Raw genomic sequence first — 72,089 nt, forward strand, 5'->3', positions numbered from 1 at the left:
TTTTGCTATTTTCTACTCCCAAATACAATATTGCTCCTTGGTATGGGGCCAAAAATCTTCTCTTACCCGTCGAATAGAAATTTTACAAAACCATGCTATCCGTATCATCTCTTTTAGTACTTTCAATGCTTCTCCTACCCCACTATACGGGAACCTTAACTTAATTAAATTCTCTGACATGATCTGTATACATAATATAATTTTCCTACTGAACCTTTATTATAAAACTCTTCCTATTAGCCTCATCAATACTTTCGCAATCGACTTCGCCCATTCCCACCACACCCGTGCTGCTGACAAAGGCTTTTTGAATCTACCTCTTGTTCATTCAACTGCGTTTGGTAAAAAGTCTGTTAAGTTCTTTGCAATAAACTCATGGAACCGTCTTCAAAATTCCTTACCCTTTAAAATCTTGAGTAAAAATACCTCTGAGCTAAAAATTTTTTTACATAGTCACTTTATTAACACATATAAAATCTAATTACAATTTTATTTTATTTCACCCAGTCCAAATTCCTTTTTCCTGCTTGAAGGTTTGTTTTAAGCAGCTTCCAGACATTTCATGCTATTTTTGACTTTGACTCTGTGATATCCTCGTCTGAATGTTCGTCTTGTCCCTGTGTTGTCCTGTGGCGTCGTCCTACCTGTTGTTCTCCCAGGTAGCTAGCACGTTATTTAAGCACATAAAGTGCTTTGTGCTAGTTATCCTTTTATTAGGTAAATGTTCAATATATTTTTCATATTATATATTTTCATTGTAAACTCCTAATAAAAAATAAATCTCTCTCTCTCTCTCTCTCTCTCTGTATTGGCAAGCAAGCAAACATGTTTTCATAGAAGTTCGCCTAAAACAAACAAAGTAGTTGCGAAAATAAACAAACTTTTTTTAAAATTTTTATACAAGGCTGGTGAGTTGCATTTGAAATTAGTGAAATTAGTGATTCTGAACAATCAATCAAAGTGCCCTGTATGTAAATTCTAAAAAAATGAGCAATGTGCTCACTTTTCACGAATGATACCGCAAAACAAAGAAACCGTGTTCCCGTAACCTATACTGGGAATTAGGTGTGGTAAAGAATGGAATTAATTGTCTTTATAAGGTTGTTCAAAAACATTGGAAAAAAGTCGGTGTTTATGTAAAAACAAAATATTGAAAGCGATCTACAAAAGTAAAGATAATGTTTTCAGTTTATAACACAGCCGAAAAAACACAGTAAACAAACTACTACCCGCGGCCCTAAATTAAAGAGGGACCATATATTCTGGGTGTTTTTAAATGAGGCATCTAATGGAAGCATTACCCATAATGATAACAAATAACAAAAAACCTCTTAATGCTGACGATGCGTCTCCTGTAACTGCAGATGCAATTTCTTCATACAAGGTTCGTATACGATCTTTTTCATGAGCAAAATAAACTGGAATTGGTAGATCAGCAGTCAACAGTTCCTGCTCCAGTGCTTCAAATTTCTAAATGGATAATGACAAAATTTACTAAAAATTAAATACAACTGAATTATTTTCTCTATTTTTTCTTGCATTTTCTCCATCTTTATTTGCATTAGTAATTTTAGTGCACGTTTCTAATGTATCAATTGGTTCAGGAAAGAGATCTCCTTGCGTAATTGTCAGATTTAACCCTGTCCTGGCTGTGAATTGCCAATGATTGAACTTACACACACCACAATTGATTAGGGTGTGCAGACAACACAGACCAAAACTCTTGTCAATAAACCTGCAAATGGTTTGTTACAAATTAGTAAATTAATCAGATTTTAAATCTGTTTATTTTACCAAAAAAACAAACAATATATACCTATTCCATGAAATCAACGACTCAAGAAATTAACGCGAATTAAATTAACGGTCATGAAATTAACGCGGTTCAATGAAATTATTTTGAAAAAGGCATTTGATTAACGTGGTTGAGGCAGATTGTTTTCAAAATGCATTTAAGGCAAATTTGAGAATATGCTATATCACACGAAGCAAAAATTATGGCAACAGTTGAATCCTTTATCACAAGGTGGTTTGAAAATCGAAATAAAAGTTTCCCTTGTTTAGGAAGACGATGTTAAAAATTTAAGGAAATAGTGCTTTCAGTTGATTTTCCACCGAGTATAATGATTATACAAAAGCTACTTTAAAAAAGACCGCGTTGAGCTATCGTCCAATGAGAAGGAAATAGTAGAAATTTGTAAAAAAATTGTATTTTTATGTTTTTTAGGCTCTAACATATTATTAAAAAGTTGCGAAATTAATAGTACTAGTCGTTAGCCTATGGAAAATCCACGGGTTCGCCAGTCCTTTTTATACCGCATTTCCTGCTTCTGGCTATTGCGCAGCTAAGCTACCATTTTGCGTGACAGACAGACAGACGTATGCAGGTATTATAATATAGATTTTAATTCACGAGTCATGAAATTAATTGTCTTTAAATTAACACTGCATTTAATTAACAATCATTAAATTAGCGCGAATTTTGAAAAACCGCGTTAATAAGGTAAGTCTTGGAAAAATAAATGAAATATAATTACTACTTTTAATCACAGTCAAATCAGGTAATCCACTTAGTAATTGCATAACAATATTTGCATGTCTCATATGTATAGGCAAATTCTTGGAGAGGGTGATGCTAAGCAGAGAAAAATAAAATAAAAGAAACAGATATAAATCACTCACTTTAAGTTCATCTAAACTAATCCTGTCCAGATGTGGTGGTATTAGTATTAATAAGGCACTTAAGCCATCCTCTATTGCTTTCTGAAGCTGTTCCATTGATAACTCAGTGGCTCTTACAACTGCACATCTTCGAATCAGATTTTCTGATGAAAGGGACCTGGCTTCTAGATTTATAGCTGCACCACGTGAACCTATGAGTAAATTAAAATATAAAACTAGAAATATTGGGCCAGCAAGCACATTTTTTTGAAGTCACAATTTACCCACTTTCTAAAAAAAATAAATTTAAAACAGAGAAATTAAGTCAATATAGATGCTTAAAAACATATTTCGTACCATATCAACGTTTTCTAAAGAGATCAAAATAGTTATTCTAACAAAGTAAAAAATTATGTCTAATATGTTAAATTTTCTGTCCCTTGCCATGCCAGCACTTACTGTGCATTTGCCTACCCTTCCCATAACTTTTCTAGTGCCTGCCATGCCATCTCCTCCCATGCTTGCCTACCCCTAACATGGTCATTCCTCTTCCTGCTTTCTTCGCTGTGCCTAATGCCTTTGCCTGGGCAACATCTCTGCAATCCTTTCTATATTGATTACAGTTAAATGTTTAGAAAACGTTCCTACCATGTTTCACACCACTCAAGTCAAATTGCTGCATTCGGAACACTGGAAAATCGTGGGCACCATAAACACTTGGAGCTGTCATTAGTAAAATTGGTATGACCATTAGAAAACAAACTGAAGATGGCATACTTCTTAAAAATTCGAATATATTTTCTGTGTCACCAATCATGACTAGCGGTTAAATGTGAAATAGAACACGAAGACTGATATTGATGACCAATGATATTTTCCTCTTCTATAGGTATAGCTAGCTATATACTACACAGAGCACACGATATGAATGAAATTCAAAATGGCAGTCTATGGTTTTCTCGATGGAAAACATTAGTTACAAGAGTCGATTGGTAGGTCGTATTTTTTTATCATGTCGCATGAAAACATGAAAAATACCGAACACAAAGCAAAACATCAACATAAAATTTTGCGCACGTCTTTTTTCTATTTAGTAGAAAAATGTCAGATTAGCTATTTATACAAAATTGATAACTCGTGTTTTTTTAATTTTATTTCATTTCATTTAAAAACGTTTCGCGATCGATTCGCCCTAATTTTGGCGTGGGGAGGAAAACATATTGGAACGGAAGCAGAGGAAATTATTCTTTAACTCGAAATTAATACCGACTGGAAATATTCCATCTATAAAAAAGATAAGCTATTCGACACGAGTGAGTACAACGTCTAAATTCCTGAGAACAATAAAACTTTTACTTTATTAGGTATATTTTAGGTATATTGTATACGTATATTGTGTTTTATATTTATCTCAGAAAAAATAAACAAGATCCAATTTGAAGACATAGACAACGGAAAAGGTAAAGAGCTGAAATTCAACGAAACCTCATTTGTAATCTTGGGTGCAAAATACGTGGATTGTTGTCATGGTGTTTTGAAAGGAATATTTCTTACAAACAAAAGTGAAACGAAGCATTGCGAAACAAAGTCAGTGACTGTTATGCATATCTTCCTAAATCCGAAAACAATAGTGTTTAATTTAAAATAGAACCTTTTTCAACCGTTAAATGTAAAATGTTGCGTTGCCGAAGAAAATCTACAACGGTTGAATTATTTTTGCTCCTGTAGAATACCATACTGCAGAAATAATAACAATGAAGACAAGGATATGGTGGAATGCAACAAATGTCGGTAATGGTTCCACAGAAAATGCGAAGACATGCCTCACTATGTTTTTGAAAGGAGTTATTGCAAAGCTGGTTTTGTTCCAGTTGCAATTGACTTCAGCCTCACATTTATACTAACTGTTATTATTTGGTTATTTAATTTTAAAAACTAACTAAATTATGTTAAGAAAAAAACAAAATTAATTTGCGTTTTTTTTCTATATCCATGACGCACGGGGCCGTAATACAAAGAAAGCCTGGGAATGAAATGTTAACGTATTTTCGAGTATTTTTGGCTGATTTGGATAACTGCTTTGCAGTATACTGGCTGACCTTGATTTATTATTTTTTAGCACAATTTTGAACCTACCAATCGACTCTTGTAACTAATGTATTCCTTTCTCGATGATTCCATGAGTAAAGCAAGATATATAACGTGCGTTTTGGGCGAACCGAAAAAAATGGGCGGCAATGAACGGCCGTAATGGTTTTGTAATCTCTGAACTTTATCTCGAATTTTATGTTATTATTATGTTAATCTTCAAGATTACATGCGCCGATGGCCTCTGGTCAAAGTTTCTTTAAACGTATCTATAAAAAAAGATGTTTTTGGGGACTGAGCAACTTCTTCGTGATAAAAATGTTGCCAAGTTGATTCCCTAGACCAGTTTCCAAACTTTAAAATATCTGCCACTGTTGCTCTTTTTTTTAAAATGCATGTGTAGATGCTGCCGATCGCGTTAAATGTCTCTTGAAAATTGAGATATCGATGCCTACTGCCTTCAGTACCTCTTTAAGTCATCTGCCTATTGTGCTTGAGGTTACTCCTTTTTGCGGTTTCCTCCCGCAAAGGTTTGGCTCGTTTTAAGTCGGCTACTAAAGTTTTGACTAGACAAAGGGGTACTTGTCCAGAGGCTTTTGTACTCAATCAAACCTGGTCTTTATCAGAGATAGGGAACGCACAGACGTCACAAAAAGTCCCCATGATCCAGTACCATGCATTGTTGAGCTATGGAATTCAAGGGGTAAGTCCCTACCATGCAGTGCTGAGTAGGGTAAAGTCCCTAGTGAGTGATGACGTCATCAAATCATACAAAAATTTCTAGCGCATACTGCAGGGAGAGTTCCCTTATAGTATGCTAATAATCAACGCATGCGCAGTAAGGACTAAACTGCGTTAGTTTTTTTTGACCGTTATGAAAACCTCTGACGAAGTAAAAGTTCTTACAATAAAGAAATGAATACACACACCGTGAAACAACTGCGCGATATTGCAAAAACCCGTGGACCCGCTACGCAAGGCTGAGCTGGTTGCCCTTTTGGAGAATGTACCACGTTACGCCACCCAAGAGACCAGTTAGACCCATAACATCGGAGGACATGGACCTTTTCGAGAAACAGGAACTATCAAAAAATCGCCCAACTATAGGGGGTAAAATTCAAGAATGGCACAACTGCCTTACCTCCATCCGAGATGGACCTTTTTGAGAAACAGGAACTGTCTAAAAATCGTTTGGCTGTCAGGGATAAGATGAAAGGGTGGTACAACTGGCTTGTGGACGCTGTTCCCAAGCCTATAAAGGAGGGGGTCAAGAAAACTTACGCGTCATTCAGGCGTAAGGTGATGGACCTCTATAATAGGACAGCCAACGCGAGGCCTACACTTCATGATGAGGTAGAAAAAGAGGCCGAGGAAGACTACCTCGAAGACATCCAAAATCTATATGATCAGCCGGAGAAAGACTATACACCTCAAGAACATAAGCATGCTCTCCACAGGACCTTCCGAAGTTTCCGCATTCCGGGTATAGGGGGAGCCGACGTCGACGGGTATATGGGGATGGTGCGAACTAACGTCAAAACATTGGTTGAAGAGCAGGTAGAAGATATGGGATCGGCAAAGATGCAGCTGTCCCTATGGATCATGTGGAAGAAGAAAACAAACTCGGAGGGGGCCAACGATGAGTATATCGAGGTGAAGAAGACCTTCAATAGTAACATGGCCTCAGTCTTCCAGGGTAGGGACGTGGACGATGTGCTGGGCAGGATGTTTGCTCAAATCAAAACATATGTAGAACATCCAGCACTGCCTCAAAGCGGATTAACGATTAGCCGAATCCTATACCTTGACGTAGACTTTCACAAATTGAGGCTAACAAGGGGTTTATCGTATTTACAAGCACCCAAGTGGATAGCTTCGAAAAAGGCAATTATTAACCCTAAAAACGAGGATGAGGAGTTTTCAAGTGGAGCATCATCGCTAGCTTACATCATACGGAGATTGAAAGATATCCACAAAGAATCAGCAAGCTGAGACCCTACATAGACCTCTACAACTGGCAGGGTATAGAGTTCCCTACAAGCATCAAGAGTATACACAAATTCGAGGATAATAACAAGGACATTGCGGTAAACGCCCTGTATGTGACGGGAAAGAAGATCAATATGCTGAGGCAATCGCATCACGGCGGACGTAGCAAGCAGGTGAACCTATTGCTAATTACAGATGACAAAAAGATTCACTATACAGCCGTCAAAAGTCTATCACGGCTCCTAGATATTGAGACCTCAAAAGAAACGGCAAAAATGCACTTCTGCCTGAACTGCCTACAGGCCTTTCCCACAGTTGAATCGAGAGATGGCTTCTGTGGGAAAGGCACCATGGCTACCACGAGGCAGTTAAAATCACGATGCCAACAGAGGCTGAAAAATGGTTATACTATAGGGATGGCCAACAAAAATTCAAAGTACCCTTTACAATATATGCAGACTTCGAGGGTCTACTCATCCCGGTAGAGGATGCAAAAGGCAAAAACGCTAAGAAGCTAAACAAGCATGTACCATCTGGATGGTGCACATACTACAAATTTGCCTATGGGGATGTACCAGATCCCCTAACAGTATACAGGGGTGAGGACTGTGTAACCCACTTCGTTAACCACCTAGAGGATGCAGTGAAAAGACTATATAATACATACCCGCAGCAGCCCTTGCTGCCCTTAACAGAGGTTCTAAAAAGAGAACAAGGCGAGGCCACGCGCTGCCATATATGCTTGAAACCCTTTGTTGACGACTGCGAGAATAACCGTAAAGTCAGGTACCATTGTCACTATACAGGGTTGTATAGGGGCGCAGCGCACGCGATATGTAACCTCAAATACAAGATACATAGCCATATACCTGTCATCTTCCACAATCTCTCGGGGTATGACGCCCACCTGTTTAACCGGGAACTGGGCGAGAAGTATGACACCCAGGACATTGGCTGCATCGCAGAGAACACCGAGAACTATATCAGTTTCAACGTTAAAATCAAGGTACCGCTTGCAGGTATGGGGTACGGCGATGGCGAGACGTATAAGAAGATTGAGATTAGGTTCATAGATAGTTGTCGATTCATGCCATCCTCATTAGACAAATTGGCAAGCAACCTCATTGGTACAAACGCCGCCGGCATGAAATGCCGCTGGTGTAAAGTTACCTGCGTAGAATTCAAGATTATAGACGCCAAATACATGGCAAAATTCTGGTGTAAAAATTGCGACTCAAATACCACCAAGCAACTAGACAAGGACCATGTAAAGGCAAATGAACCATCCATGGCAAAGTTCATCGACAAAGATGACACGTTTCGACTGATGCTTCGAAAAGGTATCTGTCCGTACGAGTACATGGATGGATGGCAAAAATTCGAGGAGTCGGAGCTACCCCCCAAGGAGGCCTTCTACAGCAAGCTGAATATGAAGGGGATCAATGACTATACATATGCTAAAAAGGTATGGAATTGTATTACCCCGGAGGGTGATGTAGTTACCATTATCACGACATCTACCTGACCACAGACGTCCTGCTATTGGCCAACGTATTTGAAACGTTTCGGGACGTGTGCTTGACGAACTACAAGCTTGATCCTGCACACTTTTACAGTGCAACCGGTCCAGCCTGATAGGCAGCACTCAAGTATACCGGAATCAGGCTAGAGCTCCTTACGGTTCTTGACATGCTCCTGATGTTTGAAAAAGGTTTCCGAGGAGGTATAACCCAGGCTGTACACTGGTATGCCGAGGCTAATACCAAGTATATGGAGGACCAGTACGATCCAGAGGTGGAATCCTCCTACCTCCAATACCTCGATGCCAATAACCTATACAGCTGGGCGATGCGTCAAGACCTGCCAACAGACGGTTTCAAATGGGTATCGAACATAGAGGTATTCACCGAAAAGCGGTTCGAGAAGCTCGTTAGAGACAATAAACATGGGTACATCTTAGAGGTTGACATTGACTACCCGGAGAGACTGCACGATAGACATAATGAGTTGCCGTTTCTACCGGAACGCAGGACGGTCCACAAATTGAGAATTTGGTCCCAAATTTGGAAAACAAGTTGAAATATCTTGTACACATAAGAGCCCTTCACGAGCCCTTGAAAAATGGGCTTGAATTGAAGCGGGTGCGGAGAGTCATCCAGTTTAATCAGAAACCCTGGTTAAAGGCTACATCAATCACAATACAAGGCTGAGAACAGCTGCCAAAAACGAGTTTGAAAAGGACTTCTCTAAGCTGATGAATTTGAGCGTGTTTGGTAAGACCATGGAGAACATTAAAAATCATCGCAATATTCAGCTGGTCACCAACGAGGACAAGTATATGAAGCTTCTCATGAAGCCAAATTTCAAGGGTGGTAGCCGGTTTAGTAAGCACCTCCTAGGGGTACAAATGGGCAAGACGGAGGTTAAAATGAAGAAGCCGGTATATATAGGCCAGGCTATTCTGGATGTGTCAAGAATGGTGATATACAAGTTCCACTATGACTATATGCAGCCAAAATACGGTAGCAAGTTGCAGCTCTGTGACAAGGACACGGACTCCTTTGTGTACCACATTCGAACAGAAGACTTTTTTCGCGATATCGCACAAGATGTTGAGAAACGCTTCGACACAAGGGCCTATAATCCAGATGATAAAAGACCTCTACCAATAGGGAAAAATAAGAAGGTCGTAGGCCTCGTGAAGGACGAGGTAAGTAGGAAAATCATGATCGAGTTTATCACTCTGAGAGCCAAGCTATATGCCTACAAGAGCCTGACAAAGGAGGGCGGTGATCGCAAAGCAAAGGGCGTAAAGAGATGCGTGGCGAAGAAATCCATCACCTTTGATGACTATTGGCGATGTCTGGAAGAGTGCGTTGACGTCTATAAGAGTCAGGTGTTGATTCAAAGCAAAGGCCATCAAGTCTACACCCAGGAGGTGTTGAAGTTAGCATTAAACAGGGCAGACGACAAACGGCTCGTACGACCCGATCAAACACTTGCCCGTGGCCATTGCCGCTCGGTTTCTACCCGGGAATAAAATGGAGGCTTGTTTGAATGTCCCTATAATCCTACCGTATGCCATGATCGCGTTTTGCTTTTTTCGATATAGACAATAAAGAGAATGTCTGATATTGCACGAGTATTTGAAAATGCATTTGCGGAATACGAACAGATAGAGAAACCCATCGATGAACGTCAGGTCCTGAAAGAGGCCTTACGTAAGGGTAAAGAGCACCTTTTACCGAAGAAGTGTACAGAAGGGTTTGTCGACAAAGCTCCAGATGAGGCTATAGACAAGGTCCATACCGAGTATGTACAGTGTGAGCTCCATGAAAAGGGGGAAAAGACGGCTAGGGCACTGTCTACCCATGTCATCAGCCTCTATGCTAGCATGATCGGGAACTTTGTGGATATCAACTCTGTCGACGAATTGCGCAGGGATATCGAAGAAGACCCTATTATCCCAGATAGCATGACAGATCACGGACATCTCGTTCATAATGTACGATGTCGTGCCTACAGTGCCATGAAGGAAAACAAGGAGCTCGGCTTCCAGGAGTACCTAGGGTGTCATATGGCACGCTGCGGACCCATATTGAAGCCCAACATTCTAAGGGTATGACCTGGGACAATTATGGAGAGTGGCACATTGATCACAAAGTACCAATTAAATATAGGGAAAATGGCGATGCCCCGTCGCTTGATGAAGTAGCAAAAAGGCTGCACTATTCCAACTCTCAACCTATGTGGGCGAGTGAGAACATATCAAAGGGCAATCGATACATTACGGAATAGACCATATGATAATTTCTATTTGTCTATACGGCAAATAGAAATATGGAAGGAACCAAGTGCCAGAGATGCAAACGCCTTTTAACCCTAGACAATTTCAAGATCAAGGGTAATGGTCAAACTACAAAGACATGCATATGGTGCCTAACTGGAAAGAAATTGTCAAAGGAGCGCAAGCGCCGCCCCAGCACGTACCGTCTACACGAGGTCATATCTATCTGTAGGGCTCATATTGAAGCCCAGTTTTCCAAAGGTTATACCTGGGAACTATATGAATTCATTCACGTTCACCATAAGATACCGTTTAAGTATGTGGAAACCGGCAGGTCTCCAACGCTTGCCGAGGTTGCCAGGGCATTACACAAGGCGTATACCACAATAGTAAATGGAGAACAGACGTTGTAAAGGATGCAAGCACGTTCTAACCCAGGACAAGTTTAAGATCAGGGGCAATAGTCGAACAAAGAGTTGTATAAGTTGCCTGGATAAAGCAAAGCGGAAGCGGCGTACCAAATGTAAGGTTATCGAACACGAAGTAGACCCTCTTGCCATTGATAGGGAAATTCGGGGGTTTCAACAGGATGAGAATTAACTGCTTTTGTATACTCTATTCACATACAACATTATATCCCAGTACGCCTAACTTATCGGACAGGGCCCGGAAAAGGCACTGCTCGTCAAGAGATATTGCAGGGCGTTGCGGTGCCTGCAAGGAAAATTAAGATATACTCCGCTACCCCCTGAATACCACACCCAAAATACCAAGCTATGCCCTGCCTGCCGGGGGTCCTTGGTGAACAATCACGGTGGTGTATGGATCTGTTCTTCATGTGCCGCGCTATACCCCAAAATTCATGATCGAAAATGGTCGAGTTATTGAATAAAATGTTAGACATTGTAAAAGACTCCCATACGGCAATATTCACAGGGCCTACAAGGTGTGGGAAAACGCAGCTTGCCTTGAACCTCCTCGAGCAGGAGTATAAAAGCACTATCAAAATATTATCATCTTGTGTCCTACCATACTTTGGAATAGATCTTATCTCGAAAGGTCCTCGCTTTGGAAGGACCCTTACGTGTTCCTGATAGACCCTGGAAATGAGTTTTTTGAATGGATAGCAAAATTTTCGTCGTTACTAGCAGGCGAGGAGACGTTGTTCGTCATTGATGACGTCAAAGCCTCGATAAGCGTCGACAAAGCCCACTTGAGCTTGCTATTTCGGGTAGACATCGCAAACACAGCTTGTGACTCTTAACGCAGTCATATACTGCATTACCCAAGATTCTGAGGAGGCAGAAAAAATCCTTGTTTTTATGGTACCCAAATGAGAGGAGTGACATGAAAATGATAGACAAGGAGACGAATTTGATCCCTGACTGGGATGATATCAAGGCCGCGCTGTAAAAATCCAAGCACGCATGCCTATATGTTAGATTGGAACACTCTGGGATTTGGAAGATCCTTGAGTGACCACGTTGAAATCCTCTGGGTAGGCATCGGAAATATAGAAAAATATAGAAAATGTCGACGCAGCTTTCCCTTGAATTTAACAATAGCAAACTACATGCCGTGACTATCAACGACCGCTCCTGGACCCGTGCTAAGGAAGTAGTACAAGGTGCGCTAGACTACAAAAAAGACACGTCCGATACCATCCGCAACCACTGCAGTCCGGAAAGTTATGCTCATAAGTGTCAACTAACCGGTTCCCCCACAGCCGGGGGGACCGGTAAACTGGCCATCCGACTCTCAAAAGTACGACCTCTACATCAATGAGGAGGGTATGTACGAGCTGGTGTTTAGAAATTGGGCTAATCGATCTTACCCGGGATGACCTGTATGATCTGGGTGTTCCAGCATTAGCGGACTAGGCAGACGCCAATTTTTACTACTCTTGTAAGTAGTAAAAATTGTGGGTTGAAGGGGGGCGGTTCCACGAATGACCACGTTGAAAACCTCTGGGTAAGCATTGGTATATAGAAAATGTCTTCACAGCTCGCCTTATTCAACGCAATACGCGCAGGATTGATTGAGACCTTGTTCGATAAACAAAATCAGCCTCTGTTCAAACGTGCTGATCTCGAAATATTCCTTTGTATTCCAAATGCTAGGCAGTATGGTCTTGACCGCCATATGACAATATCAAGGGGAGAAATAGAGGGTTTACCAGGTATAGTCGGCAACTACACCTGGTCAGGTATTCCAGGGGGAGGGAAAAACCGGCATGACGTCTTTGTCACGTTGGACGCGGCCCTTGCAATTACGCACCGGTCCAGAAAGCCAAAGGCAGTAAAACTAATCAAATGGCTAGCTCAAAAAGGTGTCGAAAAATTAAAGGATGAACTCAAGGAGCGGCGTCAAGCCCTCGAGGATAAAAATATTGCGATGGGGCTCCTTGAAGATGACTTAGACGACAGGGACAAACAGCTCATGGTGTTGGAGGATGAAATTGAGGACCTACAGCAACGTGCCGTGCCTCACCTCGAAGATCCTGGAAAGGATAACAGTATGGTCATTATCCAGAAGAACAACGACAATCCCTGGCCATACATGGCCATTTGTGGCCAACAGGGGTATGTAGCTCGAAAGATTCGGAATAAGCTTGTTGAATAACCCAAGAGTGAGATTGTGGTACTGGCAGAGACACCAAATGCTATCGTCCATTATGACTACCTTCGAGAACGTGGATGTATTGAAGTCAACCCGGAGAGGGTAAGACATTTTAGGCTTGGTAAACACTACACGTATGAACGTCTGCTAGAGCTCGCGGAATAGGTGGTCTCCAAGGGTGGACACGATTTTTACTACTATTGTAAGTAGTAAAAATTATGGGTAAAATTGAGGGTGTCTACCACTCTTTAACACCCTCCGGGGGTGCTTCAACGTCCTCCGGAATAAGTATGAGTTCCTCTGAAACGAACTTCCTTTCAGGACCATCTTTAAGATAGTATAAAACGCGGCTACCTGCTATAATACGGTCCAACCTATACACTTTACTACTCCAGAAAGCGTCGGTGGTACGTTCAAGTCATCGTGTTGCTCACCGGGTTGTACTAGATACAGGTACAAACCATCCTCAGGTAGGGGTTTCTCTTCGGGATATTGCTGACTTTTTGCAAGCGGTACATCCTCGAGTTTAATCGCCTTGTTAGGTTTCATGCCAATCATGGCAGTCTAGGTATTATTTAAACTTTTTACGATAGTGTATAAGTATAGGTGCTTGACCTCTCCCCGGAGACTAGCTCTTGTGCATCCTGAGGCTTGAAGAGTCTTTCGGCAAGTACCTTGTTATAGGACTCTACAAAGGCTGTGAACGTGTGGTGGTACTTGGTGGTAGCCCTCTTAATCTCAACCCCTTGTCCTCTAGCAACTTTGTTACATCTGACTTGAATTCGGAACCATTATCGCACTGGAGGGTTTTTGGGTAGTGTAAAGGTCCTGCTTTGTATATATTTTGGATCATGTCTGCGACTTCGCTGGTTTTCTTGGTACGCAGGGGTATTGCTACCTTGTACCTGGAGGCCACGTCAATACCTGTCAGGATGTATTTATAGGTGCTATTATACAACCGATCATGGGGCATGTCCAACAGATCAAACTGGTGGTGCATCTCATTGGGTGTTGATAATCGATCTTTTAGGGCCCTTGATATGCCTGAGCTACAAGGGTTGCCTGGATAGCCAGCGAGTGGCCTTCTTTTTAGATAGGCCAGCTTCTGAAGCAAGTAATTTAATAGCTTTTCGCCCGGTCCAGAGATTTTCTGGCATGTAGTAAATTTGGCTTAGCTTTTCAGCCTCCTCATTGGTAACAATGTGTGATGCTTTTGACATGTCTTTATTATACATGTTAAAAACGCGTTCTTACAGATACTTGTAAGCCACAAATCCTAGCAAGGATAGGGAGCCGAGGATGAACGTGAGTTCATCATTCTGTTGCTCCTTTGAAGGGTGTAAAAATCGGACAATTGCGGGGCCTTTTTGTTTGAAGCAATGTAGTATTGGTACATGTTATCATCGAGCTCGCAAAGGCTTTTACCAGCTTTTAGCTGCATCTCCCATTGCTTGGCGAACCAATCGAGCTTAGCTTGTCTGTCTTGTATCCACTGTGCCTGAGCTGCATTGAGTTTTTAAATTGGCTTTCTTTGTCATATGGAGTGTTATCCCATCACTAAGCCTCTGTAGGGGTCTACCACTACCATGCAAGGCTTTGTTGGGAGAGGCCTGAAAATCGATGAATAACGTATACCTTTCGTTGAAAAACTGGCCAATCGTGACGTTACTATCGTGTGCACCGAAGATGTTGACGATCTGTTCGAGATGGTCCTTGGGAAACATGGCATGGCTATACAGTTCATTGTGTTCCCCCTCGACAATGACGCTGATCTTTTCGATCTTAGGGTTGTAAAAGACCTCGTTGACGCCTGAAAATGCCTTCACTTTTCCGGGGTATATGAAGAGTAACAAGACACCTTTCAGGCTTTTCGCGGGGGTGTCAATTTGAAGGTTGTATGAGGTATCTGCCTCTTTCATGGTGACAACCTTGCTACGGAGTATGCGTCTTGCAAACCTTGGCATCATGGCACTTGCCAGGCCTTCATAAGTGGTCTTGTCAAACTCTAGCTTGATGTTGCTGATTTTGTACGCAGCATCGGCCGCCTTGGCTGCCGTGCTTCTCAATGCTGCTGTACCCCCATCTTTGATCACGTCACCTAAGCCGCAAAATGTATTACAAACTGCAATCTGTCATGGAGTCACGACTGATAGAACGGGAGATCTCTCGTCAACTCAAACATCTTGCCCAATGGGATACAGAATGTGTTACCATACGCCGCAGCAATAGCATTTTCTTCATCCGTCCCAACGTTATCACTAGCCTTGACTTACAGGGCCATGATCGTTCCGTCATTTGGGTTAATACCGTCTAGAATGAGGTTGTTGTCTCTGTCAAATTTCGGCAGCCACAAGTCCCGGTACACTGCCAGGGTGTTGTAGTCGCTAATATTCTGTACCTCGTTACCTTTCAGAGTAATAGTAGATTTCCTACCAGACTTTTGCCAATGTTGCTGACAATGGTACGCTTTGTATTGGCTCCCGTCAGCGTCAGGTCAAATAAGAGCTTGAAACTGCCTGGAATAATGACATCATTCTGGGGCATGTTTGGGATAACCACATACAGATCTTCATTTTGATTGATTGTGGAGGGTATGTGGCTTATCTGAAACCTCTGTTTCCTGCCTTTGATACCGAAGAGCTGCTTCGTTTCTGCATATGGGTCCGTGCTTCTCGATGCTGCTGTACCCCCATCTTTGATGACGTCACCTAAGCCGCAAAATGTATTACAAACTGCAATCTCTCATGGAGTCACGACTGATAGAACGGGAGATCTCTCGTCAACTCAAACATCTTGCCCAATGGGATACAGAATGTGTTACCATACGCCGCAGCAATAGCATTTTCTTCATCCGTCCCAACGTTATCACTAGCCTTGACTTACAGGGCCATGATCGTTCCGTCATTTGGGTTAATACCGTCTAGAATGAGGTTGTTGTCTCTGTCAAATTTCGGCAGCCACAAGTCCCGGTACACTGCCAGGGTGTTGTAGTCGCTAATATTCTGTACCTCGTTACCTTTCAGGGTAATAGTAGATTTCCTACCAGACTTTTGCCAATGTTGCTGACAATGGTACGCTTTGTATTGGCCCCCGTCAGCGTCAGGTCAAATAAGAGCTTGAAACTGCCTGGAATAATGACATCATTCTGGGGCATGTTTGGGATAACCACATACAGATCTTCATTCTGATTAATCGTGGAGGGTATGTGGCTTATCTGAAACCTCTGTTTCCTGCCTTTGATACTGAAGAGCTGCTTCGTTTCTGCATATGGGTCCAGGGTCGTTTCAAATGTACTCATGTTTATTGTATAAGGAAGAAATCTTCTAATAAAATGGCTGATAAGGAAGATACGCCATCGACACAACAACTCCCCGGAACATCGGGGACCTCAACGCCAGGACAACAGTAGGGAGGTGCACGTAGGCAATTGGTGTTTGGGCTGGGGGAACAGAATTTAGAGGATGATGTAGACGTCCTTTATGACAAGCTTAGAAATATTTAAATAGGATGCCGAATGAGAAAAACTATGATTATTTTACGGTAGGTGAGGGCAAAAAGCTTATTTTTAGACAGATGACGAAGGGGAACAGGTCTATAAAGAGATAGTGCTTACGACTAGCAAGGGTGAGTTAAGGGCTATTACAGCTATAGAAAAGGATTTAGGTCCTACGCGTATCAAGATCCTAGGTTTTACCGACTATCAAACACATAGCAGGGGTAGTAGGGCAACGGCCCAGAGCCTCGCAAATGAAGTTGATATTCTTGTATTGAATAAGTGTGAAGAGAAGTGTAAAGAGGAGGGGGGTGGGATGATCCAAATGGAAACAACAGAGGGTATTCCAAATTTTGCGCGCGATGTGGAGGGCTTTGTCAATACTTCGTTTGCTGGCATCGACGACGATGCCACCGAGGTCATTGATATGAGGAAGATAAAGCTTGAAGTTCAAAACCTACAAGATAATATTAAAAAATTAAAGGGTGATATTATAAAATACGATAGCGAAATCGATATAAAAGTTAAAAGAACTTAAAAAGCAGAAGGCCGGTAGGCAGAGGGAGAAGAAAATTGACAAACTTGAGAAGGATATTGATCAGTTGAAAAGGAATAGGAATGATGTACTGGGCAGACATAGCCTACTCTCGAAGGAGATTTTTAAGCATTTGGAAAATATCAAGGCTGAGGTGATGAAAATCGCCGGAGATGACATGCCTTTGCTGGAGAAGCTTAAAATCCTCTTCAGGGAGCAGGATATAACTATAGCGAGTATAGTGTCTGCCTATGGGCTGTTGGTTTCCACCATTGTACTCTCCGTTACAGGGGCTCTCCCGCAGCAGATGCTGCAAGGGGAAGTACAGCAGGAGGTGGTGGAAAAGGGTTCGTAGAAAAGCAACTTGAAGGCTCGGAAACTTCCTCAAATACCTGGCAGGCAAGGCAGGTGCTGCATTACCCGGAGTCATCGGTACCGTAGTCTCCTTCTTTCTGAGTGTAGCGTCAACTATCGTGGAATACGCGGCGAAACATCTGTATATGGCCATCGCCGCTGCTGCCGGGTTTGTCGTGCTATATGTTGGAAAAGCAAAATAGGTCTATTTTTTAAGCCATATGGAAGCAATGATGATACCTACCCTGTGATTAATGCAGTCTTGGTATCCTCGTGTTGTCCCCCCTGTAGAGTATGATCGGGGGTATGTATATGAGGTGTAGCATGCTTGTGAGGTATAGACGGTATAGCCTGTATGGTATGATCGGGAGTATGTATGGGAGGTGTAGTATGCTTTGGAGGTATAGGAGGTGTAGTATGCTTTGGAGGTGGTTTGAAAGTATGCTTGGGTGGTGAGTTGATAGCTGCCACATGTCTGATGGTATGCTTTGGGGGTGGTTTGATAGTCCTCTCTGTATGAATGGGCTTGTTATTCACATCAACCTGTACCCCCACATTTACATTGGCAGGTGCGATCAAAATATTGTTATTATACCCTACAATCTTGCCTATGCGCAGGTTCATATCTGAAGGCAACATGTATACGCTGGGCATGACAGCAAAATTCACCGGCGTTGTGGCATACTGAAAAACCTTTTAAATTCCGTAATATCATGTCCTACGTTCTCTTGGAGCTGTACCATGGCCTGAAATATTTGCAATAGGATCTGCCTTGCTGTGTAGTTGTCTGCACCAGATCCGATTAGGATGCCTTAGCCCCTGCTTGCGATCCCAGCAACAAGACCACGGAAACCCGGATACTCTCGCTTAACTTGGTCAGGCCCTCCGATGTCAAACCATGACTTGTGGGGGTGATAAATGTGGCCCAATCACCATCAACTTGGGGTCAACAACGGCCGTTGGTGAGTGACGACATGACTGCTTTGAACTTGTACAAGGCATTAGCATCTGCACCGTAATCCCTACATGCCTGCGCATATCCGGAGGTTGAGTAGGGGTTTTTATACTGAGAAAACCCGTCGTCGTAAGGCATGGGGACCTTCATTCTTGCCAATATACGATGCATGTGGTAATTGATGTGAAATTTAAAGAGGGAGTTGACAAGGAATACAGAACCCGTCATGTGTTTGGCAGAGATACCTAATGCCGTCGTTGCACAATGGGTGGCAAAATTAACCTGGATATTCCAGTAGTCCAACGCCTGCCCTGTCCAGCCCACTCTAACAGGGTCGTTTAGCAGATTTGTAGGGATTATGATGGCATATTTTGACAACTCGGGGAATGCCACCTCAATGTGTGATTCTGTAGACACGTACAAGCCCTGGTGCTCAAGGCTCGTGATACCAAGTGGCCACTTTCCCCTGTTGGACTTTTACTTTGCCTTGGGGTTGTATAAATTCTTGTTCATCCTTTTCTTCTAGCAAGAAAGGGATGAAACAACTCTACATCACTGATATAGAAAAGCTCACTATATTTGAGCACTATCTGGGACAGGATAGTAGAATAGCCTTGAAATCCTTTAGCATTCGACCCATATAGCTGAACCTGAAATCGTCATCCGTAAGATAGGGCACGACCAGAGGGAGATTAGGATTGAAATCATGAACAGCCTGTATAGGATAGTGGATTTGGCAACTATTGTTAATAAGTTGTTTGTCCTTAAAAATGGACTCTGCAGGCTCCGTGTCGGTGACGGGTATTCGGTGGTTATTCATCGACAGCTGCAAGAGCTCTTGGATCTACCCTATGATCCTGTGAAAAAGTATTATATGAAGGGTGATTATGATGCATACTATAGGACTGATGTTTACCATAGATTGAGGTTCGTTTGCCCTCAGTTGGATGAAGACGCCTGCCTACTTGATGGTAAGAAATCTAAAATTCTGGCCTTGCTTCCCACCAGAGAATTAAATGCCTGGGGAGATATGCTTACCTAGAGATTTGACACTCCAATCTACCTCCCCTTGAAGGGCTCTACGGATCGTCTCGAGTTCATGTTAACAGATGTCTATGACCATTAGAAGAACGTTTCGTTCACCGGCCTCACAATGCATTTACTAATATAATAAATGAGCGATAAAACTAAGCTGTACCCCAACTTACCGAGTGCACATGCACAAGACGCTGATATGCAGGAGGAAAGCCAGATCTACAGACTCAAAAAGATTGATGAAATAGAGCAGTATCTGCGAAATGAAATGAAGGAGCGGAACAGGCTTGCAAAGAAGTTTAAAATGCATAATACGTGGCTACGCTTCTGCGACCATGATCTGCTTGGCGTGAGCGTGATAACGTCAAAGCTTGGCATTGGAGCTAGAGTCTCTGGCCTAGGAGCCCCCTGGCCATTGCCATGGGGGGCTCACGATTGCAGCTGGGATAGGGCAAGCCGGTCTCCGGTTGATTGCTGACAGTTAATGCACATTTATTATAGTAGTATTTCACAACAAAGTTGCAAGATAACCTTGGTTTCAAGCCAACCCCAAAAATTCCTTTTGCGTCAAGTCACCCCCAATTCCTTTGAGGCGTCTGCAATCCGGAGCAGGCCTTCCTTTGTAGCGCCTTTTCAACAGCCACAGCGACGATTTGTACGCATTATTATGCACCTTTCGCTCTTCCACGTAAGCCAAGCAGCACGCATCTCCATAAAAATAGCCCTCGAACACGTACTCGCCACCATCGCTCATATGGGCAGCCATGTTTTCTTTGACATGAAAAAAGACAGATTTCGCTGTATGTTTTGTACTCACCTGTGGAGGGTTGTATCTCATGGGGCACCTGACTTTATCGCATAGTTCCACAGAGCACCAGTAACAGAGTACCATTTTATATATATTTCAACAATGTCCGAAGATTGCTGAACATTACTGCACATGCGTTGATTATTAGCACAAGGGAATTCCCCTTTTACTCATTTTTGTATGATTTTATGTGCGTAGACTACTAGGGAATTGTGTTAGAAATTTTCGACTCATTTTTGTATTTGATGACGTCACTGATATGCATGGATAAGCAAGGTTCGTATCGCCGTCCCAGGATCAGAAAAGATACAAGATGCCCTGGGGACGAGGTTGGGATAAGCATTGACTATTAGGGACTTTACATGGCTAAGCACGGCATGGTACTGCATTTGTTGTGGTTGACTGTGAGAGAGGAAAATGTATGTTCTAGCACAGTCGACGGACGACGAAGACAAATTCCCGAAATCCGAAATTCCGAATCCGACAAATCCGACAATTCCGGAAATATCGATAAAATCCTACGCATGCGCAATAGCGAGTAGCGGGAATAATGCTGACATCAACAAAATCTCGAGTATGCGCTATGAGTAGGGGTTAAGTCCATAGAGTTGTGACTGCTAGTTGAGGTCTATATAATAATAAACATGAGCCGACATCATGGTAATGCAACTCGCGATTATTTCAAAACCCAGGAAATGTGTAATATGGCAGTTCTGGAGCACCCATGGCTGCTCGAGTATGTCCCGGAGCATTTCAAGACCCAGGAAATGTGTACTGGGGCAGTTTAAGAGGATCCATTGGTGCTTGAGGATGTCCCGGACCATTTCAAAACCCGGGAAATGTGTATTAGGGCAGTTCAAGCAGAGCCCTCGATGCTTCCGTTTGTTTCGGATCATTTCAAGACACAGGAAATGTATACCATGGCGGTTCAAGAGCACCCATGGGTGCTCAAGCATGTTCCGGATCATTTCAAAACCCGAGAAATGTGTAATATGGCAGTTCTGGAGCACCCATGGCTGCTCAAGTATGTCCGGAGCATTTCAGATCCCAGGACGTGCCCCCCCCCCCTGGGGGACCTCGTGGGAGTTGGTATAAGGTATGGAGATCACTGACTATCTTACAACCCGGGGTTGTAAGATAAATGGAACAATGCGATGAGTGTGAACTTGTACTCGACACAAATGACAGATGTTCCTGTGGACGGAGGTTCTTAATAAGAGGTAAGCTGCTCTGCTGGTACTGCTGGCAGGACTACATCACGAATAATGGTAGCTGTCCATGTAGTTGAAGTTTTGTTTCCACAATAAACATGTCTGACAAAATGAACAAAACACTAAACTTTTCTGGAACCAAAGTTCCAACCACGAGCATCTTGTTCAATGTGGACTCAAAAATCATGAAACTTTCCGAAGTCGATGTGAACAAGGTCGTGATCTCGTCGATGGTCGACTTTTCAGTCAATGACAACACGATCAAGTTCAAGCGTATCTATGTGGGATACAAGGTGTCGGAAGACAAGATCACATCCCTCTGCATCCAGGCTCCTAACCAGAACAGCTATGGAATCCAAAAGTACAACGAGACTGCCAAGTGGAAAGTGTGCTTTATCATCGACTCCGAAAACCTAAAGCATGCTGCTTATATCAAGTGCATGCAAAAGATCGACGCCCGGATCTGTAAAATCGCCAAGAACTACAAGCACCCCATGATCAAGCACATCTTGGATAACTCCCCGATCAAGGAGAGATCAATTCCCACCTTTTGCCAGCAGAGCACAAAGTACGAAGATGGTAAGCCAGTCAGGAAGATAACCACGCCATTCTTCAACAGGCACCGGCAGCAAGTGAATCCGACGAATTATGAAGGGAAGAGGCTATCCATGGTGGCAGCCATAACTTACAGAGATGTGTACCTTTCGTCTAATGCCATCCCAGAAAGGAGCCTCGAGATTCGACAAGCGATCATCACCGGGGCCCACGACACACCGAAGCAGTCGCTGATGATCGATGTGGATGAAGAAGACTTTTCAGAAAGCGAAGCCGACAACTTTGACTCTCTACCATCCAATGACTTTGTAGACCTCGAGTAAGCAACGACAGTCAATCAGGTAGTAGTAATCAAGTGAACCTTCGGGTTTACCTGATCAGCGCTCAGAGCGTCACTGAGTTGTAGGGGATGCAAAGGTTTGTATGGTTGTCTTCCATAGCCATGGAAACAAACATGAACGCTCCTGAATTGAAAAAGGAAGCGAAAGCACTAAAGATCCGTAACTACTCAACTATGAATAGAGATCCTCTTCTCGAAGCCATCCGCAAGGTCAAGAACATGTCCGTCTCCACACAAACGGACGGCCCCTACTGCGAACCTTGTTCTACTATTGCTTGGCGGAAGAACCTCTTAGCAATACTCGAGGGAGCTCTCCGAAAAGCAGCGACGTGTCGTATATGACTGCGGTCTTATCATCGATCGAGATATTGGAGAAGTACTCGAAATCGTCTAGTATGCTGTTCAACACACTAGATTATGAATAAGCAGGTGGTTCCTCTAAGTACCGCTGACATACTGTGCAGATTGAAGTTTTTTCAGAAGCTCGTCCTTAGCCTCCTCTCGACCTTGCGCGACAAGCTGCTGTCTCTCCAGTTCATTGATTGAGTCCACGATTTTGCGTGTTCGTTGTCCGGCTTGCTCCTTCAACACCATGTATTTTTGCTTCTCCTACATAATTAGGCTGAACTCATGGTCGCTAATCACACCATTCTCCACGGCTCTCAAGATCAAGTCAACGATGGAGTTGAGCTTGGTCTCTGCCAGTAGTCTTATCCCTTCAAGCTTTTTGCTCTTCGCACCTAGCCTTTTTGAGGGGTTACGTAGACCCGCTTGTCCCAGACCTACGGCGATAGTGATCCCACCCATGGCAATGCAGAGGGGAGCTCCTAACCCGGAAGCCAATGCCCCTATTCCAACACCTGAGGTGATTATGCTGATACTGAGCAAACCATGATCGCAGAACCTAACCCAGGTCCCATGCATCTTGCATTTTTTGGCGAGCTTGTCCCGCTCTTTATTATCGACTCGCAAGTATTGTTCCACTTCTTCGATTTTCTTGAGTCTGTAGACTTATGAGGTATCCTCCGTACCCTCCGGAGGTGCAGAAGGTAAAGGCGGGTAAAGCTTTGTAATGTCAGTCATTTATTCTATAAGCAGGTGCATCGTTATTCCCACGAACGAAACGTTCTTATCGTGGTGATACTCTACTGTCAACATGAACTCGAAACGATCGGTGGAGCCTTTCAAGGGAAGGTAGATTGGATTATCAAAACTCCACGTAAGCATGTCTCCCCATGCGTTTAGCTCTTTGGTAGGAAGCATGGCAAGAATCTTGGATTTTTTACCATCCAGCAGGCAGTCATCTTCGTCCAGCTGAGGGCAAACAAGTCTCAGCCGCTCTTATACGTCAGTCTTGTAGAATGAATCGTAGTCACCCTTCATATAGTATTTCTTACTGGGATCGTAGGGTAGACCCAAGAGTTCATGCAAATGTCGATCAAACACCACCGTGTACCCGTTGCTGACGCTGAGCCTGCAGAATCCGTTCCTCAACACGAAAATCTTGATCTTGCCCTCCGCTGTTCTGTTGACGATGGTTGCCAAATCCTCTATCTTGTACAAACCGTTCATGAGCTCGATTCGAGTAACCGTCTGATCAAGCCCTACCTTGCAGATAGCAAAATCACCGTTTGCGTATAGGTTCAGCCATGTAGGTCGAATGCTGATCGACTTCAATGCGATCCTCGTGTCCTGTCCTAGGTAGTCCTCGAATATCGTAGGGTTTTCTATATCTGCGACATAGAGTTGTCTCATGTTTCTTTAAAGAAACATGAGCATTTACTCGTATAACCCAAAGACAAAGTATGTCCCTGCGCATCGACGCTATCTCGAAAGGCTCAAGGGTGAAGATCTCTCAATCCAAGACATCGTGGTTGACGCGAAGGGGTCCTCGTTCATGGTGAAATTCCCCAACATTTTCGTCGACTACGAATTCCACTCTGGTGTGGTGTTGAATCCAAAGCCACCCTTTCAGCCTATGGTCCACTCAACTCAATTTTGCTACCTATTGCGCAACATCCGCTTGCGGTATTTCTATGCAGCACCTTACCACCTCTTTGCCTCTGGTTCGCTCCGTTTACCGCTTCCACGTGTACTTCCAGATTCGTAAAATACTTCAAGATCTTGAAGTGTCTCTACCGGGTTCCGATAGGTTTCGACGTCTCTACAACCCTTTCAACATGCAAAAATTCCAGCAATTAGCACGTGAATTTGGGGCAAGTAGTAGCGAGCAAGAGTGGAGGAACGAGACTCTTTTCAGTAGCTGGCAAGCTATTCGCAAAGACTACCCCGGCTGCGGCTCGAGCTATTTCGATGAAGATTCATGGAGTCGACGGATTCTCGAAACCTTCCAAGGCCTCACGCGTATTGGTATAGAGAAGCCTTTCCAAAGCGTGCGCTTCTACGTTTACCTCATACTTTAGAGCCAAGCTAACGCGAGGTCCAACATCATCGGCAATCAAAGTAGTTCGATCGATGCGCAGCGTCTATACTTGACGACTTTTGAGGATCTGATCCTCCGACCTAGTGACACGGGTGAGGAAATAAGACGATTCCAAAATGTGCTCAAGTACGCGTGGTCCAAAGTCGACTTCTCTGTTGCTCATGGAGTGTATATGATTCCCAGAAATATAAGCCTTCATATCGGGAGTGTCATGAATTTCACGAACAAGATACTCAACAGCAAGGAGTACTTCTCAATTGGTGTTAACCTGCAGATTAACGCGAAGAAGGAGCTCAGTTCCAGTATCAAGGCAACAAAGCAAGAAAATAGGGTAGTCGGCGGCACTCCGATCAGATCCGCGAATGTCCATGAGAATACCAAGTCTACAGTTATTACGGTTTGAGTAGGGCTAATCCTCGCTTTCATCTGGATGAAGAAATAGGTCTAATGTGTTTATCAACATACTAGACTCTCATCGATTCTTTTCACCCTTACTCCTCCTGTTACCTGCATATGCAACAACAATACCCACAGCAGCAGCTAGCGCTATGTACAAATGCTTGGCTGCTAACTCAACAACTCTCGCTGCTACTCTGAAAAAGAACGAGACGATCGTACCGATGATCCCTGGTAACGCAGCACCTGCTTTGCCTGCTAGCTACTTGAGGAATCTCCCGAGTCTTTCAAGCTGTTTCCGCACAAAACCTTTCCCACCTGTACTTCCCCCAGCAGCTCCTCTGGCAGTGCCTCCACCTCCGGTGACGTCGAGCACGATGGTAGAGACCAGCAAGCCAACAGCGGAAATAACGCTGGCGATAGTCAGGCCCTGCTCCCGGAAAAGGGTTTTAAGCTTTTCAAGCAAGGTTTTATGGTCTCCGGCAATCTTCATCAGCTCGGACTTAATAGACCCCAGTTGCTTAAAAACCTCGGAGGGAAGTAGACCGTGCCTACTCAGTTCATCCTTCTTATCTTCCTTCAATTTCTTCAATTCCTTCTCAAGATCATCAATATCCTGAAGCCTTCGCACCCCGGGCTTCTGCTTCTTAAGTTCTTTCAACCTACTCTCTTTCGTATTTATCTCTCTATCATATTGTACAAGTTTATCCTTCACCTCCTTAATAGTCTTCTGCAGGTTTTCAATTTCTAGCTTATTTCAATTTCTAAATTTCTCATATCAGGGACATCGATCTCGTCGTCGATGCCCGCGAACGAATTATCTATATAACCCTTTACGTCACGAGCAAAATTTTGAATGCTATCAATTGTTTTTGTTTGCATTTCAATCGTCTCACCCTCCTCTTTACCGAAGCCTCCTCCTCCCCCCATTCAATACAATAACATCAACCTCTAGCGCAAGGTTCTAGGCCTGTGCTTTACTACCCTTGTTGGGTGTCTGATAGTCATCAAACCCTATCGATTTCATGCGTGTACTACCGAGCCTACTCTGGAGCTCTTTTATGGTTGGCAAATTACCATCTTGCAACGTGAGTACTACTTCCGGTAGTGATCTTTTTCCCGTCACAACCCTCTTTGCTACAAGCAGGCCATCCTCTCTTAATCTAAACCTATCGTAATGTATCGCATCGGGCATAAGCCCAAACCCATCCCTAAGATTCGTGTACAGACTATCAACTTTTGATTTAAAAAGTAGGGTCTCGGTACATTCCGTACTCAACTCCAATCGCCTACGCGCACCTCCCTGCTCTTATGCTGGTATCGAGTTGCCCCCCCCCCCGGGTCGAAGGATCTCGCTCTCGCTACTAAACTCCTCAGGCTCGTCTGGAATATCTTCCTCTGGCGTAAAGTCATCTCCTTCGTATATTGGATTATTCAGCATTTATTCAACCCGCAAATCCCTACTAACAAATGTACGGAACCAAGATAGATCCGCATAAGAAACTAAAAACCATGTTGGCCATGAAAGGCAAGAAGCAGCGTGTCAAGGTCTCCCACCTCCCTAGCACGATTAATCAGAACGAAGACTTTTGGGTAATGATGATGTAATTTTTTCAGGCTCTCTCGAGCTCCTATTCGACCTGGAGCTCACAGGTACCAACACCAAGCGCACCATCGTCAGCAATATTGGTAAAGCCCTGGTCTAAAACCTTCGCATAAGTCTGAACCGCCACGAAGTGCAAAACATCAGCGATTTCAATATACTCGCAGTGTATCGGGATCTGTGGCTGCCAAAAATTGACCGTTAGAACAACCTGACCCTCGAAGGTATAAATCCCAACGATGGTACAATCTGCGCTCTACAAGTGAAGACTAGTGACCATGTAGGAAATGATGAAGAAAAAGCGATCGTGGCGGCGTATGGTAATACTTTTGCCATCCCTATCGGCAAAATATTTAAACTCACTAGAGACTTGCCTTCTATCAAGCAGGCTTATACGACAGACTGCAATTCGTACTGCACTTCGCACCCTATGACAAAGTCATAAAAGATGCTGGTACGACAACTTCTGGAAGCACGACAGCTAAACCAGCCGACAGTGGGAATAAGATCACCAACATCGCGTTCGAATTCGACAAAGTGACAAACGAGGGTCTCACGAGTGCTATGATGTCACGATACTCGAGCCTCGCCCTGCCCTATGAGCGTGTACTCCGCAGCAAGGTTATAACGATGAAGAAAGCTGATACCTTCTACAACTTACAAATCGACACCCCGGCGAAGTCTCTGAAGGGTGTGTTGTTGTTGTTTGTTGACCCGGGGAAAGTAAAGCCTTACTCCGGCGCCAACAAGGTCTTCTACAACCCCAAGATTGAGAAAATCTCAATCACGGTGGAAGGTGAGCCGAATATACTGTATTCGCACGCGATGCTGCCGAAGGATCATCTCGAACAAGTCGTTGAACTTTTTGGTAGCCACGACTCGGAGGTAACCATCGGTCAGTTCATGACTGAGCGCTATGCGCTGTTCATCGATTTTCGTACGACACCCGATCACAGCTTGCACGGTTCTGGAAGGCCTTTACAGAGATTGGCGGACGGTATAACTCTCCACATGACGAAGAAGGCTGACGGAACTGGGGATATACGCTGCTACGTGTACTTGCTCCAAGACGCTTAGCTGAACATTAAGGATGGCAGGTGGCATTCTACGGAATACTAAATAAACAATGGCAACTTTGGCAGTAATGGCAGGAGGAGCGTTATTTTACGCGCTTGCATTCAGCGATTCAAATTTCCTTTTTAGCAAACTCAGTGGGCATGGTGAAGAGGAGCGCAAAAGACACGATAAAGCGATTGAACAACTCCAGGCAGCTCAGGCCAAGTGGGTGCGTGACAGGCAAGCGAAGATCGACTGGTATAACAAGCAACGGGAGCTTAAGCGTCAAGCAGGACAGAGTCTTAAAGAGCTTGATGAGGGTATAAGAGACTATTACATCGCGACGATCGAGAAGGCCCCTAACAGCAACAAGACGGTGAGCTGACGTTCATCGTAGGGTCCTTAGCTCTGCTGCGTTTCGCGGTATACAAGTATATGTAAGGAACATTTTTCGACATGTAATAAGCATGTCGAAAGCACATATCCCCACAGAAGAAGAAGCTGAAAAGCCAAGTCAAATCTATTACCAACTTGAACATCTCTGGACTGGTCGAAAAGCCCTTAAACTACTCTCCGAGCAGAGTGGTCTAGGCGGTCCCAAGGTCACTCACTGGTTGAGTCGCCAGCTCTTATGGGTCCCCCATATCAAAGGCCCCAAGCGCATCGACTACCCTCATTGCACCATCACGAAGCCCAACGAAATGCACCAATTTGATTTGCTCTACATGCCTACGACAAGGTCTATGGCAACACCTATAAATACATCCTAACAGGCATTGACGTAGCCTCACGTTACAAGGTGGCGAGACCCTTGAGAACCAAAAAGGCCAGTGAAGCCGCCGACATGATCAAGGACATATACAAGGCAGGGCCTCTCCGATACCCAAAGACTTTCCAGTGCAATAATGGTTCAGAATTCAAGTCAGACGGGAGCAAGCTGCTGGAGGGCAAAGGTGTCGAGATAAAGCGTGAAACTACCAAATACCACCACACTTTCACGGCCTTCGTCGAATCGTATAACAAGGTGCTCGCCGAGAGGCTCTTCAAACCTCAAGATGCGCAAGAGTTCGTCAGTGATGAACAAAGTACCACTTGCGTTAAACACTTGTACACTATTGTCAAAAGTTTGAATAATACCAAAACAGCTATGATCGGTATGAAACCTTCGAAAGCGATCAAGCTCGATGATGTCCCACTTACAAAAGAGCAGAAACACCCCGAAGAAAAGCCATTACCCGACGATGGTCTATACTTGTACCTCCTGCAACCTGGGGAAGAGCACGGTGATCAAAAAAGACGTGCAACGGACGCCTGGTGGAGCATATCCTCATTCTAGGGATATCGCGTCTTTGAACACATGCGTCATAGTACGGGAAATCGTGGTACTTATCATCGCCAGGTGTCGTATGCTTACGGTATATCATAATAACATTGTCCTGCCTTAGATCGAAGTGTCTCAATTTCCCAGGACTGTTCTAAAATGTATTGATCCATATATTCGAGCTCACGCTTCTGCATCGCGAGGGTTGCGTCCTTTTGTTTGATTAGCTTGCGTTGCTCCTCAAGCTTCCTCTGTAATTTTGCAAGACAAGACATTTTATCTTACGGTTTTGGATCTGGGATCGTGTATGCATGGACGGTGCTCACTCTAAAATTTTTCAGGTCCTGGGGTGCTTCAACCTAATGTACAAGCAAGCATGCTCGGACTTTTTGAGTTGAGTCTTGATAGTCTCCCAATCATCTATCTGGTTCGTTTCCTCATCGATCATTCTCATATTTGAGCGCTCCAAAGGATACCACATGAATAGCTGCTTCTTTTAACGTCTGAGGTTCTTTGGCAAGGTCGTATAACTCTGCATTAATAACCACAAGCTGTGTTTTCTGTGCCTCCCACTGATAGTCAACTCGAGCAGGTGTTGACGTTTCTAATCCAGGTTTTCATCGGCTATAAGATCGTCAACAATGAAGAAGCTCTCTTCACCCGCTAGTAACTTCGATAGTTGCTCGACTCAGTAAAAGAGTTGATCGCCAGGCTCTATGAGGAACACGTAGTCATCTTGCCACAGTGAGGATCTCTCTTGATAAGTCTTGTTCCAGCGGATCGTTGGGCAGAGGTTCACGATATTGTGGAAATGGTGCTTGTACTCGTTCTCCAGTAGGTCGAGTACACGCTGAGTCTTCCCACATGATGTAGGTCCGGTGAAGATTGCTGTATGCGGCTGGAGGACAATATCCAGAGTCATGTTTGTTATATGCCATAGACATACAACAAACCTTGTAGGTACTTACTTAGGCTTAGGTACTATGGAGGCAGGTATCCAGCCCCTTGCTACCGCCATATCACGGCTACCCCGTCCTGCTGTGAAGAAGGCCACCATCTTTATCACGTCGCTTGTATCAAGCTTGGTGCTGGGGCTCGAGATCCCGAGGATTTTTTTCCCGGCCATGGCATAGGCGAATGTAAAGCCCAGGTCCACGACTGTTTCATAAATCATATCGATAATTTCCTTCTCTTTCGGTGTCACGTTTGAATTCATTTATATTATGATTATTTCATCTTGAGAAAGTCGATATCGGGCTGGGCTGTATGCTCTCCCTGAGACGCACGTGCCCCTCCGGAGCCACTAGGCGATGGCTCTGATGTTTCGGCAGGCTGCGGAGACGCTACAGACTTTTTACGGAAAACATAGAACCCAACTCCTACACAGGCGAGTATAGCAACGAGACCTCCACCAGGATATACGACACCTGACTGTACGGAACTTGATCCGGAAGAGGTTTTGTCTGTAGATTCTACTGTTCCCTCTTGTTGCTTCAGTTCCTTCCTCTTCTTCATCAGTACCGCCAACTTGTGACCTTGTGCGACTCTGCCTGGGTGCTTTACTGGCTTTGAAAGTACTCTTTCTTCTTGCGTACCTTTCTTGTGTACCGTCCGCGCACAAAACATTTCATAGTAGTCGAACCGATCTACATCGCATCACGATAATTTACCGATTTTTACTTATTATTTTACCGTAAACATTTGCTTAACAAATTTATCACAGTCCCGGCTGGATGTTTCATTTCTTATCATTTAATCTGTTTTAACCACTTTATCTGTATGGATTGTTAGTGTTAGAAGCATCATTAGTAGCAGATAGATAGAAACATTAGCAGTTGATTAAACGTAATCACTATACATATGGATAAACGGGTTAGAGCTACCGTTAACTCAACCGGAGTTTTAAATGAAAAAGTAAATTCTCTAAGGACTAGTCGAAGTGGTCATATTGGCATTATAACTAAAATAATTAATCGTTTATCACTCCTTCTAACAGAACAAAATAAAGGTTCAGAGATAGTTAACATGTCAAATAAACTTAATGAGACACTCGGAATAGTTGAAAAAATAACTTTTTAGCATAATAAACTGGTCTCCGCGGAAGAGAGTGAGGCTGCTAACCAACTTTTAAGAGAGCAAAAAATAAAAATCGACCAAATAAAATCTGTTTGTGAGGAATATTTTAAACATTCTAACGCTGATGATAATTTAGAAACTGATAATGCCATAAGTCAGGACTCACGTCACCGCTCGTCGTCGCATCGACCACCTTCAAATCACTCTAGATCTTCCAGACATTCCAGTTTATATCATCACTCTTCTCACAGCAGTCAAAAAAGCCATCATAGTAAGTCCCAATCGACATCATCTTTGAACTTGCTCCTACAGAGGAAGACTGAATCCGGTGAGGCTCAGTTACAGGCGAAACTTGCAGAGGAAAAGCTTAAAAGGGAGTTAAATTTATTAAAACAGAAGAGAGAGATAGAGCTTAAAATATTGGAACAAAAGAAAATGCTAGAGAGAGACGAAATAGTAGAAAGGTTGAACGTAGTGAAAGATAAAGCTGAAATCGCCAGATTAAGAGAGAGTATAATAGAAGAACATGTTGCTTCAGAAGATATGTCCGTTAGATCGCAAATTACACAGCCATTGATATTTAGAGAGAGGAAAAGCTCGTCTTATTATGTACCAACCACCAAAAACCCTCGAATATTAGATAGCAGAATTGACAGAGAAAGAGAAATATTTCATCTCAGATAGACGTATCATCTCTACAACATCTTAAAAACGACACTACTTTCGTTATTCCTAGTGACATCAACAAACATTATTCTAAACCACATTCTTTGTCTTCATCAAACCATTCGACAAAAGGCCGTCACTTCTTCAACATCGATGATGTACCGTCTGATGCATCTTCGTCAGTCAATCAACATCCATATAACGATACTAAATTACTTCCATGTTTAAATCAAGAGAAATCTCAAACGAACCGTTCAGAACTAAAAGATGTCGAAAACAATGTCTTCAATAATCCGGAAAATATCGATAAATCTCGTTATCAACCGATTGATAAATTTATTGACGATCTTATTGAAGGACAAAAAACCATTATGGAAGATGCAAGTGCGATAACTACCGCTAGAGTACTTCGCTGGGAGTATGAATCAAAGAATCTACCAGTTATTGATCTGTTTAGGCTCGATGGTTCACCTAATAAATGGCCGGAGTTTGTGGAAAACTTTAAATCTAGAGTACACTTGAAGGTTTCCTTTGACGATAACACAAGGACGGAGAGGTTGATTAGTGTATTAGACGGCGAGGCGAAGAAGACAGTGTTATCGATTGGTGCAAGTGGCATATTTTACGCATCTGCATTAAAAGCATTGAAACGTGACTTCGGTAATCCTGTTGTTGTATCATACTTTAAATTTAAAAAAAAGTTTTCTTTTCAGGAACAGAATAAAATTAAAAATGGAAAGGAGTCGAAGAGAGATGAGAAAAGAGTGAGAACATTTGCAACAGGTGCAGGTAGTGATCGCAGTACGAAGTGTTGGATTTGTTCAGAAAATCATTTTGTTTTTAAGTACAGAGAATTCGAATCAAAACCGGTGGCAGATCGTAGGAAGTTTGTTTTAGAAAAGGGACTTTGCTTCAATTGTCTTTCACCTTCTCACAAAATAAAAGAATGTAAATTTAAGAAGGGGTGTCGAGAAGATAAATGTGGAAAACGTCACCACACCCTGTTGCATTTAGGACCGCCACAACAAAATGAAAATGAAGATACAAAGAATGAGTCTGAGGCAACAATCACCCGATCTCGTACCACAACTGACACCTATCTTCAAGTTATCCCGGTTACCGTAACTCATAACAACAAATCAGTAACAACCAACGCTATTTTAGATAGTGGATCAGATAGCACCTTATTTTGCGAAGAAACAGCGCGGAAACTCGGATTAGGTGGGAAGAAGCAATCGTTGAGAGTATCGACGATCCTATCGAATTCACAGACGTTTAAATCATCGTATCATTTAATGTTCAACCTACTAATCTAAAAGAAGAAATCAGAATCGAAAAAGCATGGGTTGTACCAGATCTTAACACTCCTACTAAAAAACGAAACATCACACATTTAAAAGAAAAATACGTTCATTTAAAAGACATCGATATACCAACCTTAAACGACGACAGAGTAACAGTACTTATTGGAACTGATCACCATCACTTCATATTCAACACGATTATCGAGTAGGAAAACACAACGAACCAGTAGCTGTTAAAACGCAACTTGGTTGGATCCTATTTGGTGGAAAGAATAAAAACATATTTACCAATATTAATCGATTAGAAACTGATACGGATAATCTCAATAAAGCAGTAGAAAGATTCTGGGAAATCGAATCATAGGGAGCAAAGCCTTCACTCCATCCAGACCTACTAACGAAAGACGAGAAACATGCGTTACACATACTTAAGTCGAACACGAAAATGAAAGACGGTCATTTTGAAGTAGGTTTATTGTGGAAAGAGGAGAACCAAAATTACCATACAACAGGGAATTAGCAGTCCAACGTCTGAAATCTAACGAAAGAAAACTGAGCAAGCAACCAATTTTAGCAGAAAATTACAGATTACAAGTCAAGGAATATATCGCTCTTGGACATGCGAGAAAGCTTTCAGACTTTGAGAAAAACCAAACATCCGATATCACCAACTACATACCACATCATGGTGTTGTCCATCCTAACAAGCCCGGAAAAGTTCGTGTAGTCTTTGACGCAGCTGCAAAGTACAAAGGTATTTCATTAAACGACAACTTGTTGCCCGGCCCAGACTTGCTGAACAACCTAGTATCTGTATTACTCACATTCCGTACCTATCGTTACGCAATTATGGCTGACATTGAAAAAATGTTTCATCAGGTCAAAGTATCAAGGATAGAACAAGATGCTCTTCGTTTCGTTTGGCGAGAAAACACTAGCGACAACATTGATGACTTTGCCATGCAAGCACATTTATTTGGTAAAGTAAACTCACCTTGTTGCGCGAATTACGCTCTTCGACAAACTAGTATCGATCACGATCGCGAAATCGTAGACGCTTTCACGAAAAAGTTTTACATGGATGATTATCTGGATTCCATGAAAACGGTAGACGAAGCCGTATCGATTGCAAAAACCGTGACAGAAGCATTGAAAAGTTGTGGCATTCGTTTAACAAAATGGCTTTCAAATTCTTGTGAAATTCTTAAGTGTTTTCCAAATACCGAAACCGTAATCAACGTCAATCTAGATCTAAACAAATTACCGACTGAAAGAGTACTTGGTATGTTGTGGAATCCAAATACTGACTATTTCACATTCAAAGTTGTCAACAAACCATCACCTGAAACTAAAAGAGGTATATTAAGTTTAACAAGTTCAATATTTGACCCACTTGGCATCTTAACACCATTCATTTTAGAAGGAAAACTTATCATCCAATCTTTGTGAAAATCCAAAGTAGACTGGGATGAAGAAATACCAACCGAATTAAAAACAAGGTGGTTGAGCTGGAAAAGTGAACTGGAGAAACTAACATTGATCAGCATTCCTTGATGGCTCAAACTACAATCCGATAGTCAGTTGATTCAACTACATATTTTTTCTGACGCTTTAATCAATGCATATGGTGCTGTCGCATATCTACGTATTCACGATACGCATACCGTCAATGTAACATTCGTGATGGGAAAATCCAGAGTCGCCCCGTTGAATCCGAAATCTCTCACAATACCAAAATTAGAATTACAAGCTGCTGTCTTGGCTACAAGAATGTGAGAATCAATAGTGAGTAGTCTTTCCATGGACCTCAGTACCAAATTTTGGACAGATTCACAAATAGTTTTGAAATATATATCGAATGAAAACCGAAAATTTCCAGTATTCGTTATGAATCGCATCAATGAAATTCGTACTACGACTGAGATCAATTCGTGGCGTTTTGTGCCAGGAACTCTGAACCCAGCAGACAATGCTACAAGATATGTACCACTATCATCGACCGAGAATTCCAGATGGTTAACCGGTCCATCGTTTTAAGGGAGATCTACCAATCGATCGTCTTGCTGTAGGTGAACCACCATTTAATCGATCAGGAGTAGATTACTTTGGTCCAATGATTGTCAAGAGAAGCAAGAGGACAAGAGCTTCATCTGGAACCGTGAAAAGGTATGGAGCATTGTTTACCTGCATGACGTCACGTGCCGTTCATATTGAGCTAGCTGGAGATTTATCGACAAATAGTTTCATTCTTGCACTTCGACGTTCTATCTCAAGAAGAGGAAACCCCAAAACAATCATCAGCGACAACGGAACCAACTTCGTCGGCGCAGATCGTGAACTAAGAGAGCTGGTAACGAATCTGAATGAGACAAAACTTCGAAAAGAGTTAACAAAGAATAGTATCGAATGGAAGTTCAACCCACCATTTTCACCATGGATGAATGGAGCGATGGAATCTATGGTAAAAATCACTAAACGAGCGTTGAAAGCGATAGTTCGTGATCGTGTTTTCACCAAAGAAGAGTTACGTATATTCTTGACTGAAGTAGAAGCAACCATCAATAGCCGACCGTTGACTTCTATCAGCAGTGACGCAGATGACTACAAAGCACTAACGCCAAATCATTTTCTCATTGAAGAGCGTCGCAAAATACACCTGTAGATTCTGTATTTACAGACCTCGACGATCGTAAAAGATGGAGAGCCGTACAGGCTGCTTCAAATATGTTTTGGAATAGATGGAGAAAGGAATACCTGCCTTCTTTGACAACACGTGCTAAATGGAATACAAACGACGACCAAATTAAGGAAGGAGATCTCGTGATAGTTAGAGACCAGAACGTCTTGACAAATCATTGGCCGCTGGGACGCATTGCGAAAATCTTTCCTGGCAGCGATGGCATCAACAGGGTTGCAGAAGTGAAAACTAATGATGGAAATTACATTCGTCCCATCCGATCACTTGCGTTACTGGAACGCTGTGCTAAATGAAAATGTCACCTGAACTATGCTTTGCATACGACGGCGAATTGTGTTCTTTATAGGTGTACATAATTCGTGAAGAAACAACAACGACGTTGTAAAATTCGATGATAAATCTTGGGCAAACGATATAGCAAAGCGATGATGAAGAAATCGGAATGACGTACATAAACGACGTACATAAACGAAGTACATCTTTAACGAGTCCGACGTAAGCAAGATAATCAATTATATCAAATAAGGCGTTACTAGATGGACAGTCGTTCGTAGACGAGTACTCACTGGTGGGGAGTGTTTTGAACATAAACGATGAAGATCCGTCTCGGAGATGGAGACCCGTCACGTCACATTAATTTTAATTGGGTTTTTATAGTTTTTTCGCGCACTTTTCAAATCGCTTCTAATCTCCGTACGAATAGGACAAGCGTGTGGTAAAAGTGAGAATCAAAAATATCGCAGTTCTTGATTGAAATCTTAACGTAAAGAGTTTCTTCAAGTAGCAAAAATGAAGCAAGCGCAGTAAACGACGCAGTAGTTAGTGTTTCATGTTTTATTTTGTACGTGTAATAGTATGTCTATCGACACAGGCTATATTTGTATTTATTTTTGTTGTGTTTATCTTTTTGTATCTTTGTATTTTTTTTGTTCGTATTTAAGCTATGAAAAGTCATCATCATACTGTACTAGACCAACCGATGTACCGTATTTTATTCTACCGCCCCCGTGTGTTCGCATAGTTGCGTCTGCTTTCTTGTGTACCGTCCGCGCACAAAACATTTACAGTATGCGCAGCGACTAAAAGAGGTGCCAAAAGCTTTCCAAACGCCGAGTATACGAGGATCCCCAGATCCGCCATACTGGCCTTGATGATAGGGTCAGCTTCGATATCTTGTCTCAGACCTTCGGCACTATCCAACTGAACCATACTTCTCACGGCCTTTGTATACAGACTGATAGCCTGCAATGATAGAGCCTTGGAGGTCTTCTCTCCCTTTTCCTGGATCTTACGCTGAATGTACTCAGCATGTATCTTGTCGATCACCTCGGGTGATGCTTTATCAAGGAAGGCTTCCTTACACTTTTTCGGTAGGAGGTGCTTGTTTACCCTTGCGTGCATCCTTCAAAACCTGACGTTGGTCGATAGGTTTTTGTTGATCAAGGGCTTCTGCTGGTGTGTCGACTAAATCAAATATCTCTGCCATATCTTGAACCATGTTTATTACACGTCAGTAACGAAAGAAGCAAACAAGGATCAAGACGTATGGGAGGATTATGGCGATTAGTAACACAACATCCATTTGTCGTGTGTACTCGATCAAGCACACAAAACTGCATTTTAACTAGGCTATATATCGATGGCCTTTCTTTTGATTATCCTCGACCCACATAGGCTACATGTTTCATCCTATCTCTGAATTGATCTTGGATGTGACCAATGAATGTGCAGATACTGCAACCGAGATACTCGGTGGAGCTAAGCTCCGCATCCCAGTTCAGGGCATTGTGAATCCTGGATAGAACGCGTTTATATTTATAGCTATGGAAATCACAAATGGAACAAAGCCATTTCGACTTTTCATGGGGACATCTATTACCCTCAGACCACACTCTCTGAGTATCAAGGCATCTGATGCACCATTTTGTTCGTTGCCCGTCCCTCTTTAACTTGCAGTTATCGAGCTGTCTGGGTTGTTTACATTTCGTACATTGCTTAAACTCCATTTGTTGTTGCTTTTTGTAAAGCACTACTTTACAAAACTTTGGACATGGAAACCTCAGTCATCATGTCTTCTTAGCCACTAAGCGATAATGACCCCTGGCAAGTGTTGTGATCTGGTCTGGTTGCACTTGCTGTTTGTCATCTGCTCTCTTTAGTGCCAGCTTGTTCACTTCCTGCGTGTAGATTTGATGCCCCTTGTTCTGAATACAGACCTAGGTTTTGTATATATCGACACCATCCTCCAAGCACAGCTGGTAGTCCTGAAAGGTGATGGATTTTTTGGTTACGCACTTTTTTACACCTTTCGCTTTGCGATCACCGCCCTCTTTCGTGAGACTCTTGTATGCATACAGCTTAGCTCTCAAGGTGATGAACTCTATCATGATCTTACCATTTAGCTCAGCCTTCATGAGACCTACGACCTTTTTGTTTTTGCCAATGGGAAGAGGTCTGTTGTCATCTTTGCTGTAGCCACTCGCGTCAAAGCGTTCCTCCACATCAGTTGCAATGTCACGGTAAAAATCCTCTGTTCTTATATGGTACACGAAAGAGTCCGTGTCGTTGTAACAGATCCGCAACTTGCTACCGTACTTGGGCTGCATGTAGTCGTAGTGAAACTCGTACATCACGATTTTCGACATGTCCAAGATAGCTTGACCATTATACACCGGCTTGTACATCTTTACCTCAGTCTTGCCCATTTCCACGCCCATGAGGTGACTGCTGAAGTGGCTACCACCCTTGAAATTGGGCTTCATGACGAGTTTGGTGTACTTCTCCTCATTGGTAACCAACTGGATGTTGTCGTGGTTCCTCAGGTTCTCCATGGTCTTACCGAACACCGAGAGGTTCATAAGCTTGTAAAAGTCCTTCTCGAACTCGTATTTGGCGGCGGTTCTAAGAATCGTGTTGTGATCGATATAACCCTTCAGTCAGGGCTTCTGGTTAAACTGGATGACTCGGTGCACCTTCTTAAGCTCGATCCCGTGTTTTAGAGCTTGATGAAGGGCTCTGATATGCACCACGTACCTCCGCTTGTGTTCCAAATTCGGTATCAGCCTTGTGAACCACCTTACGTTCCGGCAGGAAAGGTAGCTCATTGTGCTTGTCATGTAGCTTTTCAGGGTAGTTGATGTCAACTTCCAAGATTTAGCCGTGCCTGTTGTCAGCGACGAGTTTCTCGATCCGCTTCTGTGTAAAGACCTCAACGTTCGACGGCCACTTGAATCCGTGCGTGGGCAGGTCTTGACGCATAGCCCAGCCGTAGAGGTTGTTGGCATCGAGATACTGCAAGTAGGAAGATTCAGCCCCCTTGTCGTATTGATCCCCCATGTACTTGTTGTTGGCTTTGGCATATCTGTGCACAGCTTGGGTTATGCCTCCACGGATACCTCTTTCATACATCAGGAGCTTGTCGGGATCCGTAAGGAGCTCCAGCTTGATCTCGGTGTACTTCAACGCAGGTTTCCATGCCAAGCCTGGTGCGTTGTAGAAGTGGGCAGGATCGAGCTTGTATTTCTCCTGGCATACACTTCGAACGCTCTGGAAGATGTCAGTCAATAGCATAACGTCTGCGACGAGGTACATATCGTGGTAGTCACCCATGTTGACCTCAACACCCTTTGGATTGATGACATTCCAGACTTTTTTCGCGTGTTCGTAGTCTTTGTTGCTGATCCCCTTCATGTTCAACTTGCTATAGAAAGCCTCCTTGGGTGGTAGTTCCGTTTCCTTGAATCGCCGTCAGCCATCCATGTACTCGTAGGGATAGACACCTTTTCTGCGCATGAGTTTAAAGGTGTCATCCTCAGCGAAATACCAACAGAGATTTTTGCACTGTTCATCATCGAGGTTGCTTGCCACATTCTTCAGGCTTGATGCCATAAAGCAACAGCTGTCGATGAACCTGATCTCTATGGTCCTGTACGTATCACCATCACCGTACCCCATGCCTGTAATGGGCAACCTGATTTTAACGTTGAAGAAGATGTACTTTTCGGTGTTTTCAGCGATGCAATTAATATCCAGGGTGTCATACTTCTCCCCGAGTTCTCGGATGAACAAGTGTGCATCTTACCCTGAGAGGTTGTGGAAGATCACTGGCACGTGGCTAGGTATCTTGTATCTGAGGTTGCAAATCGCGTGCGCTGCACCTCTATACAACCCCGTATAGTGACAATGGTCTCGAACTTTACGACTATACTCGTCGTTGGTTTCATGCAGATGCGACAAGTCGTGGCAGAGTCGTGCTCCCTTTTTAGTACCTCCGTTAGTGGTAACATGTCCTGCTGAGGGTAGGTGCTGTAGAGTCGCTTTACCTCATCCTCCAGATGGTTGACGAACTTCTTTACGCAGTTATCACCCCTGTAGACTGTCAGTGGGTCTGGTACGGGTCCGTACGCGAAGGTACTATATGTGCACCATCCACATGGTACGTTCTTGTTCAGCTTTTTCGTCTTGATCCATCTCTTATCTTCTACCGGGGCTAGCAGGCTCTCGAAGTCTGCATAGATGGCGAAGGGTACTTTAAATTGCTGTTGACCATCCTTCTAGTAGAGCCACTTTTCCTTTTCTTTTGGCATCGTGATCTTGACCGCTTCGTTGTCCCTACAGTAGGTATAGTGCTTGTGTCTCGACTCAATCGTTGGAAAGGCTTGTAAGCAGTTTAAGCAGAAGTGAATTTTTGCCGTATTCTTCGATGTCTCGCTACCCAATAGCCGTGAGAGATTTTTGACGGCTATATAGTGAGTCTTTTTGTCATCTGTGAGGAGTAGCAGATTAACCTGTTTCTCGCGTTCGTTGTGTGTCGATCGACGCAGGATATTGATCGTCTTCCCCGTCACGTACAAGACGTTCACCGCGATGTCAGGGTTGTTCTTCTCAAACTTGGAGATGTCCTTGATGCTCGTGGGAAACTCAATGCCCTGCCAGTTGTACTGTTCCATATAGGGTTTCAGCTTGCTTATTCTCTGTGGGTTCGCCCCTATCTCCTCATGATGCAGTACAGCGATAATCCTCCACTTGAAGCACTCCTCATCTTCATTCATAGGGTTAATAATGGCCTTTTTCGTGGCTATCCACTTGGGTGCTTCGATCAGGTTCAGCTTGTGAAAGTCTACGTCCAGATGCATAATTCGACTGATCGTAAAGCCACTCTTGGGCAGCGCGGGTTTCTCCACATGCGTTCTGACTTGGGCAAACATCGTATCCAGCACCTCGTCCACGACGCTACCGTGGAAGACCGGTGTTATGTTGCTGTGGAAGACCTTATCCACTTTGATAAACTCGCTTGTACCCTCCACTGGCTTCTTCCATAAAATCGAGAGGAAACACTGCACCTTAGCAGACCCCATGTCTTTAACATGCTTCTTAACCAAGGTTTTAACGTCTGATCGCACCATCCCTAAGTACACATCGACATCCGTACCGTCTATGCCAGGGATGCGAAAACTTCTGAAGGTCCTATGGTGTGCATGCTTATGTTCCTGAAGCGGGAAGTCTTGCTCCGGTTGCCCCTATTGTTCGACATGATCCTCCCTTGCCTCTTCTTCAACTTCACCCATCAGGGTCTTCCTTGGCCTATCATAAAAGCAAGGATGCGATTTTTTGCTGATGCATATATACTTTGCACCGGCTTTCTAATGCTCTCTGGCACATAGTTTACAAGCCAGTTAGACCACTTTTCCGGCTTACTCTTTACCACCAGACGAGTCCTCGCCATCTCTTGGCGTTCAAAAAATTCATGGCGTCTGGCGTGGGGAGCCGAGGCTCAATCTTACTCTTAATAGGACGGGTTTTTGCCATCTCTTGACGCTCGAATATATCCAAGGCATCTGGTGTAAATGCTCCTGAAGCAGGAACAGGTCTTGGAGGCGCCTCCAGTAGCGCAACAAGGTCGGATTTGCGTAGCTTGGAATAGCCCGTAAGTCCACGGGTTTTCGCGATAGCGTGTAACTGTTTCACAGTGTACTCATTCATTTATTTTATGGATTTTTTGATTTCGATCAATAAAATTTCTAGCACGTTCGTACTTTGATATCGGGACTTCCCTACTCATTGCGCATACTCGAGATTTTGTTGATGTCAGCAGTATTCCCGCTAGTCACTATTGCGCATGCGTAGGATTTTATCGGTATTTCCGGAATTGTCGGATTTGTCGGATTCGGGATTTCGGATTTCGGGAATTTGTCTTCGTCGTACGTCGACTGTGCTAGAACATACATTTCCCTATCTCCTTATCCCCTATTATTAGGTTTTCCTGCTAGCTAGAAAACAAATTTTCCCTGGGTTTTAGCCATGAGTTTCATTTCTATTAAGTCAAGTTCTGATACCCTACTTCTTATGAAGGAGAGGACCAAATGCATCACTGTTTTTAGAGTAAAGTCCTTATCCGCCAATTTAGTGTCATTCCCTAGTTTGGTGAGAAATGTGAAAACAGACTTAACTTCAAAAATAATGCAGTGTCGCGCTGCCGCCGTTCGGAGGTTTTTTACCCCCTCTAATAGTGTGCATATATCCAGGATGTTGTTCGGCGGGTTATTCCTCAATCCGATGACTGTTAATGTATCTATAACTTAGTCCCTCGTTGAAAAGCTGACCCAGAAATTCTAAAATAAAGTTTGCAGAAGCATTAGTGGGATCAACTTCCCTCTGCTCACACCACGGTACCCACTCTCTTTTCGCGGAGCTAAGCGAAGCGTGCAGTGCGAGTTAGGCGCAGCGGAGCCCATTTGGCATTTAAGCGCGTATTATTTTTTTCTATTTTCTACTATACAGCGGGAGAAAATCAAATTTTTAAAAACTTTTTGACGAAAGTATCACTTTTTTTCACTCGATAAGTCAAATCCCCTCAGTCTCGGTTATCCCAAATTTTGTTCTGCTTACTTTACGCTGTGGCAACGAGGTCGTTATTTTTAAGAACACTGTCCCATTCGAAAGAAAGCATCATCGAAAGTATCATTCGAATATAACTGTGAAAAAAACAAGTTTTTGCGTTGTACATATAAGTTGCGTAAGTTAAGTTCGTGTTAGATAACAACAACGGCTCATGCAATACGTCACGTCATGCAAAACGTCACAAAGAACAACAAATGATTGGAATTTTATAGCATCATCTCAAAATGAATGCCAAATAAGGTTAGTAGTTTAAATAAAGTTTGATTAATCTTTGCACAGAGGTAACGTTTTTTGTAATTTCTGATAAGTATGGATTAGCTAGATAAGTGAATTGAGATTTTTACCGATTTTCTTTCGACTTTTGTGATACGAATAAACAGTGAAGATAAAAAAAATCATCTTCACACAAAAAGCGTATTGACTTAAACTTTTTCTGTAAACGAATCGTCTGAACCTACTTTTTCTGTCTTTGTTATCTATTTTTCAGATTGCGCAACCTGAACAAAACAATGGCCGTTGTTTTGGAAAAGAATAGTACTTGTAATATATTTAAACTGTAACATCAGTTGTTAGGAGAGAAACTTTAAAGTTGTTATTGTAAAAGTTAAACATATCCATTTTGTATGTTTATTCAGTTTCTTTATAATTTCACTCGGAGAATAAAATATTCAAACTGTGAAAAATAATGATGTTGTTTTTACTGTTTGTACAACAAGAAAAAAGCTCCTGAAAAACAATGCTGTCCGTTACGTTAAGGCCCGTTTCCATTCAGGAAAATTTTCCTCGGAAAGGAAAAATTTCCGAAATGCACATGCGCAGTATATCAAAACAGAGGTGGTTCTTTTTTGCCGCTGGAAAAGTTGGAACAAAAATAAAAGTTGAAAATTTTCAACTTTTTTTTTCTTTACGGCGGAAAAAATATTTTCAACCAATCAAATCGACTTAAATTGGACAAAAATGGTAGCTGAAATTGCTGGATGTAGAGTAAACAAACAACAAAATGGCAAACAACACTAGTAGTGATGAAACTTCAAGGGAAGACGAAATGATTATAAGAAACAAGTTACTTTTTGAGCATGTGAAGCGACAACAGAGAATTTGTAGCATTGGACAACCAAGAACACCGCAGATACGTGTGCGATATCCTGTTCGTTCTGCTGTGATGATCCCTTCAGGACCAGCAGCTAGTGCCACAGTTACATCTCCCCTTCCATCACCTGTATCTTGTTTTCAACAACGCTTTTCTGGCATTATAAGTCCTGGCATTGTTTCTGGCATTGCAAGTCCTTCAGTTCCAAGTGCCCAAGAGAATGCTGATGATTCAGAACAGCAGCAAGATCTTGCTGATAAATCTACTTGTGAAGAAGAACGTGAACTCTCTGTGCATGAAAGGTTAGTAAACCTAATGCCAGATAACTCGTGCATATAGAAAGTGTACTCAACAGAATACAAATACAAAGACAGAAAAATAAGGTCCTGGGAGGAAATTTCAAAAAGATTGGGAGAAATTGATGGTAAGCTAGCTTAGCTACTAGCTACCTTTTTTGCTTAGTTTGTACAAAACTAAAAAATATTTTTCAGTTTTAGATGTCTAGCCATACATGTACTTTCAAATTTCCACGAATTAATGATATTTCCTAATTTTTTCGTGGGTTTTATTTTTGCAAATAGTAGCTATATATATCTTAAGAAATTTATTTTATTTAAGTGGAATATCTGAAAAAGGAATGGGAGAAGTTGCGTGACAACTATCGGAAGTGCCTTCAACGAAGAGAGAAGATGACACGTTCAGGGGCAGGCAACAAAAAGCTGCCCACTTGCAATTTTTTTGCTGAGCTGGATTTCCTGCAAGACGTTTCACTGCTTCGAAAACTGCATCAAATGTACCCATACCTATTGAAAGTCAAACTGTTGACGATGATTTGCAGGAGAACGTTGAGCCATTAAGAAGGAAATCTGCCAAACGAAAAGCAGATTTACAAATGAGTGTTGATGCTTTGTTAATAAAAGCATTAAGTGATGACAACAATAAGGAAGTTGCTCCTTCAAAAGCTGAAAATGATTCTGAAACTTCGTTTTTACTTAGTTTTGTACATACTTTGAAGGAGTTATCAAACCGAAAACAACAATATGCGAAAATGAAGATAAGTGAACTGTTTTATAACTTGACAGAGGAAGAATAAGTTACATCATATACAATATATATATATTACAAAGTTATCACATATCTGCAGTTGTATTTACTATATCCCATTGCCAACTTAATGAACCAGCCGGAGAATTAAAGTATGTGCAAAATTGATCTCGTATCTGTGCTGCTGACCTACTAAAATTATTAGAACCTTGGTTAGCGATAGGTAATAAGCCATTACAATCTGTTGTTTCACTTCGCCATTCTCTAGGTGTTATACCATTTGTCGCCTCTACATCAGGGTAACCTGGGGGGCAATAACTAGCCGATTCGTGTTTCATTAAATAATTGTGGAGAGCCACCACAGCTTTTGTTATTTTCACAACAGTCTCTATTTTTCTTGATATTGGTCGACGGAAGATTCGAAATCTTGAAGCGCATATTCCAAAACAATTCTCTATAACCCTCCGTGCTCGAGAAAAGCGGTAGTTACATATTCTTTTTTTGCTATTAAGATTGCTTCTAGCATATGGTTTCATCATAAATCGCTTGAGGGGAAATGCTTCATCGCCCACAAAAACATATGGGAAATTCTCTTGAGTTCCACGAAGTATTCTTGCATTAGGAATGCCCAACGTTTGATCGTTTATTGCCGTTCCAAGGTCACTATTTAAAAACACTCCTCCATCGCTATTCCGTCCTGACTGACCTACGTCCACTAGCGTAAATTCGTAAGTGGCATTACATACAGCTAACAGAACTATGCTGTGATGCTTTTTATAATTAAAAAAAGTAGAGCCAGATGATGCAGGTGCTTGCATCATAACGTGTTTACCATCAATTGCACCTACGCAGTTTGGAAAGTTCCATAATTCTTCGAACTTTTGGGATATTTTTTTCCACTCTTCACTCGTTGTAGGACATTTTAAGTAGCCTTCTCTCAATAACATCGTCCAAAGAGCTTCGCACGTTTCTGCAACTATGCGAGTAATTGATGTCGGACTTACGCAATAACTACATGCAATGGATACTTGAGAATCACCAGTCACTAGATAGCGTAATGTTAAACAAAGTCTTTCTGACGGACTAATTGCCTCCCTGCGCAATGAACATTTCGTAATAATTGGAGCAATCAGTGACAACAAATGCTCAAACCGGGTTGGTGACATGCGAAATTGTTTAAAAAAGTACTCATGGTCAAACAATTTCATTTCTTGAATGAGCACATGATATTCACCTTTGAAAGTACGTTCGGAAAATATTTTACGAACCCAACATCGCTTGCTTTGCCTTGCTCTAGATAATCTTCTTCGCAGCAAAATTAGTAAAAGCAAGCGTCTATTTATTGCAGCCATTTTTATTTCCGATTTCGTTTTCTGATTTTCCCGCGTTGTGGAAATGCCGGTAGAAAAAATTCCGTGGAAATTTTTCCTGTCCACGGAAAATTTCCCAGAGTGGAAACGGGCCTTTATGCTTTGGTTCGATTTATCGATGTTTTGTTCGTTTCATCAAATTTGAAGACATTGCAATGCAGGTCAATAGCCAGCAGAATGCTCTATGTGTTTGCTGTTTATACGCTCTGAAAACAAATGTATATGTAAATATCTTATCTCCGCGCTTATTTTTCGCAATCTTATAGTGGCTAGGGCCCACCAGTACGCATACATAAAAAAAGTAAAAAAGAAGCTCTAGGGACGAGTTTGCATTATACTCGATGAATCTTTTTTGAGATCTTATTTAAACTGTCTATTGGAGCAGATAAAAGTTCTCTCTTTAAAGAAACATATACATGGTCGTTCAGCATACATATTTTTATGGTTCTCTCTATATTTCTCTATAAGTTCTTTTTTATATTTCTCTTTGTATATACTTTTTATATTTCTTTTGTATATTTCTCTATAAGTTCTCTCTATATTTGTCATTGAGTATGATGTAAATATTTCGCTTGCGAACATAGGGAACTGTTCCCGCTCCGCAACCCTTTATATATTGATTATTTTATTAGGGTGTGTGGTTTGTTTTTGTAATTTAGTAGCAACCTTTGGTTGTTTGGAAGTAGTATTGGATGGGCTATGAGCATTTTCAGTTAAATACGAGGCTTGTCCTGACCACAGTGGTGCAATCATGATTGCCTTGGTTAGCCAATTTTTCCTGGACCTTTTTGAAAAGTGTGCCTACTAAGCAAATAGGACAGATAAGAGGTATCTCAACTGCAGTGGCGCTACGGCTATTGCAGTATGAGTAAAGTATAATTTGCCTACGAGACTGGCAAAGTCCTTCAGGGGATGATTTTCCTTGTTCAGTGTTTCTTGAAGTAGAATTTCTAATTTATTTATTTTGTCTATCAGAATAGAGATTGTCATATCCCGATTGTTTAACATCATGCTTAAAAACTCCACTACTTGGGTTAGTTTCAATACAGATTTCCCTTTATTGTGAAGCCCAGTGGGGTCAAAAGGTGTATCACTGGGTCCTGTACCTGTATAGCTTTCTCCCGTGTTCTCCCTATTAGTAATAGGTCGTGTGGGCAGCCAATAATTATGATTTATAAACGGCATAAAATGGTTAAAGGGGCCTCCATCAATTTTGTGAAAATTCTTGGACCCGGGCATACATTAAATGCTAGAACTAACATTTTGTAAAGTTTTTCCTCGAGGAGAATATCAAATATTTCCTTTATGAGAGGTGGATTGAGATGTGCCAGTACGCATCCTTTAGGTCTATTTTTAGCACGACTTTCTCTCTACCAGGAATAACGGGCTTACAAATTGTCCCACAGTATTGGCAGCCTCCTGAATCGCCCTTTTAATAGTAGCTGATTCACTCCCCCCTGCACTAATTTCTGTAAGTCCAAAAATAACCACGGCGTCTGTTTCTCTTTGCTTTGTTGTGGTGGAGTTTGATTTAGAGGTATACTGTATCCCTGGACCACATCCAAAATGTTTTGGTCTTTTGTTATCACTTCTCAATTTTTTAGAAAGTATTTTAACCTTCTTCCTACTACATTTCTGTTTAACCCCACTGATAAATCGAATAAAAATTTATCACTAGATGTATATTCGTCAGTGTTTGGAGGAAGTGTCTCTATGTTTTTGGAAAAAAATGAGATAAATTGCTCACCTGTTTGTGTAGGAGGTCGATAGTTATCTCTTCTGATGTTGTTGTTGGTGCATCCTCTGGACCTAGAAGAGGAATTTGATTGGTAGAAATGTCCCTGTTGGTTAGAACCACTAGTGAGGTGTTTCTCGAAAGTTTTCCTAAACAAGGCGCTACTCTGTGGCAAGATCTTCTTATTGTCTTCCAACACTGACTTGACCTTCTTAGGTTTTTTTGTATAATGACTGCGATACATTAAATTGGCCTATGTATGTAACGCTTGTCCCAACCAGAGTAATGCACTGTCCTATTTTTCTGAGCACATCTGGCAGAACCAATTATCCCTTGCACTGTCAATTTCGGTCCAAACACTAGTTAGTGGGACCAGGATGTTCAACACCTTTTGCTGGCAGTTATTGAGGCCCTTGTCCTGCTTGATCACAGGCCCCAATCCCCTTCCAAAAAGGGTATCCTTCATGTAGGAATTTAGTTTGTTTTAGTCCATGATGTTTTCGGGGAATGGGATTCAGCTATAATAAAATCCTTCAGAACCTTGTTATCCACGTGGGATGTCAAACGGTATTACTAAACTATGGAACTACCCAAAACCAGCCATAACCACCCAAAATCAGCCATAACCAGCCATAATCACCCACAACCAGCCATAATCACCCAAAAATCAGACACAATAAATAACCCGACAAACATTCATTCTTGAGCTTGGATCTCTCACGATATTATTAATTTTGCTGATACACTATGTACAAGATGCTTTACGGTCAGCAACCTCGTTCCTGGGGCGACCCTGCTTTTTTGACATTCTCATGTTGGAAGACAGAAGGCTCGGTGTACAAGTTTGCATAAAAAGCTAATATATAATAATAAAGCTTTTTCTTCTCTTAGGAGCTGCCTTGAATAGAAAGAATAGACGGACACACCAAATTCGCCGATAAGGAGAAGAGGCTCTGAGCACGAGATTGCGTTTTTGAAGATAGATAAAACAGGGTGCAAACTTGGTTCAGGTTCAGTTGGGCAAAGGTCAAATCGTTCTGGTCAAACTCGCACGTCAATTCTTACTCTGTTATTGAAATGTTTTTTTTTTAATTTTCTATAATACTGAGCTATGGGAACGAAAATGAATGTACAAATCGAAAAAGGAAAGACATTAAATATAAACTCGTTCTCTACAACTTTTTCAAAAGTTCTATAAAACAATATATGAGCAGTTCCAACAAAACAAAGAAGACTACATTCGGCATGTACTTTGACAATCCGTCGGGCAATGATGGCGATACAATATTTATTAAGTGAAGCGTAAACCTAATGATTTTAGGAAGCTTCTCTCATCTCCAGTCAAACATTTCTGAGTATCTTCAGTTACATCCACATTTTGGTAAGAGAAGTTGTCAAAATACGATTTTAAACAATCCTCTAAAAAGTGCACATATGCCGGACCTTCACGCGTTTGCAAGTTACCCTGCTTGTCAGTAAATTTAACAACACCATTCGATTTAACAATCAAATAATCGTTTGCTGTGATTTTCGATGATGTTCATCGAAAATCACAGCAAACGATTGAGCAACACATCTATTGCGAAAATTAACATTATAACATTGAGTATTGGTACGACTTTCGCTCTTTTATATTTCTGATATTTTACAACTTCGACTCCAGAACATTCATGCAATTTCATCAAAATATTCAACATTTTCAAAAACCGAAGTATAGCCATTTGAATTAGCGATGAAATTTAACTGGTATATTACATTTTGAAGCAAACTTGTCCCCATCGCTTCTTAGGTTTAAGTTTCCGTTCCAGGGGAAAAACCTAAGAAGCGCTGGGGACGAGTTTGCTTTTGGAGATTAAAAATATACCGGGACACCATTTTATGCATAGGCTTTAAACGTAGTATCATATACTTCCCTTCTGTTTTCCTTTTAGGATCGATCCTGCTAAGATCCATTGGTTTGGCTTTATGACATTCGTAGTCTCCACCTTTCTTTTTTTCACAACGAATTGTGTGACAGGTGGTCGATTCTGTTTTCCACTATTGATGCGTCAGTTGACTTTCGTTTTCTGGTGAATTGACCTGTTTTTTTGCCAACATCAAGAGGTTTCTTATACATTGTTGATAATCATGGAGCAAAATCACGCAGTCTAGGAACATGCTCTCGCCTGCTTTGTTCATCCAAACTATGCCAAGCTGTAGGATTGATCTAAGATAAGAGGCGTACATCAATTTTCATGAAGGCAGGGCTTTTACTCTCCGTTGGGAATCATTTCAATTCTAATACGGATCAAGACGTTTTGTTGATGCTCATTATAACAGACAAAAAATACATTTGCTTTCCTGAAAGTGTTTGTAATTGCTAGCAAGACGATATTTACCTGATTGATAAATAGCTCTACCTTCTTCGGTCCGTTGCCTTTTGATGATAGCATTAGCACTTGAAATTATATCGACAATACTTAGCTTTTTATTTCCACACTCAACTTTCAACAGTGAATGCAATGATTCGATAGCGTTGTTGTAAAAAAGATCATCTATCCCGGCACCTTCTCTTGCTGAATAATAACAGATTCAATAAATTGTTTGGCCCGTGTTCTGGAAAACCAGTCAAAAAATGTTGGTGCCAAATCGTCCCAGGTATCTCGTAGTGACTCCAATTTGGCTTTGAAATCTTCTTCATCTTCGGCTGACGCCAAGGCTAACTCCCTTGCTACGCCATCATTCGTCCCGTAGATATTAGCGATAATTTTTTCTTTGTCCCTCGCTATAATTTTAGTTAACTTCTTCTTACCACGATCTGACATATGTTTAACGCACAAAAGACTCTTCAACTTTGGCAAGATTGATTTGAACAATGCCTTTTCTAAATCTGTTCCAAGATATGATAGACCATGCAAATTGTTATTAGCGACGATCAATGCACTAGCAAATTGGGAGAAGGTTTCAGCACTTTTTTTCATGTGAAGCAGTATTGGACCGAAGAACCATGGATGTTCACCTTTATCATTTACCAATCTTAAATTCTGATAAGCAATGTCTGTGAACCACATGTCGCATACATTGAAAGTGGTGTCCATTACAAAAACCTTTTTTTCTCGCACACAAAAAAGCTCCATGTCATATATTTGCTCCTGGTCGAGAGCAGTAACCAGATACTCATTGGGAGTGAATACCAAATTTTGAATGAAGCTGGCATCGTTATTTCTCATTCCAGCAACAACTTTCAGAAGCTCGTCATGTGGCATGTCTTCATCTGTCTCCTTGCTGTTGTCGATGTTTGTAACGCGTTGTTGAATGTTGTACACCTAAATTTGATTATAGCTGATAAACTCTTAACAATCACATGGTATATTTTCTGTGCGGATATTAGGAAGCGCGCAGAATCTAAAGTGTACTCGGAGTCGAGGCTATATTCATCACGCAAACAATTTGAAAAATCAAGAAACTGAACATGGCTTTTCAAACCTTCTTAACTAAAAATTAAAAATAAATTTTTTGGCTTGGCCGTGTGAAAAACATACTTGTTTCGGATTGCATGGCTGTGTTGATGACGAAATGCAATTAAAGGGACCACCCGATTCCTCAATGGCGTTGTCATAAACGATTTGTGCTCTTTCACCATTCTTTACCTGTTCTCTCTTTTCGGTTCTCAAATAAGGCGTAGATCTTGAATTTTCTTTCTTTGAGTTTCCATGACATGATATCTGAAAATCTGGATCAGTAACTTCGTTCTCAGTCCATTCATTGATAACTAAACAAAACTTCAAAAAGCAGCCAGTTTCGATACTTTTCACCCTGCAAACAGTATTTGAAAACCCTTTTTGTGTATTGTGAACACGATAACCACGAATCAATGCGAAAATCTTTTGCTTGTCTACACATTCATCGACATATTTTCTTTCGATTCTACGTTTTATAAACCAGCTTTCATTTTTCAAATGAGCCTTCTTACATTCAATACCATTATAGTAAACGTAGCTGCATGGAGAACCTTTATATTTGTAGGCTCCATTATCGTCTGCTAAGATTTGATCCAAGGTAAATTTGCTGTTATCAACAAGGTAAACTCCTGACGTAACAACACCTGAAGATAAAGTACATATCGTTTTTTGCACGAAAGACATTTTTAGGACTTGAGGATAACTAATGAAATAAAATAATCTGTTACCTTTTGGTGGACTAGCATTTGCATCGAAGAATAGACTTTCGTCAGGTGTGTCTGCAAACAGCTTATCAAATATATATTCAGCACTTGTTGTAGCATTTATTGTTATCTGAGGAAAAAATAGTAACTAACTATTGCAAGATTAATAAAGCGATAAAAAATAAACCTTTTTGTTCTCTTTTGGGATAAGAAAAGCAGAGGTGGACGGTGTTTGTGTAAGTATCTGTAAAAAATATGGAAAGAAAATACAGAAGTATCCTCCAACCCCACCCCTCTGCGGCCCTGGAATCGATGTTGCATAATAACACACTTATTGTTTCAGTGGATTTATTTCACTCATGCAAATACGAAGTTATTCCTGACGAAATGTGCACAATATAATATTTACCTGCGCGTTACCAACGTCGTCACCAGCATCTGTGCAATCTGACAATGGCGGAGATAGCAGTGGGTTCTGATAGCATTCCGGCTAGAAAATCAACATTCATGATTGAAAAAACAACAACAAAAACAGTGAATCAAAAAATATTGTACTTATTGTTGCAAAAACTTGTCCATGATCATTTGAACTCGTGTTTGGATCATCCATGTTGAAATATTTAGATCGTACTTTACCCTATAAAGAAGCCGAAGAAACGTCGTAGTAATTGGTCTAACAATTTCTTCCGACAACATGCAAATAACCCCCTAACTTTATCCAAAAAACAGCCATGTATCATGTCAATTTCTCCTCTTCATAAAATTGATGATGTAAAAAAATGTATTCACATAAAAATTATTCGCATATTCCATGAGAATGTTTAACACAGACACTGGGTAATTTTCGTAATCGGGCACTATATCCACAGCGAGCAGCAATATTGTATCTTCTTGCGGTGCTCCAAAGTTTATTTTTGTCGCAAGAAGAGTACACGACGAACGAATTTTTGATGTGACTGACATCAAGAATCATATCCAATTCTTCAGATATGTATTTCCCTATCGGTCCAAATGGTACGTGTGAACTGAAAATAGAATGGATATCATCATGCTGCGATAAGATTTCTTATTAGAAACGAAATAAATAAATAGACCGCCGATTAATTCCAGCCTAAAAAGGGGGCTAGCCGAAGCGTCCCTCTACCCGTGAAGTGGTCATAAACAACCTGGCACATATCATTCATCGGTGTTTGTGAAATTAAATATGGTAACCCAAACAACAACAAAGTGAACTTAAAAAAAAGATGGAAGAAAATGCAGCTGAAACCCTTGATTATTGTTACCTTTTCTTCGTCTAGTAAGTTGGATAACATATCGAATTCTCCATTCACTTAAGCCATGTTTGCTTCAACGAGATTGCAAATTTCAAAAACAGAACACAGACACAGAAAACAGACACAGGCGATTGAGGACAGTCAATTTTGGCTGGTTTAGGGTGATTATGGCTGATTATGGCTGATTTTGGGTAGTTCCATAGTTTAGTAATACCGGATGTCAAAGCATCATTGACATAGTTTTTCATATTTTTGGGAATGCTTCCCCACTTTTTCTGGCTTGAATCAGTCATATCTTGGTTTTTTATTACTTGGTTCCTCGGAATCTGAATCATCAGAGTCGTCGGAAGGTGACGAGCTACTGGATGATGAGGATGAGCTTGATGAGCTTGAGAATCTGGTTGCAGAAGAACGAGATCTGTTTTTCTTTTCCTTGCTGTTCTTCTTCTTCTCCCTTTCTTTGATTTTCTACGATTGTTAGAAAGAACCTTCCCCTTTCTTCCCACCACTTTTTTCCGAGGTCACATTAACTTCGACAGGTTGTGCCTTCTATTTTAGATATTTTACAATCAAAAATATTATGTAAGGATTGAAGACATCGTGCGAAAATACAACAGTGGAGAACTTACGGTAGAAAAAGTAAAACTTCTCTCTGATAATGCTTTGAAACGTGTACATCAAACAAGACGAGGTACCCAATCAAATTATTTTCCATTCATTGGACCACTAAATTTCAATATTCTATAACATACCTAGATTGGCAGTTCAATTACATGGTTCAAGCTTTAACAGCTCCAGCAATATTTGACGTTAGATATAAAAACAAACGAATGGCATTAGATTTACGTTTGGCGACGTTTCGAGAGACCCTTCTCTCATCATCGGGCGATGCGAATGAGATAAAACATTCGTTTATAGTATTATTTTGGATTGAAATGATCCAAACCTTGAGGGAAACGATACACACCTTGATAAGTGCGGACGCAAACGTAAGATGTTTGCCGTACAGAATTGGCGGGAAAATGCTGTTTGTTGTTGTAGACTGAAGGTGATTCTATTTTTTGTAGTGCTGAAATCCATATGTTAGGTAACTGGTATTGAATGCTGTTTATATGATTCGGATCACTGATTGAATGGATCGACTCTTTGATTTTTCTTTGAGTCCAGTTGGATTCCCGATCGATTATCTTTTTGTTGTCGAAGTTAAATCGATGGTCGTTTTTCAACAATTGATTAAACTAATTCCTGATCGTGGTCTCTTGTTTAGCCAGAATTCTTTGAAAAAAAAGCCCTTATATGATTTGCTTTTATGTAACAAATTTGCATCAGTCATAATTTTTACATATTTTTTCTTTCCAAAGTGGTAAGGAGTAATTCATAAGTAATTCATTCTTAATAACAGCTATAAGTTGCATTAATACGTACCTTTGTTATGCACCAAACTTCAATTTCAATTTCTTCAGTCGAAACTTTTCTTGCTTTTTTCATTGCCAATATTCGCGCCACTAAAAACCACTTTCGTTCCCAGTGCAAAATCAGGGTGAATAACGTTTCAGCGGAAATTTATACCGGTGAAATCCCCCTCCCAAAAAAGTCAAAGATTTATTGAAATTTGAACTCTATAAATAAAATGAGAATTTCGTTTATCATGCGCAGGAATCATCGTTCTGTATGACCAAATAAGAAACGAAATGGCTAAAAATAACAAAAATTCAGAATTCAGCCTGTTCCTATTTACGAAACTAACGTGTTCAGGAACAAGGCTGAATAATTGTAATAAAATATTTTATTACTGTGAGAGAATTTCTCACCACTCGGCAGCATAAACTGTTTTAGCAATGAAAAGTATTGGTCATGCTATTGGTTAGTTTCTTTCAAAAATTGTCTTTTGTCAAAAGAAAAAAGCTATTTGAGCACATTGTCAACTAACCTTGAGTAGCGAAACTGTTAAAAAAGTTTTAGATTTTGTAGAATAAATCAACTACACTTCTAATAGTTGCTGCTTTGGATATGTTAAGGTCAGAATTTGTTTCCCAGGAATGTCATCATCATCATCATCATCATCATCATTCTCGGCTTAACGTCCATTTTCCATGCTCACATGGGTTGGACGGGATATATTAATGACCCTGTTCCAATCTGATCTAGACTGTGTTAGATCTAAACTCAACTTCCTTTGTATCAAGTCTGTCCTTATAACCTCCTGCCAAGTCTTTCTCGGTCTGCCTCTGGGCTTTGCTCTGCAATTTGGTTTTGTTCCAGGGCACGGCACTACAGATGCAATATTTTTACTTAGACAGCTTCAGGAAAAGTATTTAGGAAAGATAAAGAATCTCCATTTTGCCTTTGTAATTTAGAGAAAGCTTTTGATAGAGTGCCACGGAAAGTTATTTGGTGGGATATGAGGGAATTAGGTGTGGATGAGTGGCTAGTTGCGATGGTACAGTCTATGTACAGCAATGCTAGAAGTCGTGTCAGGATTAACGATTCACTTTATGATGAAGTTAGTGTAAAGGTTGGTGTACATCAGGGTTCTGTACTTAGTCCTTTGTTGTTTGTTCTAGTCTTAGAAGCGCTGTCGATGGAGTTCAGAACAGGTTGTCCAGGGCTAAGGGTGAACACAGTAAAGTCTAAAGTTATGATTAGTAGCATTGCAGCCAAGTGTGACCTTGTAGTTGGAAAGTGGCCTTGTGGAGTTTGCAGGAAAGGGGTTGGTAGTAACTCAATTTTTTGTCAGACTTGCAAGCATTGGGTACATAAGAAGTGCAGTAGTATTGGTGGAAGGTTAAGAGCTAACATTCAGTTCGTATGCAAGCGTTGCAAAGGTGAGATTATAGAGAATGAAGTATTTCCAGCTTCAATGATGTACAGCAGTGGCTCGTTAGAGATAGTTGAGAACTTCTGTTACTTAGATGATATGTTGGGCAGTGAGCGGGGTGTTGGAAGAAGTGTTACTTGGAGGATAGGTTCTGCTTGGAAAAAGTTCAGAGTTACTTCCTTTGTTGACTAGCAGAGTCTTGTCAGTTGAGTTAAAAGGTAGGTTGTATGAGGCCTGTGTAAGAAGTGTTATGTTGTACGGTAGTGAGACATGGGCAGTGAAGCAGGAAGATCTTGACCGTTTAGAAAAGAATGATATGAGAATGGTTAGGTGGATGTGTAACGCCAGTCTGAGAGACAGAAAGAGTTCAGATGAGCTAATGTATGAGAAAGAAATGGTTAAAATGTTAAAGCTACAACAAAACTATATTTAAAAAATACGGTTATTATTAAGGGACATGTCAGCTTGACTATTTTTAACCAATTCGTCGATTCGCCAATCGGTTGTTTCGAAAGAATTGTGTGAACATGAAAGCTTTTACGCAAAAGTTGATAACAAATACCGCAGAAATGAACTAGAATGCGAAAAATGTGTATTACATGATAAACCTTTGTTACTATTTGAGTCCGCAAAAAATGGGAAATACCAATTACATTGTGATCTAATGCAAAATTAATTATACAGTCTACTTCAGATACTGTAGAAAATATCTGAGTCTTCAATGCTAATTAACTTGATGTAAAGATGATATTGGACAAGTTGCTTCGTTAGGAGTACTATACGTATCAATTTTAGATGTTCCGGTCTTGTGTTTAGCATAAATTAAATTTGCAGACGCAAAACTTAGGTCTTTGTCGAAATAACTGAACAAATTGTGAATCGGTTTCCTATGGTAGTCGTGGTTGGGTAATCTTCCGCGCATGGAATGTGCAATCCACCAAATGGAATCCACGCAACTAAATCTTCGTTTGCAATACTCTCGTTGTCATGGAGACGTGCATCGAAGGAAAAACAAGGTGTGAGTGTTTGAGAAAAATTAAACATACAACCTCCATATCTTCCGGTTTCTTCACATTTCGATTATCTGGTATTTTGACCATTTGGTATGTTTTGTTGCTCTATGTTTATCCAGATACCCTTGCTTTATTTTATTTGGTGTGTAGATTCGATAGCCACGATGATTTCCATGTATGTTCTTCTCATTCTCATTGTAAACAATGTAATATTTCGGATGGGCAAAATTATAGCGAATAGCAGCTTCTTTTTCTGTTTGTATTTTATTTTCTTTGATGAATTTCTTTACAGTGGGTTGATAATCCTAAATCTGTGTTTTCGTTTTACTGTTCTTTGTCCCTGGAATATCCAAATCAACTTTTTATAACAACATGTGGTCATGCCACCTAGTAAGCCATCAACAACTGATCTTATAAATTTTAAAGCGGAGAATTAGAAGTGAAAGTGAAAAAAAGGTTAGAAAATAACTACATTCTTGCACGTAACAAAAGTTACTTCTTACAAGTTACAATCCTTTTTTAAATTATAAGTTCTGTTTTTTTTAAATGTCTAACATACACTTTTATCCTGAAAATCGCCCTAACACGTACTAATATCATTTTTGTCTAAGTTTGAATTAACGGGAGCTTCGGTTAAGTTAAAAATTCGTTAAGTCGAACTGTTTTCCCTGTCCCTTGTAGGTTCGATTTACCGCGAGTTAACAAACATTCGAATATGCACATATAGCATTTTTTTAAACGTTTTTTGAACGAAAGTTCTTTGTCAGAAGAAGAATCTATGGCCCATGTTGCTTATTGTTGCGATGAAAGTTGATATTAAAAACGCTGTGAATTTAAAATTATCAACATTCCTTGCTGTTTTTCTAGGGGAGTGAAGCGAGATTTCGGATTTACTGTAAGTTGAATTTTGAGACTGTGTGTGTAGTTATAGCTTTGTTACCAATTTTCTGGCGAAGTTGTTTGTTTACATTTACAGTAGCCAAGTTATACCGTGCTGTAAAAAGCCCTTAGTGAAGGCTTTTTGGCCAATCACCGTAGATGATTTTCCGTGTAAACCTGTTGAAGAAAGCTATCAGTTTACAATTCAGTATATTGTAAAATACCCTTGGCCGTTTCAAAGTGTTAAAAAAGTTCGTTTGCAAGGAGTAAGTCCTAATTTAACAAAAATTTAAAATCTTGCACAAAATGTCAGATGGCAAATGGCATTAAATCCTCCGCACGAATCTTACACAAAATAAAAAAGAACAGCGTGCAAGATGTAAAATCTAATTGTTAAGAACTTCAACAACGACAGTCACAACACCGACACTCACAACACTAATACTCACAAAACTGAGAGTAACAACTCCCACAGTCACAAAACGGATAATAACAATGTAAGAAACAACGCATCTCAAATATGTACATCTTAAGTGATTATGTTGAAACATCTTGGTACTTTAATCTGAAATGTCAAAAAGGAGGCCTGCAAGAGTTAGCACAAATCAACAAAAATAAGTTCTTTACGCATTTTAAATATAGTCTTTCCCCTAATAGCTTATACAAAAATATCAAAAAGCCATTAGCATGGAAAATATCAATTTAAATTTAGAAAAATTAGTCATTTAATTAGTCATCGGTTGCATACCATCCTCTCCCACAAAAATTTACAAAAATGTCAACCAGTGAACAACACAAAATTAATTCTTTAAATGACATGTTCATGTATGTATGTTAATACTTTAAAGAAACATATACATCATCGTTCAGCAAAAAATTAATTGTTTTTTGGTATGATGATCTATACTGCCCTTTACCACACATTTTAAACCGAAATGTCAAAATGCGGTGAGCAAGGAATAAATTTGAAATCAACAAAGACCTTTATTTTAAAGTCCTTCCTCACAAAAGTTTACGCAAAATGTAAAAACAGAACGGTTTTTGTGGAGCAAATCTAAATCAATAAAAACCTTTCATTGGCTGCGAATGTCTAAACATTTTTTTGAATTAGGACTGGGGCGAGATCCGTTAAAATGTAAATATATTTTAGGCTAGCTAACCTTTATTTGGATACAGCTCTATACCCATTAAACACACTGAAACCTTAAAACTGAGATTTGATAATAAAAGTTTATTCATTTATCAATAAAATTTTGAAAAATTATTAAATTTCATTTGTTTATCAGCTACCACAACAAGCTTAGATTTTGTGTCTTTTTTTTCAATGAAAACAGATACTCTCTCAATCCTGTTAAATTCTTGTAAACACGAAGTTATTCTGGCAATAAATTTGGTTAAAAGAGGTAGTTGAGGCTTACGTGAAACCTATAAGACATTAATTTGAAGTGTATCAGTACTTTAGAAAGAATTATGGTCTGTGACAAAACACATTTTTTAAAAAAATTTTTTTTTTTTAAATTCAACATGGCCACTATAGAATTTCACCTAGCCTTGATAGGAAAAACGTTCTACATGTTCAAAGAACTTCAGAAAAGTTGTTTTTTTTTGCATAAAAAAAAGTTGGGGAACAAAACTTAGCTATTTCTTGGATACCTGTTTTTAGTATGTTGACCGACCTTCACAATACCCGAGACAAACCGGGTTGTTAGCTACTGATATGTACCACTTGTGTACAAGGAAAGTTTTTAAACCAAATTTTATTTATATATAAGTAAAAAATTATCAATTTTACAAAATCCTAAGTAAAAATGTTTTAACCTTGGCCGACATGTAAGTGATTTTGTCGCTAGCAGGGTAATGTCGATTTGAAATTAACTTTTTAAAAAGAATGCTTAGCCGAAGTAAACATATTGTTTAACATTTTCCGGCAAACCAAGAAAATATCTTTCAAATATACTATTGTAACGACAATTTTTTCCCCTTTATTTCAGGTTAGTATACAGGAAGTAAAGCACCGTGAGTACAGAATCAACAGTATTCTGTACTCACAGTGCTTTAGAAAAATGGGCAGTTTTTTGGACATTTTCTTTTAGGGGGATTTTTTATTACTATTAAAGCAAACTTCAGGAAGCCAAAAAGGTCCAAGTTCTGTGGTTTTACTTTTGCTAAAGAAAAAACGCATTGTGAGGCATAAACTGTTGAGAATAAAGAAATGTAAAAAAACTCTCGGGCACCATCTTATGAGTTTGAAAAGATAGAAAACGGTAAATGCTTGAGTAAACAACCAATCTATATTTACTAGTCGGTGGCCTGTGGAAAAATCCACGGGTTAGCCCGTTTTTTTATACCGCATTGCGTGCGTCTCACTACTTGCGGTACCATTTTGCGTAACAGACAGACAGACAGACAGACGTAAACGGGTATTATAATATAGATGCCTGTCTTCAATAAACACCCACTCCCCCAACGTTGAGGCTCTAATAAACAGACCATTTCTTTCTTTAAAAAGGTGCATTTAAATTGGTTTTATGTGAATTTGTGATAAAAATATAGGTTTGTGTTAAAGAGGAATATTTGTATTAATGTAACGCCTGTCTCCAGTAAACGCTGCCTAGAAATTCTGAAAATTTAATAAACGCCACACGCATTTATTAGAGAATTTTATACTACGTTATATTATTTAACATTCTTCAAGAAACTCAAATGACCCCTAGACTCAAGTTACCTTTTTACATAGAAAAAAACCTGCATGTTATTGAAATATTGTCTTAGCGGAATTTTGAATGTAAAATACTTACAAAACATTTGGAGAATGAGAACTTCTAAAAGCTTAAACCTGTGACAATCTGAGAGCAATCAAAATAGTTTACATCACATAATACATTACATAACAGCCTCAAACTGGAATAACGTGTGGCAAATGCATGTTGTTAAGTCTTAATTTGCAATGTCTCAAAAGCATCCTTTATTCACAAAAATTTATGTTGCAGCAATCATTTTTTGTTCAGCTGTGCCAGTCCACCTTACACATAATTTTTTTGGGCACTAAAATTTTAAATCAACAAATAACTTTTTCGCAAGAATATAGGGATCATCTCCGAGATCGTTTCAAAAAAAAATCGTTTCAAATCGTTTCATTTTTTTAATTAACATAGCATGTGATACGAATTATTTATTTATAAAGATTTGCTTTAGGAAATTGTTTCAGCATTTTTATTTGAGGTCGTTTCAGGATGTTTGTTTTAAATTCTTTTTTTACATAAAAAGAATAAAAGAAATAATTATTAATCGAGTAATTCGAAGGTTGTTTTTGTGTAGTTTTATGTAGTAGTACGCCAGTTTGTGATTGCATAGCGTCGAAATGGTTTATTCTTTCCAAAGAAACAGATAAACGGCAAGTGTGTACAACCTGCTTCTTTTTTTTCTCTGTAAACACCAGCTATTAATTGACGTCATACCGTTGCGAGTAAAATTGTACCTGTTTCAAAACATGAAATTTATTATGATTTAAGAATGCTGAACGTTGAGAGCGTGTTTACGTTTTTCGGGGGCACTTGATTATGACAAACTTTTTTAACTATGAGAAAGAGAATAAATTTTTGCTGAAATATCATAACAAACACTATTTACAAACTTTTTATAAAAAACATATACAAAAATAACGGTATGATAATGATTTTATTCGTTAATTACGTTGTTTTCTTTTTCTTCCAACATTTTTTTAACAACAACCCTTCTTTTTATTTGTCTACATTTTGAATTAACAAGTTCGTTCATATTTGTAATGGTTTCAAAATCGTCTTTAAAATTTTTTCTAGCCAGTGAAAGTATTTTATTAGTCGATTTGGAGAGAGGGCTGTTTTCTTTATGACTTCTCCATCATAGGTTATTTTCCCTCCCTTCACGCTGCCATGCGCCAATTCGCTTTCGGAATATTTTTGCTCTAATTCTGCTTTGATAAATCCAGAGCAGCGGTTAACCGAAGCTCTTTTTTTCTTTAGACATGGTGTCGAAGTTTGCCTTTCAATAGGGATGGACGGATATTCATATGTATTATTAATTAATACATTTTGAGTCGGTGAAGTGAAATTAATATCCGACGCATGGTTGTCTTTCACTGGCGTTTGACTTAGTATCGATTTCCACAAATACGTTTCACTTTCATCAGAATTAATTGACGATGCTACCAACTCGGTGAATAAGGGGTTCTCGATTTTTCAGCACCGTGTCCCTGATAACTGGCTCTTTGTCCCTGCTAATTGGCTGCAAGTTGTGATTGTTAAGGCGTTTTTTAATTTTTGTTTTTAAGTTTTTTTTTCAATATTTTCAGTATTCTTTAACAATGTCTCCATTTTTTGTCGATGTTTGATACAACGCCCTTTAAATTTTGCACATCATTTTTCACGACTATTAACTCGTTCTTTATGTTTTTCATTTCAGCTAATAGTTCCATCAATAAGCTTCCTACGTCTGTATCGGAATTACTTGTAATCAATGGCAATTTTTTTACTGAAGGACTATCAAAGACAACTGATAGGGGATTCAGCGCCAACCTCGTCCCCAGGCCCATTTTTCTCTTTTTGACGATCTCGGACAGCGAGACCCTGGGCCACACTGGTCAGTTCTGAGATCTGATTGGTTTCTCAAGTTTCCGTTAATTATGAAGATAAATTATATTATGCGTAAAAAAATTGAATAATAACAGAAAAACAATAATGGCGGCTAAGTTTATGTGCGAACGGCACGCTGGAATGTTTATGTTCTGCTGGACTGAATTTATTTTTGTGAAAAATAAAATATTTGGCATTGTTAGTATAGCTTAACGTGCAAACAAAATTAAATAGCTTTTAGTTGTACCCAGAGGCTGTTAAAGTAAGCTTCTGTTTTTTTTGCAGTGCAGTTGAGGAGGTAGCTACTAGACTCTAAAGCTAGCTATGCTAGCTAGCTTTTGTGCACAGGGAACACAATGAAGGTTTCCTTGAAGACATGTTTAGCAGCTATCTAGCTAGCTTAAATACAACACAAGGTATATACAGGTATACATAACTAATCCTATTTCTCCCGAACAGACCTTCTTTTACACTCTAGCTAATATTCTTTCGGTGCAGAACACATAAACAAAAAAATAAAATCATATGGTGTTGATTTGGTTGAAAAAGATTAAAAAACTGGATTAAGAAGTTCATACCATTTAATTAACTAAATAGTTATACGCTTAATTAAATCGGTTACGGATTAAAAAACAATTTTCTCTGACTGCATGAAATCATAGTCACAAGAGAGAGATAGTCTGGGTAATCGGCCATTTCGGGCCGCTACGGCAAAAGTACCTGACCTAGAACGGGTGGTCCGAAAGTAAGGGGACTGAATGTTGTAAAATGGCTGCGGCGAAGAAAGATTTCCTTTATGGTGAAGACCTTAATGCTATATTGGAGGCTATAGATGAAGACATTTCGCTAAGTAATTCAGATTTTGACGTGAAATTAACCACAGTTGTTAACGACATACCGGAGGAGGACACAAAAGTCACTTTAGCTGTAGTTTGTGTCCTAAAGTTTGTGTTTCTAAAAGAGGATTAACACGCCACACCAACGCGAAACATAGTGACCACGACAAAGGTGACTCTGCAGGATCGGGTGATAGAGATTTCAAGGAAGCTGAAAAGCTGTTACATCCACTGTATTTTAAAAAATATATGGAAGAAGCTGTTTCAAAATTGGCTGGTGATGAATGTTACCCATCAGAAATCACCAATGAATTTAAAATGTTCAAAGTTGGTGGCCTTGACAATGTTTTACCGTCTTATGCTCTTGTGAAAGACCTTATAAAATCGTTCGATGGGGATGGTGAAAAGTTTTATAAGAATATTTTGGATATAGAGCATCCCTTTGGTTCAAGCTTGAGTCGCAACTGTAGCGTACTGTTGGGATTTGAATTAGCAAATCTAGTTTTGTGTCACTTGTCTGGTTCAACATACAAAGACGATCTTCTGCAAGTGTCAAATATGTCATCATACACCTTTTCAGAGAAAGAACTATCTGTGATATCTTATCTTGGTGGATATGTCTTCAGTACCATGTATCGTCGTATACGCTTCTCGTCAAGAAAGACCTCACAACACATATACCACCAACAATATCTAGTTATCCTGTTGGCAGGAAAATCTGAGGACACACAAGATATACCACAAAACAAATTAGTCAATGCTAGGGACCGTGGTGGCTTATGGAAGGTTAAAAAGGAAGTGGTTTTAATATTTACATCTGCTGAAGAACTTTTCCGTTCATACACCAGCAAAAGCTGCAGCAAAATTGACAGTAAAGAAATAGTTTCTTGTCTGATGAAGAATTTTGATGTTAAGTCTAATTTCAACAAAATTCTGCAGCTTTGCACTGAGTCGTTGAATAAAGAGGTTTCTTTGAACTTGTTAGAAGATCTGCTTTTGTTGTTTGTCAGAGTAAGAACTTTTTCTTATGTCAAAGATAAACAGCAATTACACAAAATAGCATCTGATGCTAAGAAATCAAAATCACTGCGCACTGAGCTGAAGAAAAAGACATCCTCACTGGATCAAGGTCATTAATAAAATGGCTATCACATAAAAAAACAGCTATTTTTATAGCTACACATTTATAAAAAATCATTATGCTGGCATAGCTAGCTATAGCTAGTAAGCTAGCTATAGTTTCCGATCTTGAATTTCTGATGTTTTCACAATTTTTTTTAAATATATACTATACTTTTAAAAAAATTGTAGCTAGTATGAATATGATCATAACTATGTCCAGGTCAAATTCTAAGAGTCATAAAGGATCAAGCAATACTTGCTCCTTATTCAACTAAGTTTTTATGGTTGAAAAAACCTTCACTGGCATTTTGTTTAATTATGCTACCGGGGGTACTACTTTATAAAAAAAATATCATCCAACTGTAATCAGGAAAATTTATGTTAAGTAGGAAATAAAATATGATTTATCTTCCAATGCTAAAACCGTAGAGATGGTCGACAATATTTTTCGAAAAAAAAACATGATATACTTTTCAAACAAAATAAATGTTACACCCCCGTATCTATTTCAACGTCTGAGGCCGTTTTTAAGTGTCTGAAAATTCCGCTAATCCGGGAGGCTAGTTACAATGGAGATAAAAAACCTACGGGGAAATGGCTGTACTTAAAAAAACACGGAGCTCAACATTCTTACGGTGATAGTTATTATCTCTCTAATAATTAGCCGATCTGTTTCGAAAACTAATTAAAAACAAACATTAGCTTGTAGATTTGCATTTTGACAAGAAGCAAACTGAAGAAGATGCTTCTCACAAATATACAGATTACGTTTATCTATTTGTGCTCTCAACTGTTTATCAATAACGCGATCTTTGATTATCACAGCGACTAGCTTGTCTCTCCAGGATGCGTTGTACTCGTCATTCGCTTGAGTAATTTTGAAAATAGAAATTCCACTTGTTCTACGGGAGCTAGAGCAACCAAACACTGAACAATTAGCTCCAACCATAGTTTATAATACCAAAAAATCCAGGTAAACTTCTGCAAAGTACCTAGCATACAAAGCTTCCCGCCTGTTTTTGAATTTTGGTCCCCCTAAAAGTAGACTGGGCACTAGAAAATTTCTGAACGCGAGTCAGATACCGGAGCGGAGCTCAATCACGGCGGTACCCAGACTATCTCTCTTTCTTATGACTATGATGAAATGCAACATCCTATGTTTTATGACTTTAATCTCTTAGTAAAGCAACAAACATAAATTTATTGACAATTATAAATTTTGACCTAACAATTGTAAAACTTTTTAGGCAATACGATTTTATTTAGGTGTTTATGCACGTTACGACAATAACAGACAAAAGGAGCCAGTTATTATATATGTCAAAACGTATGTATCTGGTCTGTATCTGACTGACACATGGTTACGTTGATGACTCAATACTAGTATAATATATAGCTGCACCATGCCACTATAATGCGGGCGTGATAAAGCCTCAACTTAGGTTTATAGAGGTTCACGTCAGCAATAAGTCGCCCACAAGACAAAAATGGAATTAGAAAGACTTCATGTGTCTAAATAATACTAATAACGTAACTAGCTAGCCTTGTGGTAGAGCGTTAGAAAGTGTGAATCTATCCTTTCTGCTTAGCGTTCAGCATGAGAATAGGATTGATATCTTAGGCGGTTGTCTAGTTGAGTGATTGTCGTAGCTCAAATGGCTTTAAATGTGCTAGGACTTTCTTCGCAGGACCCTTGTTGATAGCAGTACCAACAGGAACTATTCTGGGTAAATAATTTCAATAATAAAATAATAGGCATCTTCAGTAATTCTAATCACAAAACCCTCTGAGAATTCTGTGGCTTGGTAGCTAGCTATAGCTAGCTAAAAGTACTTTCACTTTTAACTATAATATGAAATAAGTATAGCTAAAAATCATAATTAAAAAGTGTATAGCTAGCTACCTTGGTTTGCACAACCTTTGTAGCTACAAAAGTAGGTCTTGCATCTTTGCTAGCTAGCTAGCATAGATGGCTGAAAACTTTAAAATAAATATATATTTAAAATTTGTTTGTAGCCAAAAAAAAAGCGAAGGCAACACTGCAATCATGTTTTCTTGAAGCAAAAACTCAAAACACTTTAGCTAACTTGTTTCTGATTAAAAATAAAACTCTATCCTTGATTTTGATCCAAGATTGCTTTGCATAAATTATAGCAATACGGTGTTCTCGGCGGTCCGCATGCAATTCTTAACAAATGACCAAATTTTGCATAAATTAAAAATCAGCACGAATCGTGCTGATTTTAACCAGCCTGCCCCAGGGTCATTTCTTCGCGCCGTCTCGATATTAAAAAAGCGAAAAATTGCCCTGGGAACGAGGTTAGATTTAGCGCGTTAGATGCTGCCAGAGAAACATTCCCCATTCCGCCATCAGAGCTTGAGAAGTCAACATCAATACCGGCCGACGTTTCAACTATTGGTTCATCAAAAGCAGCTGACGTTGAAGATTGGACGTTTTCGATAGTTGCTGCTGTCAAACTAACGTTTTCGAGCGATTCTTGTTCCTCTGATATTTCTTTTAAATATTCGTAAAGAACTAGTTCTCCAGTTGTTGTTACCTAAAACGATGAATTTAAAAAAATAACAAAATGTTAAGGGGCGCTAAAACGTTTTTAAGTTTTGTGTTAAAAACAAACCTGTGCTTCAAACGGATCATTGATTTCGACTATAAATTTGTGTTTTGTCGAGGTGTCCCAAACCCGATCTCCGCGTTCTAAATATTTCGGATCACCACGTGATAGAAAATCTTTTTTTGAAATGACGTTACGCGTCAACAGCGGACGTTTTTTTACAGGATGTCGTACATAAGATCTGGGCAACAAACAGTCGTAATCTCTCGAATATCCACTCCATGTCACCTTTATTTCTTCCCCTAAATCAAGTATTGATGCAAACAACCAGTGTTTGTTTTCTGGGTCGAGTGCTTGCACCTTCATTTTCTTTTTGAATTCGATAATCTATAAAAAATACGAAAGGTAAGTTGTTTAGCACTAACTTTAGAAAAGATAAGAATAATCAAGAATATAACTTACTTGAGAAGTCATCGTTATGGAAATAACGTTTTAGTTGTAATAGTTTAAATATCTGTTTTCAATGTACACTCAAGTGGAATTAAAAAAGAATGAAGTGATTTTGCGAACTAGCGTAATTATTTTGTCGGTCACGGTATTATCAAACAAGACAACGAGAAGCTTTCCCGTCAGTTGTGAGCGAAGTTAACAAGTTACTTTCTCGTGAGACCGTCAATTTTAACAATGCTCACTAATTGTCATCATTAAAAATAATGAAGTGGTAAGTGTTTGCAGTGGTGTTTTCTTAAAACAAATTTATTCATTCTTTTATGATATTCTTTTTCCTCTTTTTTCTGCCTTCGCAAGATTTTCTGATTTTACACTTTTTTATAAGAAAAGTATTTTTTCGTTTCAGCCTTCAGTTTTCAACTTTTTGATTATTTAACCCATTTTTAAGATATATTATTATATAAAAATGAAGTGTGTAATCCAGTAAATTTCCTAAAAAGTGATTCTTATATAAAAGATGTATATATCTTAAATTATGTAATGTGCAATTTAAAACCAAACATTTGTTCAGCCTCGTTTACAAAATTATCTTTTTCATAGAACGCTAGGAAAAAGGGATAGGGGTAATCAAAAACATGAACTATACATTTTCTGTAATATTTTTTCAATTATGTAAAATTTACTCAAAGTTGAATTAAAAATGTCTATAAACTTTATAAAATGTATATATATATTAAAATGTATAATATAGTAAATATATGTATAATATAGTTAATGTATGTATATATTTGAAAATTTACTGTATAAACTAAAAACCCTAATGTTTCATAAGACGCATATGACGCGTCTTATCAGCTGCAGAAGAAAAAGCATATGAACAATCATGATGATTGCACACTCCATGTAGTGTTGGATTAAATATCTCCTTGGTTTTGCACCGATAATGTTGTGCCAGCAACATACATACAAATGTTTTGTAGTGTCCATTATGAATATCACTCACTATCACTCAATATCACTTCCTCCAATTTTTTAATTTTCAGTAACCAATGTTAATAACGAACAAGGCTTTCCTCTCGATATTGAAGACTTGTTGAACACTGAGGCTTTTACGTCCAGTGATGACGAAGAGGATATGACTAATAATGCTAACATTGAAGATGTGCTAAAAATGTCAGTGGAATTATTAAATTGTCTACATTTAAAGGTATTAACATTTTGTATTATAATTTTTTATTATACTGTCCTATTCCAGTTGCATTGATATCAGCCCTGGCCTCTGTGTTTATATTCTAAGTAATGAGTCAAAAAAGTTAAATGATTTTTTAAGATATAATTCAAGTATGTTATGTTGCAAGGCCGAAAGTGGACACTGAAATTTTGTAATATTTCCAGTGGTTAAATTCTTAACCCTATTAGCAGGGGGATGCGGCACAATGAGCCTGCGGCTACTTTGACCAGGCATAACTTTTGTTAGGCATGTGATTTAATGCTGAAATTTTGTGACATTTCCCAACTTTTATTAATGCGTCTGACGAAAAAAACAATTTTTTGGAAAAATTTTGTACTTCATGGGTATCTGTGCTTTGAGCCATGGATGCGTGGGATTGTATACACAGACCATTTGACTTCTTGCATAGAAATTAACATTTTTTTACAAATCCTTTTATGCATTATTACTAAGTTGTCAGCCCATGGAAATATCCATGGAAATATCCATGGGAATTTTCTTGCCGTGTACAATCTCCTGCTTCGACCTTTTCGTGCATTTGGGCATTCAACAGCTTAGTTTTGACGCGCCAATAGAAGAAAAACTAAATTGCTTCTCAGTAACTGTTGCGAAACCAGGATATACTAATAAATTTTAAGTTGCAATTGGTTTTGCAGAGCTCTATAACATTTTTACAAAAACAGATCTCAGAAGAATTGAAAACAAGACTAACTGGAAATGTGAAATTAAATAATGATCCTAAAATTAAAGTTTATTAACCAGAATTAATTAATCACAAATCAAATCTTAATACAATTTATTTGTGGTATCTTCTTACGTCAGCTCCGCGGAGATATGAAACAGTGTGGAAAACGCGAAGAAAGAAGTCTTGTGTTAATTTTTTACGACTGTATTTTGTAACAATTGTTTTCTCTTTAGCCCTTGATTTGGTAGATGCTACAAGACGCGCAGATGTTGATTTTCATAAAGTTTCCGGTGACCGCAATGTAGATGTAAGTTTTTTTTCTCACCTTATTGTCTACTTTTGTTTTAAATTTTTTTAAATGAATTTATTAACACTTCTTTTAATAGTTTACTTAATGGTTACCTAAAACTGTGCGATAACAGCAAGTGGGGAAGAATATAAGGTGTTTCTTTAGTACACGATCTTATAAGCAATCGAGTTGTACTAAACCTAAGCAACTCACCAGGATGAGTTTTGGGAAGTTGGAACACTGAGACTTTAATGTTGATGATCAAACAAGCAACCAACAAAACAATTCTTTAATAAGGGATGACAAATCGAAAAGTGTACGCCTAGCGTCAATTCGACGTTAGAAAGGATGGGAGGGGATTATCCTTAAATAAAATTAAAAATTGCAAAAAGGTGATATTGTGTAAAGTTTGAATTTCGATTAAAAACTTCTTAGCAACTAAAGCTATAATGAAAAAAAAACGGAGTTGTTTATGAAGTCGTTTATAAGTACAAAAACATTTTCAAGATATAATTCCCTGGAAATTAAGAATGACTTAAGATTAAGACGTATTCACTTTGTATAGATAACATGTGGTACGTATGACCTCTCACTCGCTCTAAAGCGGACCTTTCACCCGAAAATAGTTAAACTTAGAATGGGTCACATCGTTGTTGGATTAACGAATTCCGTATTTATTTTAATTATTTCGCAGTTATAAGTTGCCAAATTACGAAAGTGTAGTTCCTTTTCAGCACATTTCTCTTCTTCGAACAGTCCTTTTTAAAACAGACTAGCTTACTAGATGCCTAAGATGCAGGACTTGTCACCCAGCGTAATTTTTATATACAATTTTAACATTGCATGTTTCTTTTCATCGTGTAATATTTTAAATTTAGATTGATTCTATCGGTTTGTCACAAGTTGACATTGTTGGATCAAGATATAGCTCAGATACTGACAAGAAAGAAGTAATGTCTACCAGCAAATGTTCGCGTGATGGAAGTACAGATGGTAAAAACGGAGGATATAACCCATCACCTAAAGCCTCTGAAGAAATCTGTCCATCAATGCTAGGTATCCACAGTGGCAAGAAGGAAAAAGCATCTACTATTATGTCTGATACTGTTAACAACGATAAAAATAATAAATTCATTCCATCAACTCAAACTTCTGGAGAAATCCTTCCGCCAATGCCACCAGTGAATGAAAAAAACATGCTAACGACACTGGTGTGGGCCTTGGTGATAGCTTGGGCGAAGTAATTGATACCTAATGAAGAAACCGATAGTAATGATGAAAATGAACCTTCAATTATTGATGCGTCGAAAGAAGAGTCCAATTTGTGGATACATGCAAATTGCCTTACCAAGACACTTATCTCTGAAACTTAAAAAGGGTCCAGCTGTTGTCAAGGCGTTATCACTGCCACGTCGCGAGAGAATTAAAGCATTAGATAACCTGAAGAAGATAGGTGTTTTTAATTACATCCAAAGGAGATGGCGAAAGAAGAACCAAAGTATATCCGAGAAAGAACAGGCAACGACGACGATGCGCTATTCGTTTTTGTTACATGCAAAGGAGCGTACAATAAGAACTATAAGGCCAGGCACCAACTTTTTTGTGGAAAAAACAATGGCCAAGTTGTGGTACCCCTTTTACCTATTGAAGCTCTTAATTTCAATGACTTAAAAGATGACTTTAAAGCAGTACTAAACAAAATGATTTTGGATGATGTTTCATCAATGGCAAAATCTGATGCTGTAATTCTTATGATTGGATCTGGCATGTTTAATGGCCAAAAGTGTAAGTCCGGAAAAAAACATGAAGTAGAAAAGAAAGTTCGTCAAACGATGAGGCAATTGAGCCGTTTGTTCATTGCATTTAAAGAGTCCTTAGGAATTCCTGTAGATTCTTCTGCAATGCTTAACAAAAACAATATATGTCATTTAAGAAGCGCTATCGACAAGTTGTGTGGGGATGATGAAAAATGTGGTCTAAAAGTGCAGTTACAAAATACTATTAAAGGCGCTGCTAAGATGTTGCAGGCTCATTAT

The 72,089-nt window shown here is 40.1% G+C and overlaps 4 protein-coding genes across 4 annotated transcripts in view; 2 read left to right on the forward strand and 2 right to left on the reverse strand.

Moving 5' to 3' along the window:
- Positions 1-3,633, reverse strand: part of LOC130645361 (BOS complex subunit ncln-like) — a 16,987-nt gene extending 13,354 nt beyond the window's left edge. The window contains exons 1-3 of the mRNA XM_057451335.1: positions 3,310-3,633; positions 2,683-2,873; positions 1,329-1,470 (exon numbers count right to left, since the gene is read on the reverse strand). Of these exons, the coding sequence (XP_057307318.1) occupies positions 1,329-1,470; positions 2,683-2,873; positions 3,310-3,478 (502 nt within the window). The 5' untranslated portion in view covers positions 3,479-3,633. The remainder of the gene's footprint in view (positions 1-1,328; positions 1,471-2,682; positions 2,874-3,309) is intronic.
- Positions 3,634-35,095: 31,462 nt separating this feature from the next.
- LOC130660791 (uncharacterized) lies at positions 35,096-36,286 on the forward strand. The gene is made up of 3 exons (XM_057461085.1): positions 35,096-35,278; positions 35,334-35,883; positions 35,973-36,286. The coding sequence occupies exons 1-3, from the start codon at positions 35,096-35,098 to the stop codon at positions 36,284-36,286; spliced, it is 1,047 nt and encodes a 348-aa protein (XP_057317068.1).
- An 8,827-nt stretch (positions 36,287-45,113) lies between these two features.
- LOC130660957 (uncharacterized) lies at positions 45,114-46,379 on the reverse strand. Its single transcript, XM_057461086.1, has one exon. The coding sequence runs from the start codon at positions 46,377-46,379 to the stop codon at positions 45,114-45,116; it is 1,266 nt and encodes a 421-aa protein (XP_057317069.1).
- Positions 46,380-71,325: 24,946 nt separating this feature from the next.
- LOC130661123 (uncharacterized) overlaps positions 71,326-72,089 on the forward strand; it is a 3,150-nt gene continuing 2,386 nt past the window's right edge. Inside the window, exons 1-2 of the mRNA XM_057461087.1 lie at positions 71,326-71,617; positions 71,704-72,089. The exon at positions 71,704-72,089 is cut by the window's right edge and continues 841 nt beyond it. Coding sequence (XP_057317070.1) covers positions 71,326-71,617; positions 71,704-72,089 — 678 coding nt within the window. The remainder of the gene's footprint in view (positions 71,618-71,703) is intronic.

The sequence above is a fragment of the Hydractinia symbiolongicarpus genome, chromosome 1, assembly GCF_029227915.1.
Source record: "Hydractinia symbiolongicarpus strain clone_291-10 chromosome 1, HSymV2.1, whole genome shotgun sequence".
NCBI classification, from domain to species: Eukaryota; Metazoa; Cnidaria; class Hydrozoa; order Anthoathecata; family Hydractiniidae; genus Hydractinia; species Hydractinia symbiolongicarpus.

What these genes read in the sequence shown, in the direction of transcription:
- LOC130660957 (XM_057461086.1), bottom strand. Translation starts at nt 46,379, where the DNA reads ATGGCTGCAATAAATAGACGCTTGCTTTTACTAATTTTGCTGCGAAGA.
- LOC130660791 (XM_057461085.1), top strand. Translation starts at nt 35,096, where the DNA reads ATGGACCTCAGTACCAAATTTTGGACAGATTCACAAATAGTTTTGAAA. An exon ending in CAGACAATGCTACAAGATAT is followed by an intron (nt 35,279 to 35,333) that starts GTACCACTATCA and finishes CATCGTTTTAAG; the next exon opens with GGAGATCTACCAATCGATCG. An exon ending in ACCGTTGACTTCTATCAGCA is followed by an intron (nt 35,884 to 35,972) that starts GTGACGCAGATG and finishes CTGTATTTACAG; the next exon opens with ACCTCGACGATCGTAAAAGA.